At 35.1% G+C, this 51,665-nt stretch overlaps 6 protein-coding genes across 11 annotated transcripts in view; 2 read left to right on the forward strand and 4 right to left on the reverse strand.

Moving 5' to 3' along the window:
• Window positions 1-9,218: 9,218 nt before the first annotated feature.
• Window positions 9,219-13,341, reverse strand: LOC131009206 (external alternative NAD(P)H-ubiquinone oxidoreductase B1, mitochondrial-like). The gene is made up of 10 exons (XM_057936460.1): window positions 12,953-13,341; window positions 12,024-12,306; window positions 11,743-11,949; window positions 11,411-11,661; window positions 11,085-11,304; window positions 10,901-11,005; window positions 10,565-10,828; window positions 10,357-10,478; window positions 9,810-9,929; window positions 9,219-9,473 (listed from the first exon to the last, which is right to left on the reverse strand). The coding sequence occupies exons 1-10, from the start codon at window positions 13,030-13,032 to the stop codon at window positions 9,386-9,388; spliced, it is 1,740 nt and encodes a 579-aa protein (XP_057792443.1). The 5' UTR covers window positions 13,033-13,341; the 3' UTR covers window positions 9,219-9,385.
• Window positions 13,342-14,996: 1,655 nt separating this feature from the next.
• On the reverse strand, window positions 14,997-17,102 carry LOC131009260 (uncharacterized). Of its 2 annotated transcripts, none has more exons than XM_057936542.1 (3): window positions 16,590-17,102; window positions 15,146-15,840; window positions 14,997-15,068 (listed from the first exon to the last, which is right to left on the reverse strand). In XM_057936542.1, exons 1-2 carry the CDS (start codon window positions 16,954-16,956, stop codon window positions 15,146-15,148), a joined length of 1,062 nt encoding a protein of 353 aa, XP_057792525.1. In that variant the 5' UTR covers window positions 16,957-17,102; the 3' UTR covers window positions 14,997-15,068. The 2 variants fall into 2 exon arrangements, with proteins under 2 accessions (XP_057792525.1, XP_057792524.1); XM_057936541.1 differs by having other exon boundaries at window positions 14,997-15,047; window positions 16,590-17,079.
• Window positions 17,103-22,613: 5,511 nt separating this feature from the next.
• On the reverse strand, window positions 22,614-26,974 carry LOC131009204 (indole-3-acetic acid-amido synthetase GH3.10). Its single transcript, XM_057936458.1, has 4 exons — window positions 26,364-26,974; window positions 25,950-26,051; window positions 24,988-25,799; window positions 22,614-23,331 (listed from the first exon to the last, which is right to left on the reverse strand). The coding sequence occupies exons 1-4, from the start codon at window positions 26,663-26,665 to the stop codon at window positions 22,793-22,795; spliced, it is 1,755 nt and encodes a 584-aa protein (XP_057792441.1). The 5' UTR covers window positions 26,666-26,974; the 3' UTR covers window positions 22,614-22,792.
• Window positions 26,975-43,693: 16,719 nt separating this feature from the next.
• On the forward strand, window positions 43,694-47,340 carry LOC131009239 (beta-glucuronosyltransferase GlcAT14A-like). Of its 5 annotated transcripts, XM_057936506.1 has the most exons (6): window positions 43,694-43,965; window positions 44,117-44,254; window positions 44,388-45,162; window positions 46,286-46,361; window positions 46,455-46,570; window positions 46,647-47,340. In XM_057936506.1, the coding sequence occupies exons 3-6, from the start codon at window positions 44,562-44,564 to the stop codon at window positions 47,162-47,164; spliced, it is 1,311 nt and encodes a 436-aa protein (XP_057792489.1). In that variant the 5' UTR covers window positions 43,694-43,965; window positions 44,117-44,254; window positions 44,388-44,561; the 3' UTR covers window positions 47,165-47,340. The 5 variants fall into 5 exon arrangements, with proteins under 5 accessions (XP_057792489.1, XP_057792487.1, XP_057792488.1 ...); XM_057936504.1 differs by having other exon boundaries at window positions 43,694-44,254; XM_057936505.1 differs by having other exon boundaries at window positions 44,117-45,162.
• A 1,751-nt stretch (window positions 47,341-49,091) lies between these two features.
• LOC131009977 (uncharacterized) lies at window positions 49,092-50,045 on the forward strand. Its single transcript, XM_057937372.1, has one exon. The coding sequence runs from the start codon at window positions 49,092-49,094 to the stop codon at window positions 50,043-50,045; it is 954 nt and encodes a 317-aa protein (XP_057793355.1).
• Window positions 50,046-50,505: 460 nt separating this feature from the next.
• Window positions 50,506-51,665, reverse strand: part of LOC131009215 (probable galacturonosyltransferase 10) — a 4,277-nt gene continuing 3,117 nt past the window's right edge. The window contains exon 2 of the mRNA XM_057936470.1: window positions 50,506-51,665. This exon is cut by the window's right edge and continues 536 nt beyond it. Coding sequence (XP_057792453.1) covers window positions 50,750-51,665 — 916 coding nt within the window. The 3' untranslated portion in view covers window positions 50,506-50,749.

Raw genomic sequence — 51,665 nt, forward strand, 5'->3', positions numbered from 1 at the left:
ATTATGCCATTAAGAAGAATGCGATTAATCCATTTTAGGACTCTTTAGTTTTTTTTTTTTATTATTGAAAAACTAGATTTTGTATTAATATTAATTTAAAGATGAATAATTAGCTACATATTTAAAGTATATAATTTTTGGAATAGCTTAACGAAAAAATCATAGCAAATTTAGTGAAGTAGAAATAAAAATTAGAAAATAAAAGTGAATGACAATATGAGCACATTGATCGACAACTCAATAGAAATATACTATACAATAATATATTATAATAAATTAGTGAAATTGAAATAATAGAAATAAATGAGTAAAATTATAAAATAATGTCTTACTTTGAGCACATCGATCGATTGCTCAATGGAATTATAATATAGGACATTATATTATAATGAATTAGTAAATATAAAATATAAAATATGAAAGTACAATAGTTCAAATGATAACACACTCTAGCTACTTCTTTGATTAATTATTTTATAAAGGTATATATTAACAAAAAAATCATAACAAATTAGGGAATTCGGAATAATAAAAATAATTTATTTAAAAATTACTAAAATTATGAAAATAATGTCATACGTTTAACATTTTGATCGACTACTCAATGAAATTATACTATAGGATAATATATCATACTCCCTCCGTCCGCCAATAGTAGACCACTTTGGTTGGGCACGGGAATTAATAAAATTGTTGATGATTTTGATGTAGTGGAGAAAGGGTCCCACCACTTTATGAGATGTGTGGTTGAGATTGAATTTGAGGTGGGTTTTTTTATAAATAAAGAGTGTTTGTAAGGATAAAAGATTAAAGTGGGTGGTGGGACCATTTCCAAAAAAGGAAAGTGGTCTATTCTTTGCGGACGCCCAATATAGTAAAAATGGTCTACTTTTGGCGGACAGAGGGAGTATTAAATTAGTCAACTCAAAATAAAAATATATATATGAAAAAATAAATGACTATATCTATGAAAGTAATGTCATACGTGGAGCACATTGATTAATTATTTTCTTAAAATTAAATTATAAGATATTCCTAAAAAAGCAATTAAGAAATATACTATATTATTAGATATTACATTATATTATAGGGTTAAGTACCGAATTCCCCCTATCGATGATGTCCCTATCGCGTACAGGACCCTATAGTCAGGGTAAGAGTTGTTTACTACCTCAACGTGGCAAAATCGCACCAAATGCCCCCCCGATAGGGGATAATTTGGTACTTAACCCTTTCTAACGGTGTTAACCGCCGTTAAAACGCAGGGGGGTATTTGGTGCGATTTTGCCACGTTGAGGTAGTAAACGGCTCTTACCCTGACTATAGGGTCCTATAGGCGATAGGAACGCCATCGATAAGGGGGAATTTGGTACTTAACCCTATATTATAAGGTATTACATATCATTTCCAAAACGAAGTGACCATATTTAAAATAAAAATAATACTAGATGACAAAATAAAGTGAGCATATAAAATTGCATGTCAAATAAAATAAAGAAAAAATTAATAATATTGATACATATCATTTTCCAAAAAAAAGTGGAGATTTTTTTTAAAAGTTAATAGTTAGATGACAAAATAAAGTGACCGTATAAAATTGTATGTTAAATAAAATAAAGAAAGAATTAATAATATTAATACAGTATCATTTTTAAAAAGTGGCCATATTTAAAAATAAAATACAAAGAGAAAGAAAAAATTAATAATTAGAGTTCAAGATATAGTGACCGAATGGTAATATTAAATAAAATAAAGAAAAAATAATAATATTAATACATATCATTTGCAAACAAAAGTGGCCATATTTTAAAAAAAAAGATAAAGAAAAAAACTAGTTAGAGTCCAAAATAAATGGACCGAAAAATATGTTAAATAAATAGAAAAATAACAATATTGTTACATAGTATCATTTTTCAAAAAAAAGAGGTGGCCATATACCTAGTGGGTTTATTCTAGGGCGTTTATTTACAAAGCTTAAATTAAGGAAGGTTTATTTTTAATGATTAATCTTTATAGATAAATATAAAAAATAAATCTTTAAAAACTTTCCAATTTGAAAAAAATTAACAATATTGTTACATATCATTTACAAAAAAAAGGGTGGAAATATTTTAGGAAATAAATCAATAACTTTTCAAAATTATCAAAGTTAAAAAAAGAAAATAAAATCTGTAAAAACTTTCCAATATAAATTAAGGGTAATTTAGTCATGATCATAATTTTAATTTAGGTAATAAAATTTTAAGAGTATTATGTGTGCACATAATATGTGCTTTTAGCATTATTGTTTATTTTTATTTTTGGGTCAAAATTGCATACAATCAAAGGTTCAATTCAACTAGGGTTCAAAAACTGATTTATTTTTTATTTTGGGTCAAATATGTAGGCTTGGCTGCGGCCATATAAGCAAGGATTTTAAATCGAACTCTGTTTATTGTTAAGAAAAAAATATATTATAGAAATATTTGATTAAAAACTATGACATTCGATTAAAAAATGTTGCTTTAAACAAGTATCAAGGGCACAACTAAACAAAGTACACATTAAAATAATAATCAAATAATATCTCCAATAATAATAATAATAATAATAATAACTAATTAATTAATATAATAATTTAGAGAGGAAAGATCGCATCAGTAATGTGTATATGAATACGATGAACGCAGTATATCCACGATTAACACACACAAACTAAATTGAAAATTAGAATTCCATCAATTAAAACTATTAATAATAATTAATAAAAAAAAAATTGAAATGTACAAAATGTAATTATATGTTTTAAAGAAATTACCTGGCTTTAACCTGTAGAATTGCAAATTCGTTGGGAAAAAAATAGAAGAAAAGAAGATGTTGGGAACCTTGTGGAATATCTTAATCCTTGTTTTGATGATACTAAAATTCATATGACTTAACTGTAATAGACTAGAATTATTTTGAACTCAAGTGTTAGAGTTCGGTTCTAGTTTAGCTTGCGGTGTCAAAGACTGAAGACTGAAGAACGAAGGACTGAAGACTGCAGATACCAACTGAAGTATCAGTTGAAGAATCAGTTGAAGACTGATTACTTAATGTGCGCAATGGACTGATACTAAAGTCAAGTATCAGTTGAACATTCCTCCTAGGACTGATCTTCCAACGTTCAGAGGAAGCCACGTATTCAAAAGTACAGCCGCATTAAATGCAGAGATCTCAGGATATCTTTATCTCTGCAGAGGTCATTCCTATCTGGTGGTTACTTTTCAGAGACGTCACATCTCCTGTCCATCAAAGAGAGCCGTTTCCACCCAGACAAGGAACCTCGAAGATTGAAGCCTCAGCCCAAATTCGAATTGCTCTCCAACGGAAGAAATCTTGAGGACGATCTACGCCAATGGATCTATTCAAGAGTTCTCCTACAAATAGCGCTCGAGGATCACTTCAACCTTAACCGATTCAACGACATAAGCTGAAGCTCTGCCGAAATTGCTACTCAGCCTAAAGCTTAACCTCCCCAAAGCTTGAATCGAAGAAGAGAATTCCAAAGCCAAAATCAGTCACTGTTGATTACATACATTCTCTTAGACCTTAGGCAAACCTCTGTTTACCTAGAAGCCAAAGGTCAAACTTGCTTCAGAGAACTTGTTCTTTGTAGTATAGTTGGCACTCGTTCAAACCTCCTCCCCATAAGAGTGTTTGAGTGGTTCGGAGTTCAGGAAGGTACTCTGACTCTGAGTGAGAAGCCTTAGCACGGGTTGTGTTGAGCAGAGAAATCCGACGCGAGTGAAGCGTGGGTACTGAAGAAGGGTTTTCTTCAGTGGTACGGTTGTGTGCACCAGGCAAGCACACGGTTCGGTTTGCAGTGCACCTGTGAAGCACTTGCGGTAGGGGTGGGAATTTCGGGATCGGGTAATCGGGTACCCGATACCCGACCCGAAAAAATCGGGTATCGGGTACCCTATACCCGAAAAAATCAGGTTCGGGTTCGGGATCGGGTATTTAGGGTGTTAGAAAATCGGGTATCGGGTATATCCGATCGGGTATCGGGTATACCCGAAATACCCGAATTAATTAATTTAATATATTTTGAATTATTTTAAATTATTTAATATATTGGCACAGGCTGTGCCTCACAGCTGTAATCCCAGCTATTTCCCTTAATCCCTTCGCCTTCGGCCCTTCCAAATCCCAAATCCCAAATTCCCAATCCCAGCTCGCCGGCCGCCCCCACTCCAGAATCGTTTCCGTTTCCGGCGACCCAGCGGCGCCCCTCGCCAGCCGCGACCTCCTCGCCGTTCTCCGTTTCCGTTTCCGTTTCCGCAGTCGCCGTTCTCCTCGCCCGCCCGCAGTCGCCGTTCTCCTCGCCCGCCCGCCCGCAGTCGACCCTCGCACAGTCGCGCCGCCGTGTCACCAGTGGAGCCCCGCCAGCCGCGACCTCGCCCAGCCCCCCCAGCCGCTTGTTCCGCCGCCGAGCTTGTCTACGCCTTTATTCTTCTTCTTCTTCTTCTTCTTCTTCTTCTTCTTCTTCTTCTTTTTTTTTTTTCTTTTTTTAAATACAGATTTTCTATGTTAATGTTGAATTTGCTGCTTTGAATTTGGTCATTGTCTCATTGAATTGGAATTGATTTGTATGATTTTCTTGATCTGTATGAATTTGGTCATCATCTTCGCCGAAGGTGTGCCCTGCTGCTGCTTTGAATTGGCTCGGTTTAGGGAAACTATCGGGTATTAGGGTACCCAATTTCGTTTTCGGGGTCGGGGTCGGGTATAGGGTTTAGGGGATTTTCGGGTTCGGGTACCCGATTTTTTCGGGTAGGGTACCCGAACCCGACCCGATTCCCAGCCCTAACTTGCGGAGTGGATTGTTGGTCTGATCAACCAACCGTGGATGTAGGAAAGGATTTTTCCGAACCACGTAAAAGTCTTTGTGTTGTTTACAGCTTTCAGTTTTACATTCTTACTTATGTTATTTCAATTGATAAACTGAATACTGATTAACAGTAAAAAGCAACTTAATAACCAACATCGTGCTCCACCGAGGCTATTGCGAAACTAAATTTAATTTCCGATGCGTATGATATCAGTCTGACTGATCTATCTTCTGATAGTCAGGAAGAGTGTTATCATCTCTGTTTTGCAAACACGACTGAAGCCCTTACGTGCATCAGTTAAGTTCCAGCAACTTAACTAATAACTTTTTACTGAAGAGCGTTCAGTATCAGTCGTCAACCCTGTTTGGTCAAAACTGATTTCAATAAAACAGGCGTCTGTGTTTGCATGTAAAGTTTCGTTTGAGATCCCTCTGATTGAGGATTGATTTAAAATAGCTCATAGGTGTATTCCCCCCCCCCCCCATACACCTATTCGAGACCCTCAGGACCTAACAATTGGTATCAGAGCAGGTTGTTCACAAGAACTATCTATATCTGATTAGGTTCTATTTGAACTAGATCATTTTTCTCAAAGGTCTCGAAAAATAAAAAGTTTTCTCTCTTTCTTTTTGTGCTTGTTATCTGATCTATCTGCTGTTATCTGTTCTCTCTTTTTTGATGGAGACTAACCACAACAGATTATTTTCTCTACCTATGTTTAGTATTGAAAAATACGACATATGGAAGTTTCGGCTTGAAAGCTTCCTCACCGCCCAACATTGCCGAATGTGGGAAGTCATCACCAGCGGACCAATCGCCATCACCGAAACCGTCAAAAGGGTTCCTGTTGATCCACAACAAGATCCTTACGATGAGGTCCAGCCCAAGCAAAAAACAGACTTCACCACAGAAGAAAGGAAGCAAGATGAGCTAGACAACCTCGCCAAAAGCATCATCTCCGGTACCATTCCCGACAAGCATGTCATGAAGATCATCAAGTGCGGGACTGCAAAGGAGATCTGGATATTCTGGAAAGAATGTGCGTAGGTTCCGAGGAAATCAAGGAGAATAAGCTATCCATAGCTTGTCAGAAGTTCGACTCCTTCCTCATGCTCAAGAATGAATCTGTCGAGGAAATGGAACTTAGATTCAATCAAATCTTGAATGAAGTTCAATCCATTTCCAAAGACAAATACACTCAACGAGAAATCAACTTGAAGATTCTTCGAGCACTGCCACGAGGAGAATGACAGATCTACTCAGTCGCTCATCAGCATAAGCCAGGATTCAGTCAGCTCCCGACAAACAAGCTTTTCTCCGATCTCATGGCAAATGAGTTCGACCTTCTGAGAAATCTTGGAATCAAGAAGGCTGGAGGATCAGATGAAGATGATCCATCAACCTCTAGAGGAGTTGCACTGAAAGCCTCAACAAGAGAAGGCAAGAAGCAGATCAAGGAACCAACGGAACTCAACCCCGAAGACTTCTTCAGTCAATATGCTTTGTTGACTGAAAGATTCAACAAAATGGAGTCTAAATTCCGGAAGTACAGAAGGTTCCACAAGCAGCACTACAAAGAAAATGAAAGAGAAAGCAACTCCAGACATTCCACAGATTGAAGCGGAGAAAGGAAGTCAGTTGTTTACGACATCAAAGACTTGGAATGTTTTGGATGTAGAAAGAAAGGGCACTTTCAAAATGAATGCCCTAATCTGACTCAAGCTGAGCGCAGAGAACTGAAAGCTAAGAAAGATCGCAGCTTTTCGAAGAAGAAAGCGATGGTTGCTGACGATGCTGACTCTTTCAAAGACACATCAGAATCATCCGACTTCGACAGTTCCAGCTCAGACGATGAGAGCAGAGCCCTGATGGCCAATGAATCAGAAAGCGTGGCTGACAACAGCTACGACAATGGAATGAATGGCTCAGAGGTAATCTCTCATTCAAAAACTCCTTATACTGATAACTTCCTGATGCTTTCAGGAGACCAATAAGAATCTGGAGGTAGCTCATCCGATGAAACTGACGAGTTTGATCAACTCATGACTGATCACTGTCAGTTGAGGAAAATGTTCGAAGATCTCCTCAAGCAGAATCAGAAAATGGACAAGGAGATCAATGATGAACGAGCTAAGAATCAGACGATCATCTACTTTCCGGATGAAACTTGTCTTGATCAGCTAATCATGGAGAACAGTCGACTGGAAGAAAAGCTCAGAATCTCCAACTCAGAATGTGAGAGAGCATCTCATAAGATCAAGAGGCTCAATCACAAGCTGGAAGAAACAGTCAAGAACTGCATGATGCAGTCTCCCATGATGAGCAACTTTCCATCAAAAGGCCTTGTTGAAAGCATTGGAGGAAAGGTTGTAGCTGACAAAGGAAAGAATATCATGATCATTTCAAAGGACGATCCTTCTGAGATCACAACATCAGAAGAATCAAGAGATCATGATATGGATGAAGTTCGCAAACGCAAACTGATGGCAAGATCAAATGTTCCACCTCCACGGAGCTACAGACGAGCAAATGAGGCCCCCAACCAGATCATCCTACTAAGAAGACTGGAAAGCAGATTTCAGTCAAATATCGGGGAAGGAACATCAGGAATCAAGAAGAAACTTCCTCACCAATCCAGGGGGAAGAAAGGCCACATCAGTCAGTTCAGTTTCAGAAGGAACAACATCCATGGAGACAAAACAATGATGAGTCCAATCGAGCCAAGCGACATCCACGACGACAAGCAACTGGACATCAAATGACTTATGTCACACGACATCAGTCAAGTCTCCATAAATCTGCAAAGACTTTAGTATCTCAAGGAAGATACTTTGCCGAGCAAAGAAGACCTCAACCACTCATCAGACAGAACTGCTACAAGAGTGAGGCCTTCAAAGGAATTTCTCAACAGAAGAATGCTCGTGTGCCAACTAAAGCACTAACATCGTCAACTAGACAGTCAACAAAGCGCAAGAGATCAGCCAGACCAATTCTGAAGCAGATATGGGTTCCAAAGGGAACTCGAGTTAACATCGAAAGACCCAAATCTTGATTGGGTGCCTGAACCAACTCTTCCTTGCAGGTCAATGTCAGGAAACACAAAAAGAAGGAAGAAGTTAAAGCTTCAATCAGAACATGGTATCTGGATAGTGGCTGTTCAAAGCACATGACGGGCTACAAAGAATATCTATCTCAGTATGTTGAGAAAGCTGGATCCAAAGTTGCATTCGGAGACAACTCAATCGGAGAAACAAAAGGCTACGGTGTGCTCGACATGGGTAACGCCAGTATCAGTAATGTTAGCTTTGTTTCTGGTCTTAAACATAATCTGTTGTCTGTGAGTCAATTTTGTGACAGTGGTTTCACAGTGAAAATCAAGAAGGATGAATTCACTGTTATAAACAATCAAAAGAAGGTGGTTCTGAAAGGATTCAGACAATGAAGTCTCTACGTCGTTTCATGGGAAGACAGCCCACCGGAAACATGCTTCATCAGCAAAAGTAACTCGGAGCTCAACTGGCTGTGGCACAAGAGACTCAACCATCTCAACTTCAAGACGATCAACAAGCTTGCTAAACATCAACTGGTAGAAGGTCTCCCTTCTATTGTGTTTCAGAAGAAGCAAGAATGTGAAGCATGCCAAAGAGGAAAGCAGATGTGAATGTCATTCAAGTCAAAGTCAGGACACTCCTCTGAAAGGATTCTGCATCTACTTCACATGGATCTGTTTGGCCCGATCACTCCAAGAAGCTACAACGGTAGGAAGTACACCTTAGTAGTTGTGGATGATTATTCACGATATACTTGGGTTATCTTTCTCTTCAAGAAGAAAGAGACATTGGAGGAACTGCCAAAGCTGCTGAGAAGACTGAGCGTTGAAAAGGAAGTCAACATCATCAGCATCAGATCAGATCGTGGGACTGAGTTCCTCAATGCTGTCATTCGAGAGCATTGTGATGAACAAGGAATCAGTCATCAAACTTCTGCAGCAAGAACTCCACAGCAGAACAGAGTTGCAGAAAGAAAAAAACTGGTATTTGAAGGAAGCAGCAAGGACGATGCTAGCTGAATCAAAACTCCCCTTGAAGTTTTGGGCCGAAGCAGTCAACAACGCATGCTACACGCAGAATCGCTCCTTCCTCACTCAAAGACATGGAAAAACTCCATACGAGCTATGGAAAAACATTAAAAAACAATAACCAGACAAAAATCAAATATTTCAATGATTGTTACCATTCATCCCTTTTACTATTTCATTATATTTCCTTTCCATTTTTTTACTTGAACCAAAAGCAATAGTATTCTCGAGCTTTCTGTTTTTCTTGTTTGCCCAAACCGAATGTAAAAGAAGTAATGGTGAGACTATTTTTAAAGAACAAACATTGCACATATCAACAAAGATAATCCCAAATCTTACATATGCATGAAAATACAAAGAAAAGCAGCTTCTATATAAACATATATGTATCAAAGAATCACATCAAAGAGAGAAAGAAGCTTTCTGTTTATCGAAGTGGTGAAACTCCCATGTTTTATATACGACTCGAGTCTCTCCCAAAGATGAACCTCCTAGTCCAGTCACCGACTACGAGATACCTCGTCCGCCAGCTAACTTGTTTACTGCACGAAAAAAGAAAATCGTAAATCCTAAGGAGGCGTTTAATTTGAGTGATAACTGATAAGATGTGCTTGATAAAATAATTAAAACTTAATGAAGTGCCTGGTTTGCATGATTCGGCTCGTGATAGATAACTTAGCCCGCATTCTAATCATTCATCTGGATGATTATTTATCACCCCAAAGTTGAGTGGATTATTTAGCATATCAATCGTATCAATCTTATCTATCTCATCTACAAGATTGAACCCCCCAAGAGGATAGGCGGAGATGCATTACATGCTCTTATATATAGAAAACAAGGTTTATTATATATAAAAAAAGAAACTATAAACTGACCTTGCATATATAGAGTACCACAACCATTGCGTACTGTGGCCGACGGACACCCAGTCGCCAGGCAGCTCCGCTGCTGCCTGCTCGCCTCCGAGAGGTGCAAACTGCCCTAGATGGCGATACCTAGTGTCCAAGACACGAGATATATATAGATATATCAAAAAAGGGAGTAAAACTTTAAATGTTCATATAGAGAAATCAGTAACTCTCGAGCTATGTAGATTAGTAGACTGATATCAGAATTTGAATCGTGCAAGAAGCAACAGTAAAGCCTAGTAATATTATTGAGAGCCGACAAATGAGCGAAGCCAGGCCGTGTAAGAAAACGAGGCTTAAAACAGATTTATAGGAAAATTTAGTAGGCCTTGGTTCAACTTCACACCACATTTTATATTATTAAGGAGACGTTTACTTTTCATGATTGATAAGATATATAATTGGATATTTGTGCCTTCTTTACTAGGATTTCTTCAATCCTACTCTTTCAGTGGGATATGAATCAAGCAAAAGACGATGAGAGATTGGGGGTTTGATTCTGTGGCATATCTACCTGAAGGGACGGAATTCATGGCGGCCACCACTTCTGAACTTCCGAGGACCCTCGGGTTCAATTTGACATTTCTCTCGCATGTTGAAGCACCTAGCAAGGTATGCACCTTGTTGAGCAGCAACCTAGCACGTACGTTAAAAAGATCAAAACTACGCGTATAAGTCGAGGATCAAACTAGCAAAGATCAATCTAAACACTGCCTTATTACTTGAGCAGTAGCAGGAAGGCTCTTTGCTTGCTTATCTACGTTTGATAGTGCTAACTTGAACTCTTTAATATCCACTTCTTCTCTCTCATTTCCATCTGCGTCTTTTAGTAGCTCTGTTATGTCGGATAGATGATTGTTCTGCAGATATAGTTCGACTTGGGGGTATCGGATGATTACATCTTCAATCACATCTTTGAACTCTTCTATAGTTAGGGTGCCGGAATTGTCTTTATCCGCAGCTGCAAATATGGCCGAAATATCCTCCTGAAACACAACCAGACGAGACATAAGTACACAGTTGATGAGAGAAACGAGGAGACTTTTTCAGACGCCTACCTTGATTTTTTTCTGATCTACAGTGGTGCAATCGCCAAGACCATACACGTCATCACATTCCTTCACTCGAAGCCATTCATCAGTCGCAAGAACCTTCCGGTTGCTCTGTAAATGCAGCAAGGAAAACAGTAAGTAACTGTGGTGGAACAACAGCATCACATTCCATAATACGTAAATTAATTACCTGGCCGATTTGCTCCATGAAGTCCTTCACAATTGGCCTCGTGCCGACTCCAGTTGACCAGACTACCATCCCGTGAGGTATAGAAACATTCATCCCCGTAGATTTTGCTTTGACGTCAATCATTCTGTCCGAGACACTCAATACGCGGTGTCCTGTTAAAACCTCGATGCCATCTCGTTGAAACTTCTGCTCAGCAAATGAACTAATCCTCTCATCATACCTAAACAGTGATCAGATATCTGGTTTGTTATCCCAAAATCAAAAATTTTGCAGCCATATAATTAGGAAAAACAAAGTTCTTTAATTGAGCCAATGCTGTCGCTTACGTGTTGAGGATATGGTCACCGGATTGTATCAGTGATATCGCCACTAAATCTTTAACCGACGGGTATATTTTGACCAAATCCTCATAAATGAAATCATGAAGCTCCGCAGCGAATTCCACACCTGTTGGACCTCCTCCGACTATCACGAAATGGAGGTTGATCTTCCGCTCTTCCTCAGTCAGATCAGGAAGGACAGCTTTCTCGAAACAATCTATAACAGCCCTGCGGATGCTTTGAGCATCTTCGACTTCCTACACGAAACAACATTGATAAATTAGCAAGGAAAACTAAACCATGTTTCTATGGTTTTGCAAAACAAGGAAATTAATTACCTTCAGAAAATAGCAATTCTCCGAGACTCCAGGAGTGTTAAATGTGTTTACTTGTGCTCCAACGGCTATGACCAAATAATCGTATTCCAAAGAGAACTCATTGTTCCCCGGTAGATTCTCATTAGCACTGGATCGACAGATAACCTTTTTGTTCATAGCATCAACTTTGAGGCATTCAGCTTCCCAGAACTTAATCTCTCCGTTCCTCTGCACGATTCTTGTCTTTGTCAACGAGGTCTTCAATAAGTGTAAACCACACTTCAAACATTTAATTAGTTTACCTTTTTCACAATATTGCGAACTGGCTCTACAATGCTCCGTGCCTCCACCGTTCCACACGTGACACTGGGTAACAAAGGGGTGAACGCAAAGTAATTCCGTGGTGAGACCACCTGCACATCGTAGGATGAGATATCCAGATCTTTCAGGAAGCTAATACCGGCCCATCCCGTCCCAAGCACCAAGACTTTTTTCTTCCGAGCTTCCCCGTGATCATGTACAAGAAGACCTTGTTTCTCCTTATCTGATGGAAGATCTGCATAGGCAACGAGGCCTCCTCCGCCGCTGTAAACAGCCAGCAAGCAAAGGACAAAACTCCGTTACAATTCCACAGCACGGTATACCAACGTACATACCATAACATGAATCCAAACTAGTATATTTACAAAGAATTCCAAATAATCCATCCAATAACCAAACTAGTGCAACATAACGAAAACATCAAGCTAAATGAACTTCTCATTATTTTTTATTTTTTTTCATGATAAGTGGTAAATTTATTATTGAAATCTACAGATGAATTAGTCTCAACTGGAACAGGGAATACTCTATTAAATACTCCATAAATTCCAAATTCACCAAGTGAAGGATCACAAGAAATTCAAGTTTTACAAAAGTTTCTACACATTTGAACAAGCTCTTCATTATATTTCAGCAACAATCCTCCCCAATTTTTTTCGAAATCAACATATTCATTCATTATTTTCCCTATAAATTCCTCATCTAAGAAAATCTTTCTTCAGATTTATTGGTGAAAATGAGAAGCTCAAGCTAAAGTGATAAAGGAAACTACCAGATTCAGTTCATCATAAACATACCAATAGAAGGAATCTATCACAGAGCAAAAGAATCAAGAAAAACACTGGGAACAGAAAATTGTGCCAAACCATAAAATTAAACTCAGGGGAAGCATGAAATGTGCAGTCAAAACCTGAGAGAAGCAAGAACCAGAAGCTTGGCTGAAGTAGGATGGCTATGCAGAATCTTGCTGAAATGTGAGAAAAATCTCATCTTTTTCCACAGATAATTCTTCCAACAGCTGATGGCAGTGTGAAATTCTTGAGGAAAAAAACCCCACAAGATTCAGTTGAGTTTGTAGTGACAGTCCATAAAAGGGCAAAACTTTTCCCCTTTTCTTGGGTAGTTTGCGAATGAGGTCAACCAGATTCATTTTGTCTGGTTGGTTACTGTATTTCATTATCAAAACTCATAATTGAGCAAGAAATTAGTTACACCCATGTGATAATCTCCATAATTTTCATTTTCTTTTTCCTGTTTTTACTCTTTTTTTTCTTTTCCTTATCAATCTTAATTATGTTTTTTATTTTTTGAAATCTACGATCTTAATTATGTTACTTATGGAAATTTTAACCTATTTTAACCGCACACTCAATGTAAATTGGAGGGAAGTAATTTTCATTTAATTGCCACGTGGATTTTGCAGTTGTTTCAATAAATAATTCGAATTTAATAATGCAAATGAAACGTCGAGTTTCGGGCCTATCCAAGTCAACAGTGGCAAATGAAACGTCGAGTTTCGGGCCTATCCAAGTCAACAGTGGCAAGCCGATCTTACCCACTTCCTTTTTCATTTCCTTTTTTAGTTAGACAATTTATATAATACACTCCGGAACCGATCACCTACCCACCATGGATATACATAACGTGCTCACCATGATGTGGCATCGTTCCACTCTAATAGTTTTATTTTTCTTTTTAGAGTGTCTCAGTAAAATATACTCGTTTTCTATTTTGAATAAAAAATATATATTTAATTAGTATGAACTACACTTTCTTTATAAAAATTAAATTTATGAATATACATGCCCAAAAAAGCTGAACTTATTAGAATGGAACGGAGTCAGTATTATTTTATGCTTCCTCAATATACTTCTTTGTTTATGATAAATGTGGTGTGGACGAATTTAAGAAAAAAAAATTAAAAGATATGTATAAAATAGACAAAGGGGACCATCAAAGTAGAATTGTTAATTTAATTAAGTTCGTGGGATATTTTTATTTTTATAAATATATTGTGTGAATGAGAGTAAAAAGATATAAAATACTATATATCTTAAAATAAAACGATCATATTTATTATGAACTGACGAAAATAGAGAAAAAATTACACTTATCGTGGATGAAAGAAGGAGTAATATTATTACCAAACTTTGGCAAAAAAATTGGATATTAAAGGCCTAGTGAGTAGTGAGTGAGCTAAAGAATTTAGTGAGAGAAGTTCTTTAAAATGGCAGATCTGCCTTCTTGATACAGCTTTAATCATTTTTTTTGTTGTTTAATGCAGCTTTAATCACTTTAATTGGTCGTGTTATTAAATTATACATGTGTCACTTTTTCTTTTAGAACATTATAATTTGGTTGAAGTATTATTTACCTCTGTGCTTAGGGAATATAAGCTTAAATTTTGAATCTTTGAATTACAATTCCCTTCACAACACGCTTCGCATCACATTTAGTTAAATATTAATACTAAGAGCATCCACAATGGGGGCTCAATAGCCAGTGCGAGCCCCCATTTATTGCACCCGCTCCCGTTGCCGCACCGGCGGTGCAGAGGGCCGAAGCTCCCATTTTTTTCGAATAATTCTATTTTCAACTTTGTTTTATTTTTAACTTTTTTTTGTCTTTTCAAAATGTTAATTTTTATTATTACAAAATTTTCTTCTTTATTTTTAATTTTTTCAATATTCAGTTCGAATATATTCAATAAAAAATATTTTTTTATTATATTTATAATTATAATAATTGAGTTGATATCAATATTATACAAATATAAAAATATTTTTTTTATGCATTTCACGGGATGCAAATGCTAGTTTTGAAATAACTATTGCTCTACAAATTCTTGCAACTAGACTCGATTTCATATCACCACCAAATTCACATTATAAGAGGTCTCGATCAAGCTCAAACAAGAAAGAGAAGAAATTGGACCCAAATAATGAGAAATAAAATATCAAGAAAATACTTTTCCATTATCTCAAAATTTCCCTTAGCCATTTTACCTGTCCAACAAGAACAAGAAGCTGAAAAGAAAGGAGATATCAAAGAAGATGCAACTGCTCTACAAAAGGAACAAAAGGAAAGAAGATCTCTCACTCACCTAAACGATCATCCATGTCAAATGCCGGTATCCCGCCCATTTCGCCGCGAGTCGAACGCCTATCGCCATCGCAGCAAGCAACAGCGGAATCGGCACCCTTTCTATAGCTCGGGTGCCGGCATCGTCCTTTGCCTCCCCCGAGTTCCGAGCGTGGTGGAGGATAGCCAAGGCCAAGTAGGAACCCATCACGACGACCCTAACCCACGGCTCCCCCACAGCAGCCAAAACAGCGGCAAGGGGCAACGCGGACGACACATAGTCTCTCCTCTTTACGAACCTAGCAAAACAGAACATACCCACGAGCAGCGTCCAGAAGAAGAGCTCGGTGATGTAGTTTCTGACAGCAGCGAAGCCGACCAGGCCGGCCAGCGTGAGTAGATACGGCTGGCTGTTCACGGAGTCCGGCGAGGCGGTCTCCGCGACGGCGAGTACAGCGGATGTTAGCATGATGATCAGTGTCAGCTCCGGGATTGGAGCGTACGCGACTACACCGGAGTAGAAGGATCGGACACTGACGAAGGCTGTCTCCACTAGGCGGATTGCGGATGTGAGGGGATCTCCGATGAAAAGGAACACGAGAGCCAGCAACAGTTTCGAGATGTAACCCAAGAACCAAGTTAGAGCCCCGAGAGCCTTCCTCCAGTTCGATAGTTCCCACAATACGGTTCTCCAAGCATACAGCAGGAACGCTAGAACTGGGAGAGATGACGTCGAGACATAATCAACGACATGCAAGATGTAAAAATCATTCGAATGCAGCAGGGAGCATCGGAAGTTAAAAGAAAGCATCTAAACATGACAAGCAGAATAGAGAAGCATATGCCTCACAGCATGATGTAGAAACTCCTGCACAAACTAGATGAAACTTCACAGCATAGCACAAACTAGCCGAAACTTCACAGCATGATGTAAAAAATCTAATGAACAGCGGCCCAAGATAACAAGAAACTGGATGAGCACCAAATAATCTGATCATACTTTGGATATCCTCGGAGAAGCAAGCCGAAATATCATCCTACGGACTAGAAGATCATAGGAGATTCGAAATAAGACTTGTTTGATTCAATTTATATAAAATCTCAGTCCCACAAAGGCAAATTATAGTGAGAGTGGAGCATCTTCAGCTCACCACAAAACTGATTATATCTTTTCACCTTCTTTACTACTTCACAAATTCCCTATTGCAAATTTGATTTTTGGAGAGATGAATGCTTCATAGGAAAATCATCTATTGCAAATATCTACTAATACAGCCAGAAATTGGGCAAGAGAGACGCCCATTACATCACATGCTACAATTGAAGCTAAATAAAACATAAATAAAATCAAAATAACAATAACCATGAACTAACTCCAAAATCAAGAAGCCAATGACAAATGCATATAATTCCAACACACACACACACACACACACACTAGAAAAAACAGCAAGAATTAAGCTTACCAATGAGAAAGGGCCATCTAACAGGCTTATCAGGAGCTTCTTTAGTCAAATATCTGAATCTTTCCGGCATGCTGCTTTCTCCACGAATCTGCGTCTCTTCATTCCTACTGTTATCAACTGAGCCGCTTTCATTTTGGGCTTTTACCAAAAACCCATTTTTATCTACCGGAAACCCATTAAAGGATTTCTTGAATGAACCGTAAAAGCTGTGGGAAATTTGGAGTTTGTTCAAAGGTTTCGCCTTTTTGGTTGGTGGTGAGGATGTTATCGGAAATGAGCTGTTGCTGAGGTGAAATCGAGAGGGATTTTTAGGTGGGGAGAGTTTAATTGGGGTTTTGGAGAAGAGGGTCGAGAGCGTGGTCGACATGATTGAGGGGTTCTGGAATTTCAGAGAATGCGGAATTTCGCCATTGATGATTTGGTAACGACGATGAAGGATAGGGGTTTTGGAAGAACCGGCAAAAGGGTATATTATTAAAGCTTTTAATTAATTTCGAAAAAGAAAGGAAGAATGAAAATAATGATTTAATAAATACTAAGTAGTCTTATACTCAAATTTGATTATTTTTTTTATCGAATTTAATTATAATTTTTGTTTATTGAATATCTCGAGGTTCATAAACTTAATCAAATTTAAATTATATTTTTAAATTCATATTTATATTTAAAACTAGCATTTGCACCCCGTGCAATGCACGGAAAACGTTTTTATATTTTTATATATATAAATTGATACCAGCTCAATTATCATATTTATAAATATAAGAAAAAAATTAATTTTCACTTAATATATTTGAGTTGAATATTCAAAAAATAAAAAAATAAAGAAAAATTCACAATAATAAAAATTGATATTGTGAAAAGGCATAAATAATAAGTAAAAAGAATAAAATAGAAAAAATTGATTTATTCAAAAAAAGAGGAGAGATGAGAGAGAATTTTTAAAAATCATTAATCTTTAAATAAATATAACTCTCCGTTTTAAATCAAATATTTACATAAAATATATCAAATTAATGCTCTTATCATGATATTTAATTTGATATATTTTATAAATAATTTTAATTTCACAATTTTAGAAAGAAATAATATTAAAAAATAAGAACACAAAGAAAAAATTATATTGTACAAATAAAACTTCAATTTTTTATAACTACAAAATTGCCACTTATTAATTTTGAAATCAATTTGAAATTGAAAATTATCTTCTTAATATATTATAAATTATTATATAAATATAAATTTATAAATTATTTATAACCAATGCCTTATAAATTGTGTATATATACACATATAATTCATTATGGAATTATAAACGTGGGTTATGCAATTTTTCTTTTTAAACGTGGGGTGTGCATTTTTTTTTTTAATTATGGGTTATGCAATTTTAATTGAGTTAGTTACTTAATTTTTGAATATATACAATAAGTCATTATTTTTGTAAGAAATCACAAAATTGCCATTGAAATTGATTTGAAATCAATTTCTAATTGAAAAATGTTGTTTTAATATAGTATAGATTATCTATAGCATGTGCATTATTTAGAGTATCAATTTGAATTTATAATTTGTTAATATGGATATACATATATAATCAAATAAAAGGCCATTCAAATTTAGTTTTAAGAATTGCTGGTTAGTTTTTATAATATATTAGTGGATTTATTTGAATTTTTTGAATGAGTTAATGTGTAAGTGAGATAGTGGGGTGAGTGGGATATAATTTATTTGTAACCTTCATGTTGAATATATTTTCAAAATTGCCATTCAAATCAATTTGAAATTGATTTGAAATCAATTTTTAATTGAAAACTGCTGTTTTAATATAGTATAGATATTAAAATTTTTTTCTAAATAATTTATTTATTTCGTAAGAATATATTATATTATTATTTTTTCTAACAAATAAAATTAATTAAAATTTTAATATAATTGTTATTAATTACTAATATATATATAAATATAATGTACCTAGTAATTTATATTTTTAAATATTATTTAACGAATTTATTTATCGAGCTTCATTAAATAAATTTAAATTTATTTGATTTTTTTTTTCGAATCGAGCTTCACAATATGAATATTGAATACCCTCCCAAGTAAGGAAAAGAAACAAATAAAAAAATATTACTTCTTCCGTTTCATTTAGTATGTTAAATGTAATATGTGAAAAAATAAAAAGGTGAATAAAAGATAAAAATTTTATCAAATAAGGAAATGTCTTAATATAGTTGGAACGCCCGAAATGAAAATTATCTCAAGATTGGTGAGAATGATGGAGTACTAATTGATATATGAGTTAAAGATAATAGAAAGTAAAATAATATATAGCAGTTACAAAATAAATTCAGAAATGTTGAAGGCACAACAGTCTTATGAAGAAGGCTCCAAAAGAAAAGGGAACTATTACACTACGGTAAGTTAAAAGTAATTTCTTCCTTCCAAAACAAAGCAAAAGGCATAAGTATGTAATTTACCTTTCTCTCTCATACTTCACCAATAGTCTCCACAATTACACACACCTCCCTCAAAGTGGTGAAAACGCTTAACATCACGTAAGATGATCAATCTCCCCGCGATCTTCGCCATGTGTTTGATCGCAGTGTGGCAATCCTCACAAACGCGCAAGTTCTTGAAAACACGAGCAGGTCTCCCACTTGGTATATTCATAATCTCATATGCAACGGCTAACCTTTCACTATGATACTTGAGTGTATGCTGCATTTCTTCTTCCTCCACATCATGCAGCGCTGATTTTGTGGTTTCATAAAGTGGTTTTATAAATAAATTTTTAGTTATTGAGGGAAGTATTTGTTAAATTTATTATTATTATACTGTTTATTTTGAATAGAAATTACTTATAATACAATGAACATAAATTAACATTTGTTACTAAAATTGAGGCTCTAAAAGAATGAATATATGCTAATTATTTATTAACCAATTAGGAATAAAACTAGTCGGTAACCCGTCGAAAATCGACGGGAATATATTAAAACATATAAATATTTGTAATTATTCAATACATTTTTTATTTGATGATTTTTTTTCACTAAAATAAAACATTAAATAAATTTGTTTTAAAGTAAAATATGTTAACTAAATACATTTTTACTAAGTAATATTTAGTCAAGCAATCCTCTCAGTCTCAACTCAGAAGCTAATTGTATGAAACTATTTTTTAGACACTTCCACAAATCCAATCCAATTATAATGATTTTAAAAATTTTTGATGCCTAAAAGTCAACTTCTGTCCCCTCCCCCCCTCCAAAAAAAAGAGAATGAAGCAAACTCCGAAGTCCCAAGCCAAAACAAATTAATTAATACAGCGTGATAGAGTAAAAGATGAAATATATCCATCATCATATAACATATTTTACCTATGAACAATAAAAAAAAAAATTAAAGAGCCACGAAGCAAATATAAATGTGGTATGAAGATATATGATGGAATTTATTGCACCTTTCTTCCCTCCTAGCACAAGCTGCACAGACATATCAAATCAGCCTAGCAAAATATAAGAAAAATAATATATTAATAATATCGTAAATGACTTAAAACTTTTAAAGATTGAATAAAATATTAAATTTGTAATTACTTCATAATCTATCAAAAATTTCATTATAGTAATTCCTACTATTTGTCTAATGACAAAAAATTGAATAATATTAATATTGTAATGCAAAACTTCAAAATAAAATTAGATATTAAGTTAATAACTTGTTCCTTCCATCTCTTCCATGACTTGGGCAACAGTTCTTTTAAGAAAATAAAGTGCAGTATCCTCAAAAAATGTAAAGTATATCACCTCATCTTCATCTTTTACAAGCACCTTCAACAAAAATCTGAGTATAATAGGAAACCAAAAATATAATTAGTAGGGTTTTATTTCTAATCAAAATATTATATGTAATATTTTTTATGTATAGATTAAAATTTACAAAACCAGTTACCTTATATTTATAGATCCAATCGGCTTTTTGCATTTTTTGCAATAATCTCCGATTTTGCTTCCTTTAGGAATACCTTTGTAGCATTTGTCATTTCCACATGACTCATAATACCATGATTCTTCAGGGTGAAAGTCAATTATTGTGCCTTTGCAGATATAGTTTCCACTATAAATTGAAAGATAATTATTTTCTAATTATGAAAATATTTTAAAATATGTATAGCAAATTAAAAATTACCTCAGAGTTTTTCATCTCTTTAATTATTTTCACTAAAGCAGGTTTCAACCATTCTTCACTTTTTACTTCTCGGCTAACTTTGGAGATATTAGCTATGGTGTTATTGTTATGTTAACTGTTATATATATGACATGAGGCAATCTTGAGATTGAGATTTAATTATGTTAACTGTTAACTAATGGTGTAAAACATTGTACGTGGAAAGTTTTAATTTAATTTACAGCAATCTTTCATTTTCAAGGAAAAGTTTTTTATTTTTTTTGTGTTATATATTGAATTTGCATCATCACATCTATCCTAACGTAAATAGTCAATAGAGATATGTCGGTAGAAAAATGAAAGTAAAGAACAACACTGACAACATAATTTTACATCAAGAGCGACATTTTCTTACATACATGTGTATCCTTATTTTTTCATGTTCATCGAAATAATCATAATAGGCAGCTCCTTCTTCCGAAAACCAATTCGGTTGAATGAATACATTTTTTAATTAAATCCCGACGACATGCCATAATGGATAACAGGTTTTTCCCATCAGAATCCAAAGGAAGCAAGACCAAGACATGTACAAATTTAAAGGTCATGATCATAATCAATAAAGGAAAATTGTCACAACACTAATAACCTAAAAAAAAAAAAAGTTAAGGGTTGAATAAATACCTCGTAAGCAGCGGAGAAAGAAAGCAGAATCGGGAGAAAGAAAGCAGAACCGATGAGAATAAGATTGTCAATTTGACAAGGAATTCTACCTTTGATATGATTTATCTAAAGAATTTGAGTCTATCTATAATTTGACAAAGAGATAAAGATGATAGGTTGAAGTAAATAAAATAAGAAATGTGTTGATTCCATTCAGTCTAGTCTTTCTGTGATGTATGTATTAAAATAGTTTCATTTTAATTACTATCATATATCGAATTTCTCAAAAAGATAAAATATATACTATTTATTAGATATTGAGTCTATCTATAATATTTAATAATGAAGATGATAGGTTCGAAATTAGATATATAGAAATTTGTTGATTAAAAATTTAGAAAAAATAAGAATGGATGAGAATTGAGGAAAATTAGAATAGAGAGATTATATGACGCCACGTAGGATAGAGTTTATGTATTAAAATGATTTCATTTTAATTATTATTATATATCGAATTTCTCAAAAAGATAAAATATATACTAGATATTGAGTCTATCTATAATTTGTTAATAATGAAGATGATAGGTTTGAAATTAGATATATAGAAATTTGTTGATTAAAAATTTAGAAAAAATAAGAATGAATGAGAATTGAGGAAAATTAGAATAGAGAGATTATATGACGCTACGTAGGATAGAGTTTATTTTGCTTTTATATATATATATAGATTTGAGAATACAATACTCTAAATAACTTTTATGAGTTCTAATTCAATATTATGCTTTGAAACGAATGAATTATGAAAATTTAAAATTTAAAATATTTTATTTTGTATCACTTCACTAATTCTCTCTCTCTATTAATATTGAACACACACTCTCTCTCTCTCTCTTCCTATTAATATTGATCATATGATTTTTTCCCCCCTTTTTGTTTCCTCTTTTATATTAATTTTCTATATTTCCTAATTAAATTCAATTAAGATGAATGCATAATACATCCGAACCTATACAAATTTTTGTCTAAATTAATTTCTTCCAATCCGCAAGATGTGTATACAAGTAGAAATACAAGAAACCGAGAAAAGGGACTTTGATGCTACGAAACCAAGTCTTATTAAACGATTTCGACAACGAAGTGCAGTTCAGTTGGTAAAAACGCTCTCTCTCTCCCTCTCTAAACAATTGGTCGGAATTCGAATCCTCACGGGGAGAATGGGGAACTATTATTAATTCTTTTAGAAAAAAAAAATTTAAATAGACGACTTGACTTCACGACCTAAAAGATCACGAGTTCGAATCTCACTCCCGATCTCCACAATTCCCCTCTCCTAATCATCAAAACAAGGCCCAATCCAACCCATCAAATCTCTAGGATGCATAGGCAGTGCTGTGGAACCTCTTAATGGTACAAACATTCAAAATCCTAAGCAAAACAGGGTTGCTAGTGCACCTCGGCGTCTTGAACTGGCTCAATGCCGCCCCATTTGCTATGAAATTCTCCATGATCTTCTTGAACGTCCCTTTCTCGACGATGCACAGCTCCAACGGCCCGATCGAGTTGCTCTTCCTCGACACGACGTAGCCCTGGTCCACGAAGGCCGCGTCCATCTCCCGGCAGCACTCGCCCAGGAGGCCCTCCTCCACCTCGCCCTCGATCTCCCAGTAGATTATGTAGTGCCCCGGCTGCTTCCCCACGTCCGCGTGGCTCGTGAAGTCGACCAGCTCGGCCCCCGTGCTCCGGAGGATCTGGGAGCCCCTCGCCACCACCGACTGGAGGTCCTTCTCCGTGTTCTTGTCGATGTTCACGGTCAGGATGAGCTTCCTCCGGCAGATGAAGCTCAGCTTCGGGGTGTTGCGGTAGAACCCGGCCACCTCGACCACGTCTCCTAGCCGGTACCGGTAGAGCCCTGCACGGGGACGGGGAGCGTGTATATAGTTAAGCCAAGTCACTGACAAATTATTCGAAGCTCGGTTCGAAAAAACCTCGTTCAAGTTCATTTGGTGAAGTTCGATAATCCGTGAACAACTTCGTTAAATGATTCTGTTTGAAAAATATATATTATTAGTAGGTACAATTTATATTTATCTACTAAAACTAATAATAAGTGTATTAAATCTCTAATTTATTACATCTGTTTGTTATAAAAAGAATAATTAAGATATTTATTATTTTGAATGATATAATTTATTTTCAAAAGAAAATAATCAATATTTTTAATATAAATATCAATTTAGAAAGTTTGTATAGTCTCGGTTAAGCTCGTGAACCTCAAAGTATTCAGTAAAAATAAAATTGGAGATTCGACTCGATACTTAATAAATTGAATTTGAACATAACACTATTCCGTTCAGCTTGATTTGATTATATACTCCTATGTATAATTATGATGTTGTTTGTTACTATACACGTGACTTGCATAGATAAAATCGCTTCGATTGAAAATCAAATTTGTATAGTTGAAATTTTTCTCCTTGTAACCAAATTGAAACCGAAGTTTGAAGTTATGCAAGTTTTAATTATTTTAATTTTTTTTATGATTAAAATCTATTCTCCATCTAGAAGTCAATAGTAACCCCAAAAATCATAATAAAGCAAAGTGTCACGATTAACCAAATCAATTCAATAAAAATCAAAATATCAATCCAGGTATGAAGTAACCCCAACAATACTCAAAGCATAAACAATTTTTTTAATTTTTGAATTTATAATCTTAAATCAAGTTATAATGTGTAAAAATAAATAATAAATAATATTTTAACATATTTAAATTAAATAGACTCATACATGCTATTTCAGTTTTGAGAAATCAAACATATTCTCTAGAGTGACAATAGTAACCCCAAAATTCATATTAAAGCAGCTATTAATAACATGAATTCATCAAAAATCAAACTATACCCAATAATAGACAAAACAGAGTAGCAATAAATTAAGTAAAAAAAAATATATGTAAATATCTCTGAAAACATCAATCATACCGAAACTTAAAAATCTTCAAGTCAAATTGAAGCGATCATAATATAATGATTCGGTTCTGTTCGGTTCGATTTTGCTCGCCACTAGTTGTCATATGCACTCATTAGTCACTAGGGGACACAAAAAAGAAATGATTCATGCAAGAAAGGGAACAAAGTTTATTAGATTTCAAACACAATGTCCTTGTATTAATGAACAAACCATATCATGGTCCTATTACCTATGTCAGAAAGTATTGTGAATTTTGCCAGAACTTTCTCAGCACTAAATATTAAATGGTCCATAGTGTACTATGTGGAGAGAGAAATGTGGTTGGAAATTAATGCAACCACTACAAATATCTAACTACTATAGGTAAATTAAAATCGTGGGAAGCAATAAAAATACCATGCATGTATTGGTCGATGATGTCATTGACATTGTGTGGATTGTATTTTCATTTATTTGATTATTTTATATAGCTTATATTAGTTTGGTTGTTGATTCATGAGTAGATTGGTTAATTCATTGTATTATTTATTCAATTTCATAATATGTATCACATAGCTGAAAAAAATGGAATAGTATTTTTGAAGTAATAACTAACCTGTGAAAGTTGTTAGCACAATCTCGTACTCCTGTCCAATTTTGACTTGAGAGAGTGGCACGGGATCGTCCTCGACGAAGTCGTCGGGGCCGCCGTGGCTCTGCCGATGGAGAGGTATGAACTCGAAGTACGAAAATGTGGGTATAACGGCAAACGTGACCTTATCCGGTGGTGTACACGGCTCCAGATTCACCCCAATCCAACTCTCGGTGGAGCCGTATTCCGCACTAATTAGGGCTAAATTCTTTGCATAGTGTGAGAGCTTGCTCAAATAGGGTTGCATTGATCCTGTCATGATTGAATACACATATTTGGCATTAGGCCATAGCTCAGGAATTAGGCCCACCCAATCCCTCCTTTCTAGATCCTGGCACTTGGCCTCGACTCTTGAGGCCAGGCCGGGATTCGGGCGGAGGACCTCCAGGACGGCCCTCCGCACATCCGGGATGGTAACCCTGGAACTCAGGGTCCCCTCCCGAATGTCGTTGCAAATCTCCCTCCACACCTCTTGGAACGACCTAAATGCTTGCACGATGCTGTACGCGAACGTTGAGGTCACATACTCGACCCGATCGGAGTGGTGGATGCCGAGGAGGAGGTGGCAATAGGTTGATTGCTTGTAGTCTCCACTAGAGATCACCTCTTGGGGGCTACATGTATAGGACTTGGTCTGTTGCTGCTTCATCTTGAACTCCTCGCTCGCGTAGACGTGCGTCGTCGCGGTCCCCACCGTTATCCCGCCCTTGGTCTTGTATCGCTTGCTGCTGTATATGAACTCGAGAACTCTCCCTTTTTCCCTGATCGGGTACACCCTTTTCAAAAAAGAGAAATGGCGCGAGAATCAATCGTAAAGTAGCGATGGCGAATTCTCATAAAACAATCAAGTCCAGTCTAACCTAGTCTAGTTCCAACTAGATCTAAATAAAATTGAGAATATACACCAAAGTCGATTGGAAGCAAACCTTGATCGATACGCCGCGGCGAGCTTGAAAATTTGAAGCGTCGTCTCCGAGCTGTGGCGCGTGAAGGGCACGTACTTCGGCCTTCCCTCCGTTGTACCAGAACTAAAACAGCCATGAACGAACATTAATTACTCCAAACAAAAATGAACTTTTTTTTTTCTTTTTTCCTTTTAACTTTTCCCACCAAATCAACCAAAATTGGAAGGAGCCCTTTTCTCCGATCACCCAAAAATTGTCAACTCAATCACGTCACCGCCTACTTAATTAGCTCATACACATACAATGAAAAAAAGAATATAATAAAAACACACTCACACACACACAAACCTTAACTAGAGCCGGTTCGAGTTCATCATGATGCAGTCTTTAAACTTTCTTTATTTACATGTGTAATTTATCAAAGAAAAAAAAAACCTCAACGAGAGAGTGGTGATGGGCTCTTGAGTGAGCAGCGGCGTCGTTTCGCCGTCGGCGATTCTCCGAATGTAGGGCTCCAAATCTGCATGAGACGCGAGGGGCACCGACGAGGTGAAGAGCGATTCCAATGCCGACGCTTCGAGGTGTTGTACGTCGGCGTCGCCCAGCCACTTCCGGAGGTACTCCGCCGCGCGGTTCCGCTCGAGGATGCGGCGGAGCGTCTCCGTCTGCCGCGCGGCGGCCGCCTCCGCGGCCGCCTCGAACCAGCCGATGACGTCGTCGCCGCTCCAACAGCTCATGGCTGAGGAATCTCGATTGCAGAAAACAATGTGTGTCTAAATTTTGATGGAATTGGTGTTTTTATACAGTGATGAATTTGTGTTGTCTTATTCAATTCATCATCTTCACCAGACATCGAAGAGGTGGGGAGGGAGCCCACCTTTATTTATGAGGATTTCTGATTAGTTATCCATCATTGAATTAATCTTTTTTTTTTCTCGAACTCGGCAGAGAGATTTCAAAATCCAGCTCAAGAATATCTCAGTACTCATCATTCTTTTCTTGAAGAAGATGTGTGATACTGCTTAGGCCAACGAGATTCGTAATGCGAGGCCAGGGATTCTTTTTGGAGATTATCTGTATTTATTTATAAGGGAAAATTATCGTAAAATGCATAAAATTTGGATGAATTCTGATTTTTTTTGCACATAATCTTTTGAATTTTAAATAAAATACACCAAGTTTTAATTTTTCTGATTTTTTTCCCTAATTTAAAATTCTCTTAAATTTGAAACTGTGTAATTCAATATGAAAATAAAGCTTTATCTCGCAACTAAACATTAATCCGCGAGAAAATCAATGTCTGAAATCAAAAAGTCTTGGTTCGAGTAGCGTGCTACGGTCTTTAAATTTAAATATTTAGTTATTAATTTATATAAAAAAATTGGGATTTAGGACTTATATGAAGAAAGTTATACTTTAACACTATGCAATCCTAAATTATTAGCTAGGCTTGTCACATATCGTTCAAGTACGAATGCAATGAGAGATGTCACAAATGGGCATTAATAGAGGATTTCAAATGAACAAACTAAAAGGTAACATTATCACAATATTTCAAAATCATATAAAATTGCAAAATAAATCATATTAATTCATAAGGTATTTGACAAGTAACTCTTAAATCTAGTACTAGTACGACCATCCGTGCGATGCACGGCGAAATCAAAATTAAATGATATGTTTAAATAAATAAATATAAATAATAAACAGAAACAAAATATAATAAATGCAAAATATGGTTTAAAAATAAAATACTAATTACTCAATAAAATTTCGAATTTAAAAACGTAATTTTCAATTATGTATAAAGTGTAATGATAATTATAGTTATTAAATTCTTTTAAATTATTTGATAATGAAAATATTTTAAAATTTTAATAACTTATTCGTTTTAAATTAATTTTTGATAATTTTTATACCATATTAAAGATCTTCTGACGAACTTAAACTTAAGATACACATTGAATATTTTTTTATAAATTAAATTTGACAATGTTTAGAAAAGAATTAAAATTATAAAAAGAAAAGAGAAAAAAAAAATTGATGGGAGAAGAGAGAGAAAAAAAATGGAGGGAGAAAACTCCTCTTTTATATATTATTATATAGATTTATCGGGGGGAAAAAAACTTAAATCTAACAAATGAAGGTAATAAATTAATGGGTAATTGGTGTATAAATATTTACATGAACTTTACTCATTTTTTGGCATTTAACATGAATTTTACATCCTAATTATAAATACACGAACTTATTCACTTTTTGATATTTAGCATAAACTTTAAAACTTAGTTATAAATACATGAGCTTTAAACTAATTCAATTTTTGACTCGTTTTTTCATTCCCCCTCCCAAATTAAAGCAGGCTTGGAATGTCTGAATCTTAACATTGACAATTGGCATCCGACGAGCTTGCAGAAGCGCCTGATGAGGAAACCCATCGATGTTGGCTGCGAAATCCTCAAATCTTAATGAACGAAATTTTTGGCTTTCTGAATCATGAAATATTTTTGAAATCCTCAAATCTTAAAGAATAAATTGGTTTTCTGAAATTGTGAAATTTGCATGTAGACAATTTTTATCATTCACTTTCATAATTTTAATTTTGGGTTATTTTTCTCTAACCAAAAACGATGTTGTCGCATCTCAGTGCCGAATTATCCACGTCACGTTTCAGACATTCAAAGTCATATTTAATTTAGAAAAAATGAAAAACAGGTCAAAATTTGAAAAGTTTAAAGTTCATGCATTTATAACTAAATTTTAGAGTTCATGTTAAATACTAAAAAGTGAGTAAGTTCATGTATTTATAACAAGGTTTAAAGTTCATATTAAATAATAAAAGATTAATTAAGTTTATGTATTTATACATCAATTACCCTAAATTAATCTATGGTGATTGGGAAACATCAAATTAAGTAGGAAACATCAATTCAATTCGACTTTTTTTTTATTCCAGTTTGTATTATTTCAAATTATCAATACTATTTATGATATCTGTTGAAAAGATGTATATGATAATCAATACATATAATTAGATAGTCTAATTAATTGGTTAAGTCGGCAATCACTACAAAAAAACGCGTATTTACCGGCGACAACTACCGGCGGCGATTTTGCCGTCGGTAGATAACGGCGGCAAGGCGGCGGCATTGCAGGCGACCCGAAATTTCGAAATTACCGGCCAGTTACCGACGGCAAACTCGCCGCCGGTATTTAACGGCGGCGTCGCCGCCGTTAATGTTAAAATACGCATTATTTAATTAAATTTATAGACTTAGCGGCGGTAAAATCCCCGCCGCTAGATAGCGGCGGCATTTGCCGTCGGTAACCTTTAAAATATAGGGCAGCGGGTTTGCCCATTTTTTCAGTATCTGCGCCGCAACCAACCCCCCCACGCGAACACAAACTACCCCCCCAGCCCCTCCCCTGCTGCTGCTGCCCTTCCTTCGCCGCCGCCTCCGCCGCCGCCGACCGCCGCCGCCGACCGCCGCCGACGCAGCAGGTATCTCTCTCTCTCTCTCTCTCTCTCTCTAGATCTATATATATATATATATATCTAATTAATTTTAATTATATATATATAATTATATAATTTCACTTATATTATTTATTGTAGTTCGACGACCTCGTTTCACCGCCTTCTTCACGACACCCACCGGAAACCACCACCGTACGCTCTCTAATTTATTTATTTAATTATTTAATTATGAATTTATTTATGTATTTAATTATATATTAATTAAATAGATTTAATTATTTGTTATATATAGTTAATTAATTTATAATAGATTTTGTTTATAATTAAATTATATGAAGCATGATTAATTTTAAATTATATTAATCCATTTAATATATGATGTTGTTAGTTTAATTTTAAATTATGAAGCATGATTAATTTTAAATTATATTAATTTTAATCAATTAGTTTAAGTTGTTTGTTAGAATAATTTATATATGTTGGATAATTTTGTTAAATTCAATGTTATGTGCTATGTGTTTATGAAATGTTATATTATTATATATATATATATATATATTGTGGGATAGATTTAATCAATTTCTTAAGGATCTTCTCCCTTTGGGATAGAAATTGATTATTTCTTAAGGATCTTCTCCCTACAAATGATTGTTTTTAATTTAATTACCATGATTTTTATTGCTTTTATTTGTATTGTATTATTGCTTCGACATTGGGGGGTCGGGTAGACCTAGTATAGGCTTAGTAAATTAGGACCACTATGGTCACTATAGTTGCTGGTAGAGTCGAGCACTTGGTAGTTAGGATAGTGGGGTTATGCTGTCGAAATTTTGTTAGATTTCAAGTAATTTATTATGTTTTATTTGTTTTTTTCAATTAGAATTTGCAAGAATGAGTGATAATCGTACGTGGATGTACGCGAGATACAATGATCGTACCGCATTTGAAACGGGGCTTGAGTTTTTCCTTGAGTGGGCGTTCAATCAAACGGCGTACACAGATGGACAAGGTAACATTAGGTGCCCGTGTAAGAAGTGCAAGAATCAAGCGTATTTAGATGTACCTACGGTCAGAGAACATGTTAGTAGGCGTGGATTTGTCCTGAATTACAAAGTTTGGGTTTGTCACGGGGAAGCACCGCTGTCTATGCCGAGAGAACATGCTATAATGAATGAGGATGATGGATTATACAATAACTACGAAAGGATGGTGCATGACCATGCTGGACCTAGTAATTATCAAGATCCTCCAAATCTGGAGCAGCCGCCCAATAATGACGCTCAACAGATTTATAACATGTTGGATGCAGCGGATACTCCATTGTACGCAGGATGTGACACGTACTCACAATTAAGTTGGATGACTCAATTCATGAGCATAAAGACTGAAAGCCACATGTCAGAGAGGACTTACAATCAGATGTCTTCGATGATGAAAGCTGCTTTACCAGAGGGTAACAACTGTCCAGAAGACTTCTATAGTACGAAAAGAAATCTACGTGGTTTGGGTTTGCCAGTAGAGAAGATCGATTGCTGTGTTAATAACTGCATGTTGTATTGGGGGGAAACTAGTGAGCTACATAGTTGTATGTTCTGTGACCAATCACGATATAAGGACAGCTTGCGTGCATCTGGGAGTCGCAGAAAGAAACAAGTGCCCGCTAAACAGATGCACTATTTTCCCTTGACGCCCCGATTGCAGAGATTGTTTGCATCTCCTGCAACTGCTGAACATATGCGGTGGCATGCGACCTCCACAGACGATGGGATAATGCGCCACCCGGCCGACTCTCCGGCATGGAAACATTTGAATTCAGTCTTTCCTGGATTCGCCGATGAGATCAGAAATGTGAGATTGGGCCTCTCTACAGATGGTTTTGCCCCATTTGCACAATCAGGGCGTCAATATTCTTCTTGGCCAGTTATTGTCACGCCGTATAACCTGCCTCCGTGGTTGTGCATGAAAGAACAATTCATGTTCCTCACAGTCCTCGTGCCTGGCCCATCAAACCCAAAGATGAAGTTGGACGTATTCTTACAGCCATTGATACACGAGTTAAAATCTCTGTGGGAGGTTGGTGTGAACACTTACGACATATCGTTGAAGCAAAATTTCCAGATGCGAGCAGCTCTGATATGGACTATCAGTGATTTTCCAGCGTACGCTATGTTGTCTGGGTGGGGTACAGCTGGGAAATTGGCATGTCCACATTGCATGGAGAATACAGAAGCATTCACTTTGCCGATGAGTGGAAAACAATCGTGGTTTGATAATCATCGGAAGTTCTTACCTCCTAACCATGTGTTTAGGAGAAACAAAACTTCATTCTTGAGGAATAAGACATGCAATGTTGGTCCACCAGAACAAAGATCAGGAATACAAATCTTGAATCAAATCGAGGGGTTAGGCTTCGTGAAGGTTACCGAAGGTTATGCATTGTTATGTATGTATTAGGCCGAGGTTCATCGACTGGCCGCTGCCACAGGACGACAGGAGCGGCTAGACGAGGTGTATTTGGAGGTGGTGCAAATTGATAGGTCACGGATCTACGGCGTCGGGAGTGCCGGGCAGAGTCAGGCTAGTAGGGGGTCTATCCGCAGCACGGGCACTTCTGCGGTGTCTCAGCAGCTTTATGAGACACGGATCTCCACGCTGGAGGAGCGATTGGCGGCAGAGCAAGCACAACGCCAACAGATAGAGGAGCGCATGGCGGCAGAGCAAGCAGAACGCCAACAGATGCAGGACCGCGTGGCTCAATTGGAGGCGTTTATGAGGATGTATAATGCTCCGCCACCTCCACACCCTGATGCCGATGATGATGATGATGATGATGCTTAGACTTATGTTTATGTTTTCAAACAAAATTACATTTGCACTTTCTTTTCAAATTTATGTTTTATTGAACTATATATTTCAAGTGCTTTAATTATTAAAACTATAAATGTTTTATATATTTATGGCAATGATGATGATGATTGCATTTAACATAAACAAATAAATTCAAATCACATTATAATAACCAAATTAAAACACTTTTGGTGTATTCATGTTAAAAAAAAAAAAAAAAAAAAAATTAATTAATTAATTAATTAATTAATTAATTATTAAATATTAATTAAATATTTTACCGACGATAAAAATAAGGACCGAAACGAACTCGCTCACTAATTAACAACATATTTAAGGTATTATCTCCACATATTCAAAGATTATAATTATATGAGTGAGTATATAGCATTTAAATGAATTAATAGATGTAGATATATCAATAATACGAGTGTTCTGTACTGGTGATCACTCGAAAAGAATTTCAAAGTTAAGCGTGCTTGACACATAGCACAAGCAAGATGGGTGACCCACTGGGAAGTCGGGTCGCCGACTGGGAAGTTCGTCTAAAGTATGCAATACCGTATAAATACGGAAATAAATTGTGGATATACAATATACAATAAAATAAATAAATAAATAAATAAATAAATAAATAAATAAATAAATAAATAAATAAATAAAATAAAATAAAATAAAATAAAATAAAAAAATAAAATAAAAAATATTACCGTGGGCAAAACGCCGTCGGTAACTACCGACGGCAATTTCCCCTCGGTAAATACCCGGCCATCCTCCGGCGTGAAACCACCGGCCGGCGGTAGATTTTTACCGACGGCGATTCGCCGCCGCTAGTTAGCGACGGTAATCGCCGTCGGTAGTTTTCCGGCCAGGTCAGCCGGAGTCCGGTGGCTCTCTACCGACGGCAAGATAGCCCTCGGTAACTAGCGGCGGTGTCTGCCGCCGCTATTTCTCCGGCTAGGCTCCGCCGTTTAACGGCGACAATTCCGGCGGCAGCGCCGCCGTTAACTGCCGACGGCGGATGTTCGCCGCCGTTATTGTCGTTGCCGACGAACCGTTTAGCGGCGGGAGATTGCCGCCGTTATCGCCGCCGGTAACACTATTTACCGGCGGCCGTCTTTTTTTACCGACGGCATTTAGCCGTCGGTAATCAGCGCTTTTTTTGTAGTGAATTGCGTGGATTCCTATAGAGGGTGTTTGGCTAAGCTTATATAAATTCCTTAAAATAGTTTATAGCTATTTAGAAGGTTGCAAACTTCTTCAAAATATTTGACAAAATAAGTTTCTAAAGAGCTTAATTATAAGTTCTTAAAATAAGTTCTAATAATTTATAAGTTCCTAAAAAATTTATTCATCCGACCCAATTTATTTTTCTCATTATTTTATAAGCAACACTCATTTTACAAAAATAATTCAATTATAATTTTTTATTTTTATCATCTCTCTAACTAAAAGTTATCTCTATAGTTTATAAGTTCAATTATCCAAACACTCTGACAACTTATAAGCTCTTATGAAACTATATCTTATAAGTTATTGAAACATCATATAAACTTCGAGAATTTATAAGCTCTTTAAAATAACCAAACACCCCCTTAATCAATACACTGCCTATGAGGTGTGGCTCAACTCCTCATATGATTCATTGGCCAATATAGCATGTATTTATTTTTATTATTTATTTAGGAGCATTCGGTTGCTCGAGATTGAATTGTTTTGAGATTATTAAATGGACTCAATATTATTTTTGCCACTAATCATAAGCTATGACTAATCAGACGTGGCATTATCTTAAAATTAATTAAATACCAAGTGTTATCTATCCAATTGTACATAATATTACATTATTAATCTTATCTAATCCTACGAATCGATCACCAGTCTTAATAGTTCAAGTCAAGCTTTGGTCATGCCTACAAACAACAGAAATGTTTTTCTAAATGCTGAAAAATTAATGAAAATTCTCTTAAGTTCTTCGAAAATTGTAACTCAAATTATTAAATGAATAATGAAAATAAATAGGAATTCCTACTTTTGTATGACATGCATCGTATGGACGAAAATACTAGTATAATTAAAACTATATAAAAATATAATTTGTAAAGTAACAATCAAGCCAAGCTTGTGAATCACCAAACACCATTGAAGTATGAATAATAACAACAAAATATAAATGGACCCATTTATTTTGGTTCCTTTACGTATGTGCTCCCATTTTACTTGTGGGTCTTTAATTAATTATACAGAAAACTAATAACCACACACAAAACACACACAAAAAAGTCCCATTTTAAACATAAAAGAGGAATTTTTTATTTTGTTCAAACTAAAATGAAAAAGAAGTAGCTATTTGGGTGGGTTTCCTTTTCCTCATGACCTGCACGAGTATCTTCTAAGACTTTGATAGGAATAGCTTTTTTGTTCAGCTAAAAAGACGAATATATTTTGTCCAGAATTCCTATTTAAATAAATATATCATTTGCACAAATAAATAAAAAGATGATGGTTTTTATATAGTTTTAATTATACTAGTATTTTGGTCCATACGATGCATGTCATTTTATATTTATTTTTGGGTGCTCAATGATTTCTCAGTCTCTCTCTCTCTCTCTAAGAATGCCAGCTTTCGTAATAAATAAGAATAATGCATAAGTTAGTATATAGTGTTGCTTAAACTGCTTATAATGACTGCATAACGGAATTCAATCAATTGAAAAAATTTCTGCTCGCTCCAGAATTGGAACCCATCTGGTAAAAATTCACTTCCTCTAAATAAATATTAGCCATAAAACTTGAAAATGTAATATTATAGATTCATTCTCATTTGATCTTTTCCCTATATATACATAAAGGCAAATTACTCAATTCATGTATATTGATATGTATCACTTTTAGTATTTCCCCTTTTTATTTTATACCTTTATTTTAATTCTAATATACAATAAATTATTATTAGCATAATTGAATTTATAAATTACATCAAATCAAAACTTTATTTGTTCCTTTTTTCTTATTATTTAAAGTTAACGGGAAAAAGAACAAAACTCGAGCTTTGATCTTTATGTAATTTGTAAAATTAATGATGTTAATAACAATTCTTTATGTATTATAATTGAAATGAAGAAATAAAAAATACCAATGTAAAACATAAAGGGTGTGTTTGCTTTTTATCCTTCTAAATGTAGGGATAATATAATGAGGTATATATTTATCACGCTTAAAGTGAGGACCATATATTTTATATCTTGTTTGGTTTGAAGGATAATATATTTATCCACTCCTTATAAGGCGGTATAAAATTATACCACTCTTTTCTTAGGTATAAATTTATCCTTTTTCCAATGGATAAGGAGCTGTCCGAAAAATTATACAATATGCCCGAATTTTTTCATACACCAAAGCAAAGAGGTATAAGATGGTAAATGTAGCTTTATCCCTTCCTTATACCTCAAAGCAAATTTGATCTTTATGCAATACTTCCTCCGTCCCACGAATCTTGACACGTTTGGTTTCGGCACGAAAATTAAAGAGTTGTAAATTAGCGTTTTAAGTGTGTAGATAATAAAGTATATATAAAAGTGATAAAGTAGGAGAGAGAATACAATTAAGACCCTTATTTTTGGACTAATTATTATCTTATTTGGAAATGTGTCAAGATTCGTGGGACGACCCAAAAAGGAATACGTGTCAAGATTCGTGGGACAAATGAAGTATATATGAAGGGAATGAATTAAATAATTTTTTCTCAGGTTTTAATTAGCCAAAAATCAATTTGAAGCCTTTTTTTGATAAATTTTACAATATTAAACAAAGAGGGAGTATATATGAAGGGAATGAATATAATAATTTTTTCTCAGGTTTTAATTAGCCAAAAATCAATTTGGAGCTTTTTTTTAATATAAATTTACAATATTAAACAAAGAAATTAAAAGATCGAGCCACAGGGGACTCAAACCCAAGACCTTCGGTCTTAGGCATTAATCTCTTACCGCTTGGTAAATACGGACTCAATTTGGAGCTTTTATTTAATTAATATATTTAGTCGTTTTATATGCATTAAAATATTGTTAAGGGTATATATCCTAATAATTTAAAATTGATATGCAACTGAACCGGTCCCTAAAATTAAAGGGAATTCTTGCATATTTGTTAGCTCTTTTATTTGTATTAATGATTTGAAAGGTTCTTTTAATTTACAAAAAAACAAAGAAAAATCAACGATGATTGAAATCTGAAACAAAATATACAAAAGTATTTAAATAACCAATAAGTTAGGTCCTACAAATAGACAATCCAAGAATTTTATTTCTCAGTTTTCGCAAAGAAAATTAAAAAGCATTGTTCATAATAGTATTAAACACTACTAAATACATAAGAAAGCAATACATGAAAGATATATCAACTCGAGAGATAAACACATGCACAAATAAATAGTATAAGAAATAAGCTCACTATTAAATACTCCCTCCGTCCACGAAATGAGTACCCATTTGTGGACGGCACAGGTTTTAAGAAATGTATGGAGTGTAGTGTGAATAGTTTAAGGGTCCCACTTTTTGAGAGTATTAATTAAAGGGTTGTGTGGGGTACACTTGCCAAAAAGAGGAATGGGTACTCATTTCGTGGACGGACGAAAAAAGAAATATGAGTACTCATTTCGTGGACGGAGGGAGTACCTAATAAGACAATAATCACATAAAATATACAGTATCAAGCATCAATAAATACATATTTGAATACTTCATGACCTTTCAGGATGTATTCTCTTTGATTGATAAATTTATCGTGAAAAATAATAATAACAAAAATTTACCCCTTCAAATCTTTTGAATTTTTCCCCTTATTTTCTATAAAACAGAATTTCACCATTTCTCATCCCACATTCACTTCAAAGATGAATAATATTATTACAACAAAAATAAAGGGATAATATTGTTCCTATTTGTAGTGAAAGAATTAATAAGAAATGGCAGAATTCTCTTTGCTAGAAAATAAGGGGGGATCAAATAAGGGAGAAATTTTTATTATCCATCATTTTCTATGATAAATTTATCAACCAAAGAGAACACACTCTTAATAATTAGACTAATAGGTTAACCATTACACAATAAGCCAATTATTATACACAATTCAAGTGAAAGTACTCCATTTGTCCTTTAAGAGCGTACATTTTTATCATTTTGGTACGTCCCACAAAAATGTGCATTTTCATTTTTTTGACAGTACCCCACCACAAACTCTTATTTTTTACTTCTACATCCTGAACTTATTCACAATTTTACCACACATGATCCGCCACAAGTTTCTTACTCCCTCCGTCCTTGAATTCAAGGCCTACATGAAAAAACACGGGTTTTAAGAAAGAAGTGAATTTTTTATTAGTTGAGTGGAGAAAGGTTTTTTTTTTTTTTCCACTCATAATACACTCACCTATCATTTATTAAAATTCAGGCCACCAAAAATAATGCAAGCTCTTAAGGAATGGAAGGTTTTATATAAATCATTAACAAAATCGAGGCTTAGCCCGAATACCCAAAGTTCTTTTGTAAAAATGGTAAATTGGTAAAAAAAAAAAAAATAGTATCTTTATTAAGTAGGAGATTATGAATAAAATTACCCTTTATTTTTCAAGCTCAACCCAACCCTAACTCGAGCACTTTGGATCGACTTATTAGACCTGGCTGATTTTGCCACCTCTAATCACGATGAAGGAGATTGTAGAATTGGTATATATAATTACATATAAACCCATCATAGTCTCAAAATTATATTTTATATTATGATCCTATATTTCATAAGTTTAAATCTTGACCCTAACAATTTTGAATTATATATGAGGATGAATTTTTTGTTTAGAACTCACTCATCGCTCATCACTTCATCGATAAGGGCAACGAAATCTTACACTTTGTCAACCTCTGCATTAAATTGAAGGCAGCATAATCTTCCACTTTGTCAATTTGTGCATAAAATTACAAAACTATTTAAACTTTTGGACCATTTTGTAAAAAGTGATAGTGATTGTTGTGAAATTTAAAAAAATCATTCATACATACATATAAAGAAGGCCCAATTTCTATCTTGATTTTGACATAGATGTCTTCTTGTGCTTGAAAGTTACGTTAAATTAAAATTATTCAGTGTAGACACGAATAGAAGATCAAATGGTGAAAAGCAAAGTGATTCGATGTAAGGTTTTTTTAGAAAAAGGTTTTATATAAGGCTAAAATCATTAGGGTTTCTTTTTTATGATTCCACAAAATTGCAAAAAAATAAGGATAAATAAAAGGGTTAATTACGCGAAAATCATGAACTTTGATTTACAAATTTTCCATGATTTTTTTTTTCTAATAAAAAATTCCCTGAATTTAAGGGGTTGAACAATTTTTCCATGGTTTTCAAAAATCCCCAAATCGAGTGCTGACAAGACATTTTTAAGTGACCTGAAAAGTGACATGGCGTCACCGGCGGTGAATCAAAACGACGTCGTTTAGTTGAGGGTAAAAAGACGCCGTGTGGTAGACTTGGTAAATAAGTTAATATATGAAGGGTGATCTATTGTGGGGTAGCGTTCATAAATAAAATAGGATTATTTTTTATGGACACCCAAAAAGAAAAATTATGACTATTTTTATAAGAGGGATGAAGTATTTGCTAGAATACTTGTGACATTTTCTTATTTGAAAATGACCCACAAACTTGTGGTATTTATTACTATATTGGAACGTTCCTGAAAATTGTGATATTTTCTTATTTGGAAATGACCCACAAACTTTTCCTCTCACTATTTACAAAAAGCGTGAGACTCAATCTCTACTTAATCAGGAAAAATAACTACCACACATTTTCTTAAAACCTGTGTCATCTCTTTTGGTCCACAATTGTTAGGGACTGAGGGAGTAGTAATTAGTTATACATGTGTATTTATTATTATAATTAATAAGCTTACGAATATATATATATATATATATATATATATATATAGGGTGCGGTTATAGTGAGAACCACAATTATCGTGAGAATATAAGAACCAATAAAATTACTGCATCTGCTATACAAATTAATACATCCGCTATTAAATTTAATGCATCTAAAAAAAATAATTTTTTTGCTCCCTTCAGGATTCAAACCCAGCATCTGCATCCATCCACCAAGATGATGCATCCACCGTAGATCTTGATGATCGAATGACTTAAAATGATTCTCTGTTCTTATTTTATTAGTGGTTCTTATTTGAACCTCTCCCTATATATATATATATATATATATATTATTAGCATGTGTAATTTGACATGTGAAAACACATCATTGAAAAATGGAGGGATGTGTTATCGCTAAAACTAAACACATGATTAATATTACAGTGAATTCGATTGGGAGACATGTAAGTTATGTAACGTTTTCAAGATCTGTCTTGACTCAAATTGTCTGTCCAATAATGGTATTTTTCATTTTGGATTTGCTTCTTCTAATTTAAGTTGTGATATCATTTACTAATTATATGATATGTCAATTGTCAAACCAATTTTTCCATCGACAATTATTTTCATTTATTGTCTTAGTTATTTGCCATTACTAATCCTAAGGTTTTTGTAAAATGCTACTACATAGTACAATATTTCCATTAAATTACTTTACATTTAATGTCCTTCAAATATTTCAAGAGCATTGAAATGTGTGATGTCGGCAACATATTATTCACTCCGTTTTTCTATTAAGTGTCTCCAATCGTCAAAATACATATATCAATAAAAATAAGAAATTTATATTTGTAATTTTATTAGTTATTAAAATAAATATATTTAAAATAGGAAGAATGTCATAATTAATTACTCTTAACATTTGAAATGGAACACTTATTAGGGAACAATACAAATATTAAAATAGCACACTTACTAAAAAATAGTTCAAAATAATTAATAAATAATCAATATGAAAATATCACAAAACTCATCAAGAGACGGTGATTGCATATCATAAAACGTGACTAATTAAGTGCTGCTTTATCTTGATCGGTTCATGTTCATCTAATTTAATTTGATTAATTAAATTAGAGTTAATGCTACAAAAAAATCACGGATTTGAATTATATTGATTTTCAACTCGTTTTATAAATTGTTGCAATAATAACACAATTTTTTAGCAAAATATACATATTAATACATTAAACGACGTTATTTCACCTTCAATACTCATAGAACGTTTCCTTAAGTGATATATAAGTGTTTTTATTTTAGTATAAGCTGAAAAATAGGTGTTATTATTGCAATAATTTATAAGATATATTGAAAAAAAATCTGATCAAAATTCGTAAACTTTTTAACAATTAATTTATAGTAAATTAGTGTAGGAGAAATTGTTGAAGTCGGCAAACATTTTACCGCAACTATTTTGAGATAAGAAGAAAGAAAAATGAAAACATGGGAGTTTTGAATTAGATAACAAGAAAAGAAAACTGAAAACATGGGGCCAGTCATTTAATTAATTAAGTGGGTGTTCAATTATATATGTCTAAATTAATTATAATTATAAGGGAATTGCTTATAAATTATTGAATTTGCATCCTATTTTTGATTTTATGTACAAACTTCAAAGTGCAGTATGATAATTATTAAATTATTAATTTAATTTGATTTTAATATCAATTAAGATTTCAACTAAATTCATTATTGACGTGATTAGTCGAATAATTGACGTGATAAACAACATCATTTATTCGACTAGTCATGTAAATAATAAATTTGATCAAAATATCAATTGATAGTAAAATCAGAATGCAATCAATTTCCTGCAATATTTCAATTAAGGCATTATGTCAATGTTATATGTACAATACTAAAAAAACTTAGTATAATGTTACGTGTGCATGTGCCAGATCATAATATTTTGAAGGAGTGGAGGTCACGAATTTTAATAAATAAGTGGAAGATGTGCATAAAGTGTAGAAGATGGTTCATTAAAATTGTGTGGAGGAAGAGACCCCACCAAAATTGATGTATTAAATAGTTGGATATTTTATAAATATTTAGAGTGAATGAAATTTAAAATATAAGGGCTAATTTCTAAAGAAAATATCACATACTCCTAATTTTAATTTTATGGACAGTGAAAATAGTAAACATACAAACTTTATGTACGGATGCAGTAACTAAATTTCCTTCAAATTTCTATTTGCAACATATATGAGAAAATCTGGAATGGTTCAAAAAGGTTGTAATATTTCTTAACCTATAAAGGTTGAATATAATATTAGAAATGTTGTTGATTTCTTATAAAAATAATATATGGGCCCATCATTGGGTTATTATTATTATTATTATACTATGCACTTTTCAAGATAGCTTAGCTGTAATATTAAAGCATACTCCATCACAATGTACCACTTTATTTATTTTGGGCCCAAGAAAAACTCCATCACAATAAATTTATGAACTATATTTAAAGTTTTAAACAATTGATTTGACTCTTCTGTAGGTACCTTTCCAAACAATTCTGTCATTACATGATGTGCTGTTTTGGGAAAATATAATTTTATATTCAAATATATATATATATATATATATATATATATATATATATATATATATATATTCACAATTAGTATTATGTTTAACATGTCAATTTCTCGATGATGATCGAAAGAAAAAATCGAAGGATTATTTTTTACAAAATTTTTTATAATATTTTAAAAATCATGTTAAATTACAAAATATATAGAAATTTGTGTACAAAACCACAACAGAAACACACACACACAGTAGGCCCTAAAAGATTAGTCCATTAGTTATAAGGCCCAATTAGATGGCGCTAATGATCCAATACGAGGCCCAATATAGCGACAAGATTAGGCTAATGTAATTCAAATACTATATCTTATTTAAAATTGAACTAGCAATCCCTTTGCCACTGCTATTTGAGGTGTGCATTGAATAAATTTTATTTGTATGCAATAATTCATGAATCACACAAATAAACCTAGTAAACCAGGTGGGTTGGGCCGATCCTATGATGAGTAGAGTTGGAAAAATATATGGTTCGGGTTGGCCCGATCCACCGAACTTTTGTAATTTTATTAATGCGGCTGACCCGAAAATTAATCGGGTTGAAATTTTATAAGCCCAAATCCGCCTAACAAAATACTCCTCTCTCTAGCCCTCAAATTTATGTCTGGAATCTTTTGACACATGTTTCAATAGAAATTATAGTTGAAAAAGTCGTTGAGTGTATTAATAATAAATAAAATGTATTGATATTGATGATGGAAAAATGGTTCCACATTAAGAGTATTAATTGATAATGGAGAAAGAGTCTCATAATAAGAAAAAAATTATCAAATATATGTGTAATAATATCCAGAAATATAATGAGTCTATATTGGGAGGATGAAGGAAAAAAAGAAATAAAGGTTTTAATTTGGGGGACGGAGGGAGTATAAAATGAAGCTCAACTAATAATACTTATAAAATAAAATTAACTTTATATAAGAAAATACACACTCAATCACTTTTGTTTGTAATGAAATTGAATTCACTTATTAATTTGTTTGCTTAATCAATGTTTTCTTGACAACTTGAGCTATATACAAATTGAAAATTTTGAAATAATTTTTTCCTCTTTTTTTTTTTTTTTTGGAAAAGGTCATTTATTTTTTCCGATCTTGAACCAAACTCCCCGAATGTGATAACTAATATGCAAAATCGTCGTTTATAAAAAAAAATAAAAAAAACCAAAATCATTTTGGCTCATCGGAATATCGATTTTTTTCCCAAGCTGCAGATAAATATAAAATCTTTCTATAAATATATGTTACGTATCGATTATGGAATTGATGAAAAAATAGAATACGGGTTCAAATAGAATTACCAAATAATTGAGTAATAATTCACCTTCTAGCCATATTTATGGTGAACCTAATATTATATGGTTATCCATTGTTGAACAACATTTAGTAATAATTCACATTTTTAATTCCAGGAAATAGTAGCTTCGTAATTCCTCTAATTCATCAAAATAGTCTTATTTCGTCTTTTCACGCAGATTTAAAAAAATATTTAATATTTTTTAACAATATATAATATTTTTATAAATAATAAATAAAATTATTTTAATAAAATAAAATTTTAAAATAATTTAAATTAGAAAAGTAGATTATATATTTTAAGAAATTCTCAAAAAGGATATTTGACTATTTACTAATTTAACTGGATGAAAACTAACAGTGCATGTAATAAATTTGATTTGAAAAAAATACACTGCTGCGATATAAATTTTCTTGTAAGAAAACAACTCTCGTTTCATAGATTTTTTTTTTAGTATGTTTTTTTTGAGAGAACTCTCTTTTCATAGATTAGGGAAAGCAAAAGCAAACAGTCAAACAAAGGAAAATTTGAAAAACGAAGCCACCCGTGTTTATCAACGTTTGTCAGGAATTTTGTCAATATCAATTTAGTAGTATTAAAATTTCCAAATCCCAAAACCCAAATCGCCACACTAATTTTGTCATACTTTACCATTATAGAAGCTGCATAAAATTAATCGAAGCCACTTAATTTAATAATTGTGGTTGTTAATAATTTAACTCGAAACCCATCTCTTAAGCAATCCGTACGGCTCTTTCTCTCTCTTCTCACCCAACTTTACTCTTTCATGTCGGAAACTTACAACGGCAGCAGCGATGTTTTCCTTCATTTCTAGCATAGCAGCTCCATCATAGTAAGATTTTTTTTTTTTTTATCATTACAATTCTTTTATTCCTATAGTTTGCATCCTTTTAGCTGATTTTCAAGTGGGAAAGGTTCTTGCTTGGTGCAATATCAAGATTTTTGATTTGTTGTAAATGTTTTTTGAATTCTTTGTGGGAAAGATTGAATCTTGGGGAAACCCCATTTTGCGTCTGCGGTTTAGTCTTTCTAGTTATTTATGGGTGATTGGATCTAAGAGAAGTTGTTGCTGGGAGAGGTAGAAGGTTTGGTTTTGAGAGAGAAGAATACTTTTTTTGGGGGTAAGTACATTTGGATAAAGTCAAATTTGAACATAATTTGTTTCTTGATATTTCTACTTTATTTCCATTTTGTGTAATCTTGATTTATGGTAATTCAAGAACCCTTATTTTGCCAACCGTTTTGCATTTCAAGGGGGCCCTTGAAGAAAAGCTAACTCTTTTGTCGGTGGAGATTTGTGAATCTTGAAGCTGTTTTCATTAAATAAGAGAGCTTTGAGATACATAGGTTGTAACTATTCAATAAAAAGTTGTAGTTTTCTTTCCTTTTTTCCTTCAAAAAAAGTGGAGAGCATAGCAAGAATTGAGTATGAGGAAAAATGTCAATCCTCATTCAGGAAGGATGTTTAGTGATAGAAGATGGAAAATGCCATTCTTTGTGAATTTGCTTGTGTCGATCACTCTATTTACCGGCACCATTTTCGGGTTATATCTGTCTCAATATGGCCGGGATCAGTTACAATTTGATGCCAAGTCGTTCGAGGATGCTGAGGAGTCGGAGGGGTATTTCATAGAGTCTGAACTGAGGAAGTCTTTAGAATTGATGGAGGTTGCTCGAGTCGAACCACCAAGACTTGCTTATCTGATTTCAGGAACGAAAGGGGATAGCCAGAGGATGCTGAGGACGTTGCAGGCCGTGTATCATCCCAGGAATCAGTATATTCTTCACATGGATCTCGAGGCTCCGCCAAGAGAGAGGTTGAATTTGACAATATCGGTGAAGAATGACCCGACGTTTAGCGTTGTGGAGAATGTGCGTGTGATGGCTCAGTCGAATTTGGTGACGTACAAAGGTCCTACCATGATTGCTTGCACTCTCCAAGCTATAGCAATTCTGCTGAAGGAGAGCTTGAATTGGGATTGGTTTATTAATCTGAGTGCTTCTGATTATCCTCTTATGACTCAAGATGGTGAGTTCTCTGCCTTATTCGCCTAATCATCGTGATATGCTTTTGCTTTCTTTATGCCCTGAACTTTTTGAAGGCTGCTAGGTCACAAGAATTTAAATTTTGAAAAGGGTCGACCTTGTTTGCCTTCTGATCTCGAGATTATGAAGTATACGAAAGGGATACTTGCTATTATATGTGTTTATGCGCTTGTGTGCTTTAGTAGTAATTGGCTTACTTTGGAAGTCGACAACACTACAAAAATATAGATATTTTCAGAAGTAGTTTGCTTTTCTGAATTTCTCCATAATTCAAGTTTCAAAGTATTGAGCATGTATCATGCACGAGTCTAGCCGTATATAGTTGGATCGAAAGAACTGTCTTTTAGAATATTCCAGTTGTTTGCTCTTTAAGTCGACATTGTGGTTAAGTTTAGCCATATATGAATATTGGTTTGTAAGAATTTAGAAAGCTTTGGATTTTCTTAACACTTGTGACTTGTCTCTAGATGCGAACAAAAAAAATCGAATGAAGCTTATGATTTTAGGACCATTTCCACATAGGTGAATGAGGTGATGCATTTCATTTTTTCATTTTTTCATTACTGCTTTACCTACTCCCTAAATGTGACACGACATGGAAGCCAATTTTGGTTAAAGTCTTGAGCATGTGAAGAAGGGATATGTTCATTTGAAGCAAAGCTCTATTCTATGAGTTTTCTCCATCTACCTTTTCTCAAAATAGTATGTATTTGGTTATTACCATTTACGATATTTGCGTTAACTGTTCCTTTCCTGATTGCATATCACGTTGTAACCTTGCAAGTTGCAAATTTTTCGGCATAGCTAGAGTGTCACATTTTCATCAGGCCATGAAATGATGGAAATTATCGAAATCTCTCACATTTTTTTGGTGGTGAGTTAATTTATTAAGCAGTGAGTGCTTTCTTTGGTTTTCGTATTGAAATAAGGGGCTTGTTAGATTGTGTAGCGAGAACAACATAAAGTCCGATATTTTTGTGGACATCGTTGTGCACCGTGTCTTCCAGTTGACACTATTGTTGAGTCATTATTTGGGAAAATCTTATTTTGAAGATATTTAGGCTTTATAATCTTGAAGTAAGATCCTATATTCACTCATTGTGCAGATATGCTTTACGTTTTCTCGAACCTGTCTCGAAACCTCAACTTTATCGAGCATACACAGATCTACGGCTGGAAGCTGTAAGTATCTAGACACCTCGAGAGAAAAGCTATAGTGTGAAACGTTTGTTTCAACGAAAAAGATGACCCTTTCGTTATCATACTCTTCTGCAGGAACCAGAGAGCGAAGCCCATCATAATCGATCCAGGTCTGTATTTGTCTAAAAAATCCGATATTGCGTGGACTACTCAGCGCCGCTCTCTCCCTACATCTTTCAAGTTGTTTACCGGTGCGTTTTTCATCCCTAGATAGATAGATAGATAGATATATAGGATTGAGTATTATTCTTCTCGTTTCTTCTGCAGGGTCGGCTTGGGTGGTTCTAACGCGGTCGTTTGTGGAGTACTGCATATGGGGGTGGGACAACCTTCCCCGCACGATCCTCATGTACTATACGAACTTCGTGTCGTCACCGGAAGGCTATTTCCACACGGTTCTTTGCAACACCGAGGCGTTTCAAGACACGGCCATAAGCCACGATCTCCACTACATTGCTTGGGACACGCCTCCGAAGCAGCATCCGAGGTCTCTGACGATCAGGGACTTCAACAAGATGATAAACAGCAGCTCGCCTTTCGCCAGAAAGTTCCACAGGGATGATCCGGTTCTGGACAAGATCGACAGGGAGCTGCTCGGTCGGACGAGCCGTTTCGCTCCGGGGGCGTGGTGTGTAGGGAGCTCCGAAGGCGGGGCCGACCCTTGCTCGATACGAGGCGATGATTCTGTCTTCAGACCTGGTCCCGGTGCTCAGAGGCTGCTAGGGCTCATCAAGACATTGTTGTCTGATGATTTTCGGAGCAACCAGTGTTTCAAGCAGGGATGAGAGAGAGAGAGAGAGAGAGAGGCATTGACTGAGATGAGAAGCTGTTTGCAATTTTTCTAAGCAAGTAGGTTTCTCTCTAACAAATGAAAGATGAAAGATGTACATTGATGTGTTGATAGAATCTGTACAATGTAGAATTTTGTTTTCCTTTATTTAAAAAATGGATTTTATGGGCTTATGATGTGCTACTTATCTTTTCCATTTTATAACTGCGTTCAAATACACGAGCTTTCACTGAATTCGGCACTGGTTTTTAGCATCCTTTTAGCGTAATTCAAGCATTCAAAGATGCTAAAAATAAGTACCATCAAAGTAAAGGAAAAAAATTGCTTACTCCCTTAGTTTTTTATTAAGTGTCCTATGTTAATATTTTTCTTGTTCCTTAATAATTGTTCTATTTTAAAATTTGAGAGTATAATTATGACATTCTTCCTATATTATATTTATTTATTTATTAGAATATAGTAATTAATTATACATATGCATTTATTATGACAAATGTAATTTTCTTATTTTATCGGTATGTGTATTTTAACTGTTAGAGACACTTAATAAAAAACGAATGGAGTAATTTTTATCCTCGCATCAACTTCCAACTACATCGTTCAATACATCAGTGCAGTTATCCCTTTACTTTTAGTGGCATTGGTTATTAACATATTTGTATACTTGAATTCTGCATTGAATTTTTAATTTATCGTCGTGTTTCAATCTCATATTTTACTTCGTCAGCAAATGCTATATTACAGTGACGACGCGTGCATGCATTTCAAACTTACAACGATATTATTTATGGTGGCTTGTTGGTCAAATTAATTTTATTTTTGCATGATTTCGACCAATATCAAAATTTATTATTAGGGTTATAAATCAGAAAAAAGATTGAAATTTGAAAGTGGTGTTAATACATGCAATTAATAACCCTCTAGCATTATTTAGGAGTAAATATAGTCAAAATTCAAAATCTTTGACTACACACCAAATAATTGAGTCAACACAATTTTTGTATGGAACGGTGCGCTCCTCCAATTGCTCAATTAATGCGGTGGTTTGTGCACTCCTTTTTCTGCAACTGCAAGTATAAAAAGAACCATAAATAATCTAAAATAAACTCATCTACTTTTTACCTATTTTTTAATGTTAATTGCATGTATATACTAAAGTTTTGATTTCTGAGCAACACTATTTTTTCTATCAATTAATATAAATTTTTTTAATATTCTAGAATTTAGTCAAACTTAAATTTTCCGTAACAATTGATCTTACGCGAATGCCAAAATTTTCTAACGATAATTAAAACACTACTAACATAAAAACTACGTCATTTTCTTCCTCTAAAAATGCAGCTCTCTAAACCTTACTACTCGCAACATAACATGAAAGATGAAGAAAATGACTTCATTTTTATGTTATATAAACACAAACGTTTTAATTATCAGCTGAAATGCCACTTAATAAAATCTCGGAGTCCGCGTATGATTAATTATTGTCCGAATTTTAATTCGTACAAAATGCGAAAAAGTTGAATGTTTTTTTATTAATTGACCAAAAAAATACTAATTACTAACCAAAATTTAATATGATTTCGTGTATTTACGTGCAATTAACCTATTTTTTTTTAAAGAACAATAGTGTAACCATTAACCAATAAAGTTGGCATGAATCTACGCCCTCTCCTCTCTCTCCATCTCATCTTCCCCCATCCATTCTTGCTTTCTCCGCCACTATACATACACAAATGCATGTATCTCTCTCTCTCTCTCTCTCTCTCTTTAGAATGCATGAGCTGAATGTGTTTATGCGTGCAGAAGAGAGAAACAAATGCTGGTTGAAGGCCTTTTTGACATGAGAAGCAACATGCATTAATTATGTGAGCTTCATTATTTATCTCTCCACCACTCTTCTAGAGAGAGAGAGAGTAGAGAGAATGGGGGGAAGCATGAAGGGTGCTCATGGCCACATGCACAGCAGCAACAGCAGAAGGAAATGGAGCAGCTCATACGTAGTGATGGCGATTGTGTGTTGTGTTTTTGGATGTGGAATGCTAGGCCTCATGGGAATTCACAGGCTCAGAGAGAGGCGATCTCACAATCTCCTAATCAAACAAAGAGATGATCAAATCCTCTCCCTTCATCTCCTCTTGCAGAAAGAGAGGGAGCGCGTGGTGGAGGCGAAGAGGAAGGCGGAGGCGATGAAGACGAAGATGGCGAGCCTCGGGTCTCAGAAGGCGGAGCTCGGCGCCAAGATGTCGGAGATGCAGTCGACGATCTCCTCTCTCCGAGAAGAGCAGAGGGCGGTCGAGTCCGCCTTCCAAGAGAAGCAGAGCGAGGTGAATTTGCTGCGAGAGAAGTACGCCGCGGATCTCCGGCAGAGGGAAGGCGAGATCGAGGGTTTGAAGCTTCGTCTGCAGCTGCGCAGCGCTGAGGTTGGACCAAACGCAACAATGGTGGAGGCGAAAGCAACAGAGAGCACGACCACGACCAGCTCGGAAAATGAGGAGGTTGAACCGAGGAGCATGAAAGAACACGAGCACGAGAAGGCCGCGGATGATGAGGGGAGCCCTCGTAGGTTTAGAGGGAAACACGGCTACCTGAGGCGGTCGAAGGGGAGGAGATGGATCGGTAAGCAAACGCAAGGAAAGAGGACTTATCCGAGTGATCGAGGAGCTTCAACAATGGCGGATAATGCTCTCAGAAACTCGAGCTCAGCAACGAAGATGGATGGCGATGGCGTGCAGAAGGAGCAGACGGGAGAAGAGACGAGCATCGCGAAACCTGCAGAGGAGAAGAACGAAAACCAGCAACATACTGCTGAAAGAAATGGTGAAGAACAAGATGGAGATGCTGAGGAAAGTGAAGAAACAAATGAGCCAGAATTTTAGTTTTTGAGGGATTTGTTGCACATGTTTTGTTTGTTGTTGCAGATTAGTATTCAATTGCGTTTCACAGTTCACATACTACAAATCTTGATTTTCAATCTGATGCATCAAGTAAAAATACAAAGTAAATAAACGAATCCGACATCAAATAAGAGCACCCACATCCGCTGATTCAAGTCAGCTGATGCCATGAGTCAGCCGATGCAAAGCCCCATCGACTCGAGGCCCGACTCATGCTATCGAGCTTGGCTCATCCACCCTTTACGTGGGGCGCGTATATTACACGCGCTCTACTTAAAAAAGAACAATAATTCATATGAGTCGACTCAATGCAGTACTTGACTCATAAGTGGTCCCGGAGAATGGATGAATCAAGGCTCGACTCAACCAATGTGGATGCTCTAAGTAACGAATGTATAATCATTTAGACACATATTGAAACTTAAAATTAGGGCAGCAAAGCTTGCATGAGACTGAGAATACCATGAATTAATTGTGATAAATATGTGTAGCAACAATTAATTTAACAAGAAACTATATGCTATTGCTCAACATTATATTACAACAAGGAACTCAGCAAACGATTTGGATAATTAAATATCAAAGGCTAAACCAGTTACCGTGCAAGGGTGCTTCTAACCATCCCAGTGTGGCTTCAAAACTTGGTTTTGCAAGTGCAGAGAGGTCTCGATTCTCGAAAATCGGGACTAATGGACGTTGCAGTGCTGCATCAGCGGATGGCTGTAATCGACATATTTATCCCAAAGGGGCTTGTATTTCTCCATCCCGATCTTCAGCCAGGGTTTTGAGTTCCCGTTGAAGTGCAGAACGGCTCCCTTCTCGATCAAGTGTGGGTCGATGTTCGTGTAGCCCAAGCCCAACACGTGCCACGAGGGGTTCAAAGGCTCGGTTAATCCGTAGAAGGTTAACAGACCAGGAGGCAGAGTCCCGAGTTTCCAGAGAGTCCTGTCGACGTTCTTTTCCTGCCAGTAGTGGTAGATGCCCGTGACGTTCCTTCTCCTCCATTCGACCAAGTCGAACACGTTCATCCCGAACGCCCAGCCACAGGCGTCGGGGTCGAAATGCTCACGAATGAGAGGGTGGGAGTAGTTCAGGTACTTGTGGTATCTATGGAATGTCTCCATGCATGTCTCGACTGCACCGTTGACGTTGCCGTTCAGGTTGAGCGAGAACAGAGGCGAGAGATCTTTTTGCACCACGACGTCGTCATCGAGAAACACCACCTTCTTCAGAGCAGGAAAGACTTCAGGAATGTAGAACCTGAGGTGATTGAGCATAGATAAGTATTTAGGGTTCCTGAACTTGATCGGAGTCCGATTGTCGCCGCCGCTGCCGGAGAAGTAGTAGCTCTGGGTTTCGGAGTCTTGGAGCTGTTTGAGAACAGGAACGTAGGACGCGTTCAGCCAGCTGAAGTCTTCGATCTTCTGAACATCAACCGTCACTCCTCTGAAAGTATTCATGGTGAACCAGGCCTTCATTGCTGCGTAATTGACTTCGTCGGTCACAAGGTGGAAGACGACCTCCTCGGGATTGTTGGAATTCAAAGATGTAGAATTCACGACGACTGAAGTCGCAAGGATGTTGTCGGAGAAGACGCAAAAA

This window comes from Salvia miltiorrhiza, chromosome 2 (assembly GCF_028751815.1).
Source record: "Salvia miltiorrhiza cultivar Shanhuang (shh) chromosome 2, IMPLAD_Smil_shh, whole genome shotgun sequence".
In the NCBI taxonomy this organism is placed as follows: domain Eukaryota; kingdom Viridiplantae; phylum Streptophyta; class Magnoliopsida; order Lamiales; family Lamiaceae; genus Salvia; species Salvia miltiorrhiza.

Bases quoted from the DNA above. Each gene is read 5' to 3' on its own strand.
- LOC131009206 (XM_057936460.1), bottom strand. From the start codon at position 13,032: ATGAGATTTTTCTCACATTTCAGCAAGATTCTGCATAGCCATCCTACT. The intron at 11,662-11,742 runs GTAATTAATTTC...TGTTTCGTGTAG, and splicing joins AGAATTGCTATTTTCTGAAG to GAAGTCGAAGATGCTCAAAG. The intron at 9,474-9,809 runs GTCAGTTTATAG...TTTTTCGTGCAG, and splicing joins TGGTACTCTATATATGCAAG to TAAACAAGTTAGCTGGCGGA.
- LOC131009977 (XM_057937372.1), top strand. From the start codon at position 49,092: ATGGGGGGAAGCATGAAGGGTGCTCATGGCCACATGCACAGCAGCAAC.
- LOC131009260 (XM_057936542.1), bottom strand. From the start codon at position 16,956: ATGTCGACCACGCTCTCGACCCTCTTCTCCAAAACCCCAATTAAACTC. The intron at 15,841-16,589 runs GTAAGCTTAATT...CATCTCTCCCAG, and splicing joins TAGATGGCCCTTTCTCATTG to TTCTAGCGTTCCTGCTGTAT.
- LOC131009239 (XM_057936504.1), top strand. From the start codon at position 44,562: ATGAGGAAAAATGTCAATCCTCATTCAGGAAGGATGTTTAGTGATAGA. The intron at 46,362-46,454 runs GTAAGTATCTAG...ACTCTTCTGCAG, and splicing joins CAGATCTACGGCTGGAAGCT to GAACCAGAGAGCGAAGCCCA. The intron at 46,571-46,646 runs GTGCGTTTTTCA...TTTCTTCTGCAG, and splicing joins ATCTTTCAAGTTGTTTACCG to GGTCGGCTTGGGTGGTTCTA.
- LOC131009204 (XM_057936458.1), bottom strand. From the start codon at position 26,665: ATGAGCTGTTGGAGCGGCGACGACGTCATCGGCTGGTTCGAGGCGGCC. The intron at 26,052-26,363 runs GTTTTTTTTTTC...TGGCTGTTTTAG, and splicing joins ATCACCACTCTCTCGTTGAG to TTCTGGTACAACGGAGGGAA. The intron at 23,332-24,987 runs GTTAGTTATTAC...GTCCCCGTGCAG, and splicing joins TGTGCTAACAACTTTCACAG to GGCTCTACCGGTACCGGCTA.